At 35.4% G+C, this 72089-nt stretch overlaps 3 protein-coding genes across 3 annotated transcripts; 2 read left to right on the top strand and 1 right to left on the bottom strand.

Moving 5' to 3' along the window:
- Positions 1–15471: 15471 nt before the first annotated feature.
- Positions 15472–33582, bottom strand: LOC110682711 (WD repeat-containing protein 75-like). Its single transcript, XM_021859038.1, has 16 exons — positions 33347–33582; positions 33072–33248; positions 32167–32346; positions 31079–31487; positions 30208–30326; positions 29944–30021; positions 29052–29192; positions 27958–28002; positions 24793–24959; positions 23091–23169; positions 22923–23008; positions 22464–22593; positions 19462–19594; positions 18392–18558; positions 17533–17728; positions 15472–16132 (listed from the first exon to the last, which is right to left on the bottom strand). The coding sequence occupies exons 1-16, from the start codon at positions 33464–33466 to the stop codon at positions 15933–15935; spliced, it is 2427 nt and encodes an 808-aa protein (XP_021714730.1). The 5' UTR covers positions 33467–33582; the 3' UTR covers positions 15472–15932.
- A 16870-nt stretch (positions 33583–50452) lies between these two features.
- Positions 50453–51295, top strand: LOC110682696. Its single transcript, XM_021859024.1, has one exon. It carries the CDS (start codon positions 50453–50455, stop codon positions 51293–51295), a length of 843 nt encoding a protein of 280 aa, XP_021714716.1.
- Positions 51296–55263: 3968 nt separating this feature from the next.
- Positions 55264–56109, top strand: LOC110682695. Its single transcript, XM_021859023.1, has one exon. It carries the CDS (start codon positions 55264–55266, stop codon positions 56107–56109), a length of 846 nt encoding a protein of 281 aa, XP_021714715.1.
- Positions 56110–72089: the final 15980 nt, after the last annotated feature.

The raw sequence follows: 72089 nt of genomic DNA, 5'->3' as shown, positions 1-72089 counted from the left end.
TTTGGCGAAGATGTCTCAAGACGCCGTTTCTATGAAGACGAGCCAAGATGAAGACTCTTGAAGATTTGAAGATTTCAAGGGGTCATGCTAGTTGCCAAATACATCTTATTTAATGTTTTCTATATATAATTGTTCTTATATATATGTGTGAATGATATGTTAGGTTCATGTGTAGGTTTTCAAATGTTGCGATGATTAATTGAGTTCACTTAAATTAACCACCATAGAAACCCTAGGTCCCTAAAATATTGAGCTAAAATATGCCATTCCAAGAACAACACTTACCGAACTAATGCGCGTATGTGATGGGCTACGCCAAAGCGAGGCATCACTACTTCCCTAGGAACGTAAGGTATACTAGGTATACAAGTTGTCTTGGTTAAGCTCAACGATATCAGTAAGGATTCCTTAGATGTCGTGGCAATGGAGATAAAAGGTCAAGGAAGCATTAGATGCGACGTTTTATCGAACCAAGAGTAGCTTGGAGCCATTAGCAATCGGATTGCTTACCCTAAAATATTAAGTGTTAAGACAAGCCAAAGCATGCTTAATCACTTTCTGATTTTTGGGATCTTGGAATCGTTTTATTCTCACCTAAAAGGGACAAATTTTAATGCGTGGATAAGACGCGTAATAAGATTGAAAGTTTGCATGTATGCTTTGAATTTCAAACTTATTATGTTATGAACTTGATAAATGGTTATAATTTGCACTTATATTTGTAGAATACTAAATCAAATTACATTATTTTCAACGATTGGTAAAGGAAATCTTTTGAGAATGGTTCTCAAAGTATGGAAAGACATTTCTAAAATACAACCTCTCATAATAATTAACTTTTATCACTTAAGTCCGAAAGGACGGTTGGATATCATGTATTCAAAATACTGGGTAGTTTTGATGAACATGGAATATTGAGTTTGAAAACTCAAATTATTAATAGTTGACAACCAACATATCTTTTTGCTTCATACAAAAGTGAGCAGGACTCATTGATGTAGCAATTCAAGTACGATTTGAAGGAAAAGATGGAACTTTGTTTCACGGCGCATTAGATGCTTAATTATGCCTAACAAAGTGTAAAGGTCAAAGTACTTAAAGAAATGACTCTTAAAGTTATGAGATGGTGTATGATAATAAATATAGGAAACAAAGAACAAAAGAAAGGAATAAGATTCTTTTTCTACCCATAAGTTCATGTTATTATGGTCAACTTAGCAATTCGTTATCTTCATAAGTATTGGATACTGCTTGAGTATTCCGCTTTGAAAGTGACCTCAAACCATTGAAGACAAGCTAAGTTATTAACTTACAAGCTTAGAATGAAGCAAGTAGAGCTACATCAGTTGTAAGGTCATTTATTTTGTTTAAAGTCCTTTTGAGCCAAGGCTGGAACGAATAATGGTTATTGTGTTCCATAATCAGCAAATGATCCGTTTACACATGGAAAGACTCACATTCAATAAAAGAGCAATAGTTGTGGGTTTTATTTGAATGGCATGAGTCAAGAATGATTTATTATAAACAAACATTTCCCTAACATGAAAACTCAAAAGTTCAAGTCATGAACATGATTTGTGTTCCAAACATCTTTAGCAATGTCACATAGACAAGAACATACTCAAGGCTCTATTAGATAGACTCTTGATAGTTGATCGATTTGGAATCGTTCTAAGACAAGCAAGTCTTATTCGTTGAAATCGACAAAGAAAGGAGCTATTGTGCTTGGCATAGACAATTGACTCCAAAAGCTAAAGAGGATTCCATTACTTCAACGTCTCACAAGAATTTGAATGAATGTGGCTACATTCATCAAATGTGAACAAAATGGACCTTGAGTAGCTCAAATGTTCAGTGAAGTATAGAATCGACTTGGCAAGATATCAAAACGTCTATATTAGATCGAGCGATGTTTGCTTGAGCAAAGTGTGAACATATCAAACTTATGAAATTGAAATTTCATAATGAGCTCCACAAAGAACATAGTGTATCTTGACAGAGACCTCGATGCCATTTGAAAATGACTCGAATGATGATGGATCATATCCCTTCCTATAAAGTTCTTAAAGATTTGCACAAATAACTAATGTTACACTAAACGAAAGTGTCGAAGCTAAGAAAGGACACCATATTCAGTTATGGATAGAAATAGTTTCTAGCGTCCTTTCAAGTATATGTCTAGGGCTCTTAGCTCAATGGGAGTTCATTGACTCAGTGGAAGCTAAGTGGCTCAATAAGGGCTAAGGTAGCTCGAGAAGGAGTTAGCTATTTATTTTACAACGAACTTTTACCCAAAGACAATATACATATCTCATTGTAAATATTCAAGTGAGACTACGGGCATTACCTCCACAACCTAATTGAGAACATAGTATTTGTTGCTCTAAATGGTGTCTTTCTGGAAAGTAACACATTTCCAAAACGACAAGTGGGAGGAAAATGAACTCGATGACCATCGAGATTAGCAACAAACTAGAACTGAGAATCTTCGAAGACTTTAGAAGGGCTTAATGAGAATGATTGATCAAGAATACTCAAAGGACTTTATAAGTGCCTTAAATGAGAATTCAATACTCACAAAACTTTAGAAGTGATGGAGAAAGATCAATATAATCAAAGGGCTTTAAAAGCACCTTGAAACTCAGTGTTTGATGCAATTACCCCGTATAGGTATAGAATTAACCAAAGGCTTGGATTGAATCCTATAAATTTCTATTAAGTTAGAAATAAACCTAAGACTTACAAGCATACTATTCACCATTGGATGGTGAGGGAATAGTGTCTTGTAAATTAGCTATGACAAATCCAAATTCCAAATAATGGTTAGAGGCCATAAAATCCGAAATAGATTCCATGTTTGTAAATCATGTTTGGAACTTGATTCATTTGCATGAAGGGTGACAGACCCATCAATCGCAAATAAGTTTTCAAGGAGAAAACTGACAAATATGGAAATGCATAAGCATACAAAGCTAGATTGGTTGAAAAGGATACAATTAATTTACAGCGTTGATTTTTATAAAAACCTATTCACCAATCGGAACGCTTAAGTCTTTTCGTGATTGTTCTCGGAAAATTGCGCATATGAAATTTGGCAAAATACGAAAACCCCTTCCTAAAATTGGATTTTGGAAGAGACTATGGAAATAGTCTAAAGGTTTTGTAATTCTAAATAATGCTAGATTGGAAAGCAAGCTCAAGAAATCCATTGTGGGATTAAATGAAGCATTGCATGTAGGAATTGGAACATGTATTCTCATAAAGTCAACTAAAGGTTTGGCTTATGGAGAATCATAGAAATTCTTATAAACAAGAAGTTTAGTGAGAGCAAGAGTCAATCTTGTATGGTCCAACAAGAAGTTTATGAACTCTATTGTGAAATGACTATCAAATGCTAAATGCTTAGATTTGAAAGGAATTTCAACAATGGACCAAGTAAAAGGCGATACTTAGTACATAGTGGGAATTAAGATCTATTGGATAGACTTAATGAAATGTTTAAACAAGTAGAGGAATTTACTATGTTAAGCATGAAGGACTTGAAAAGGCTTTCGACCCATATGTATAAAACTAAGTAAATGTTTGAACTAAGTATAAGCTGGGCAAATACTAAGTCAAACAAGAAAGATTCTAGTAGAGACTTTCAACCGTATCACATAGCAAACAGTTTAGCAAGACTAAGTGAAACTGGATGAGCTAAGAGGACACATGAATGGAACATATTGGAAATAATTCTGTAATTAAAACCATCATGTATGCTATGATATGGAGTCGTCACTCAACTTACATGCTTAGAGCATGAGAAGTATAAAATACCAATCAATCTAAATCTAAGTGATGAATCGTTAGATTATGATCAAGAAAAATCCAAAGTACTTTGATAAGTAAAAGGGGATAAGTTCTTGACGCATGGAAACAATTGTAATTTGAGAATTGATGTTGCAAGCACATCCTTAGCAAGGATTAGATCCTTAATAAGGAATTCGTTTATAAGCACGAACTAGAATGCGTCGTGGCTTGAGAATGGTTACATGGACGCACATCCATGTATAATGTGCGGAAATTTAAGATAAATTTCCATAATCACAAGTGATTAGGGTCTCCCAAATCATTGTGAGTCGTTCGGAATGAAATCAGAGCAAAGCACCATCAGAATGTTTACTGAAATATATGTTGAGAATATTGTTGCCTGGAAGGCAATGATAAGATAGTGCTCAATGGAAAGTTTGTTGTCAAACATTGATTATAGGTTGTCAAGTTGAAAGATCTCAAGTCATGAAAATGAGTGGGAGCCATCACTTGGACAATACATCCTAAATCACATATGATCCATAACACTCTCAAAATTTTATCATCTTATTATAAAATTGTTCGATAATGAAGGTGCTAAGATTTGCAAAGTAATAGTAGTTAAACCTATGCAATAAGTGAACGACAACATTCACCAGATTGCATGAAAGAAATCAAGCATATTGAATATGAGTGTGATTTCTATAAATGTTTTGTGAAGAATGTTACTCTTAAAACATTTGGGGAAAAACCATTTATCATAAGATGAAACGTTTGGAAGTTTCATAGTGGAATAAAATTTTACTAATTATTTTCCACAAACTATTTAATTGTGGTTTAGAATTAAATAATGAGTCCATTAGATTTCTAAGCATATTCAAAACAGGGTATCAAGACCATGTCTTGGATAAAGAAACATCTGTTAAGTGAACATTGAATAGTAAAATAAAAAATTATTCCTAATCATGGTCATTTAAATGATGGACGATTAATGACCACTTGAGATTAGTGTGTAATATGATTTATAGCACCGTTTCTTGTGCTACGAGGACATGATTGTCATGAATAATTTGCACAGGTATTGGTTTGGAACTATACCGGATCTACCTATGAGAATACTTTAAGAGATTTTAAATCGTCATAAGTATATTTATCATTATACCTATCGGAACCTTTTTTCCTCGACCATGAGTATTGCAAGTTTTCTTGTTTGAGTACTAGTCGTTTTGATGTTTTCAAACGTCTGCCGTAAATGGGGATTATAACGGCAAAACTCAGGCGACTAGGTCCTCTTAGTAAGAGAAACTTACAGTACAAGACTGTGAATGTCCCCCTATTAACAATAGGGAATATGTCGTTGTTGTTTACAAGCCTCTCGAATAGCGAGACTACGAAAATGCATGGTCGTGCTTAGATGGATTTTAGAAATCATCTGTTTATTGACAGTCGAACTCGGGAATCGAGAAACACTTCTAGACGTAATAAGGATGACAAAGAATCTTACCTTATAGTTCATGAAGAGACATTAAGCGACATAGGAAAGGGTTATACACTAATTGCACACTTGTCTGGAAGGACAAGTGGGAGATTGAAAGGAATTGTGTCCTTCCAACAAGTGTATTATTCCGATAGAGGGTTCAGAATTATTAGAATGCTAATATTTCAGTGGGGTCAAGTGATCTGAATGCTTAGGTGGAGGTCGCTTCCGATCAGTAATATTAATGTGTAATTAATATTACAACTTAATCTCGATTGAACCCTTTGGATCACACCCAATCGAGTAACCGATCCGAGACGAGGAATCAATCCGAAGGATTAGATGAGTCATTAGAGTATTACGAACAAAGACGTCGGATGTCGAGCTTAGAGCATCGAAACTGAGCGTCGCGAGTCGAGTCGAATTTAAAATTCGACGAGACGAGAAAAATCAACAAGCGACAAGTATGTGCTAAGCCGTAGCCTCGCATTGGCCTAGCCATGCGAGTGCTTGGCTAGCCTAGGCCACGCACTATACCGAGCTTGCTAGCAGCGCATGCATGCTAGTATCACATGCTAGTAGCGCTGGCTAGCTAGCTGGTGTGGCAAGGCTAGCATCGTTGGCGCACTAGGCGTGCTAGCATGCTAGTGCCTCGCACATAGCAGCCCTACCGTAACATCGCAAGGCCAGCAGCAGCACGCAAGTGCTGGGCCTCGCTAGCATCGTTATGCGTGCTTATGTTGTGCTTGTGTGCGTGCTAGCCAAGCAGCACCAGCCATCGCAATGTGTTGTGCGTGCTTACACTATGTGCGTGATTGCCCTGTGTGCTATGTATGCTGAGCATCGCATAGCCCTCGCACCCGCATCGCAAATGCAACAGCAGCCAGCAGCCCGCAATGCATGCGTGGCGTGCTTGCTGCGTGTTTGCGTAGGCTAGTTGGCCAGCAAGCCCAGCCTTGGTGCTAGACGCCAGATGGGCAACCTTGGCAGCCAAGGCAGGCTGCCAACCAGCCAAGTGGCGTGGTGGTGAGTCTTGGTGGGGACCGATGCTTGGTGGCCTTGCTTGGGGAGCAAGGGGATTTTTGGTCCCCCCCCCCCTTTAGTGGTCCTCACCTACCTTTGCTCACCTCTTGACACTTGTCACTTGTTGATTCACTTGCATTTCAATTTGATTTTTGAATGAAAAATAAATTGGATAAAATGCATTTTACCAACTCTCCCACATGGATGGGAGATTGAAGTTCAAGAGCTCCCTTCCTTATATACCCATCATTTGGGTTTGGGAAGGGACACTTGAGTTGAACTCCATGAGGCATCTCCCTTTAGGTGAGAATACCTCTAATAAGTTCATAATACTCTAGTTTTATCTTGGTCTAGCCCCGGCTAACCTCAGGGATAGAGGCCGTTCGGGTCGGGTCTCGAGGGTGGACTCCATCGGAGGCTCTCGCACTTGCGGAGCTAAGGCTTTGTAGTCCGAGCTCTATAGGAGCGAAGCACGCGTCGAGGGTAAGAATTTCATTTCTCTTTCTCTCTTTTATGTTGTTAATTATGTGATTAAATATTTAATTGCTTTAATTAGTGAGCGGGTCTTGGGTGGGTTTCCCTTCCGCGTAGTGTCGGACTCTACGAAACCTAACAGACACGTGGCAGGCAGATTGACAACTAGGAAAGTGTCCTTTAATGGCCCAAATACCTAGGCAAGCCCAGTCATTCCTAGGTTTCTGAAAACCTAGTACTGGGCACACATTTCAAGACCCTATAAAAGGGAGATGTTCCCTATGAGGAACATCATTCAGAAATTCCAAAACACACGTGTACATTGATTGCTGCGCACTAAACCCACCATTCATTTCACTCTTTGAGAGCTAAGGCTCGGATATTGATACTGTCTCAGGCAGTCGGATGATCACTCCCCTTCTGAGAGGAGCCTAATCCCCTTTACTTTCCGCACTTTTTACATCCGAACACGTTCTAACTTGATCGTCGGAGGCGGAACTCCCACCCACAGGAGTCTCCGTTGTATTGCAGGTACAGGCGTCCAGAGGTCAGTCTTGGTGTTGTAACTCTCCCGCAAGACATCCAAAAGTATTATTCATTGGCTTAGGTTAAGGCCTACCGATTTTGGGCAGTATCCGTCATCTCAGCAACATTCATTGGCTTTCTATTGTATGTTCGAAAAGACCTTGTTTGCACCACATGAAGCATCATTACAACCCCCCATTCTATCATGGTACCATCGCATGTTTAAATGTAAGTTGGTAAGTATTATTTGCGTTGTCCATACTCAGTTTTTTTTTTTTTTTTTTTTTGGACAACAGTCACACTCGTTATAATAGCTTAAATGTATATGTCAATAATAGTCTTATTGGAGTTGTGTAAGGGCTTCTTATGCTTATAGTAACTTAGGTTACTTTACTTTCCCTTCATTTGCTGTAAACTTAGTTTTATTAATGTAATTTTAGCCGTTTTCAAAATATATAAATAAATAAAAAAAAAAAAACTCACAATCAATTGATACAAGCTTTGGTGTGTGAAATAGTTTTTAGAAATGGAAGGATAAAGGAAAACTAATACTTTGTACTCCCTCCATCCCATATTTCTCAAATACCATGAAAAATTAATCATTTAAGGTGTGGCTATATGTGGTCAAGGAGCAAGGGGCAAGGGGCAAGTGTTGTGGTGCTGTGTGTCGGTGGTTGTTGTTTGTGTGTGTGTGTATTCAGATAAGATAAATTAATCATTTAAAATGTAAACGACATAATTTCTACAGCCAAGTCAGCGATCTTAGAGAAAATTTACATATAAATCTGCCGACAAGAATGTTGTTCTTGTTTCCTACATCCCATCTCACAGTTTCCAGCATATGCATTTGGCAATGGCAGAAATTATATGTCAACCCATTGTTTATATACTTGCCGGAAGTTGATAAACTATTTATTAGAGCTGCAATTAAGTTGGTTCATTTTATTATAAATGGAAGTGCTCTTTCTGTCTTTTCTAACAAGATAGACTGATATACATATCATGAACCAGAGCTATGGTTGGCCAATATACAACATGCAAAGGCAGAAGCACTGACGCCTTGTATTGTCGACCTTCCTTTAAGCCTTCTAGTACAATCTGATCAGATCATCCGATCATAGAGCCTATAGTTGAATGGTTTTAAGCATTTGGTTCAAGCTCCTTGTGGCTCGTAGATTGAATGTGCAGAGAATATGTGGTTGGAAGGAGATGCGATTTGTGTGATTAAGATTTTGTTTTTTTTACTTTTGAGTATTTTTTTTTTTTTAACTTTTCCGATTTTTCAATATAAAGAAAATAAAGACCATCGATTGAGTTAACTAATTATTCTTACTATAGCCTACTAGCTGAATAGGTAGAGCATTGTGCAAGTGCACAAAAGATGTGGGTTCGAATTCCACGTAGGTTCTTCTAACGCCTCAAACCATTGTAATGTAAATATTATTTTTATATTTGCTTTTGAGCTTTTCTAATTTACTTTGGAGTTAATATTACTTACTCTAAAATTGAAATTGTCTACTTAATTTAATGATATTTTGAGAAACTGTTTAGCATTTTTTAATTTACTTTAGAGTAATTACGATTTACTTTTGACATAATTTGCTTTACTTTTGATTTCTTTTCGAGGTATTTTGATTTACATTAGAGATATTTTGATTTACTTTAGAGATATTTTGATCTACTTTTTAGCTTTGCTATTTACTTTTAAGATTTTTACATTATGATTTTTCATTTACTTTTGAGGCATTTTATATAACTTTAAAGTGTTATATATTTACTTTAGAGATAACCTATGTAGGAATTGAACCTACACCTCTATGCATGTGCATAGTGCTCTACCACTTGAGCTAATAGGTTTACTTTAAAGTATTTTTTATTCACTTCAGAGCCTTTTTTATTCACTTCTTTCACACCAAAAACACTTGTACTAATAAGTTTTAGCACATGTATTAAAAAGTCAAAGCATAATAGATAATCCAACTATGTTTACTTTCATTAACTTATGAGTCTAACTGGTTTACTTTTATTAACTTTCAATCTACTTTTTAATGGAGAGAGTAAACAAACTTTTAAGACTAACTGATTTACTTTTAGCTAATTTCTATCTACTTTTAGAAAAAAAAAAAAAAACAAAATTACAAGAAGCAATATTCATTTTTAATCAGTATAAGATCCTATCCTTCAAAACTAGCTACAATTACCATGGCTACCTTCAAATATATTTCCAACTATTTACTCAAAAGGAGTAAGAGTTTTATTTAGGCTCTGTTTGTTACAAGGGAAAAGCCTTTCCCTGAAAATAGTTTTCCTATTTTCTAGGATTATATATGGCTAGACTCTAGTCTAGGCATCTTAGCCTACACCCCTCCCTAAACTCATCGTTTAACACCCCTTCCCCAAATACTCACTTTTACAGTAACTACATAGTAATATTCGTACTATTTCCCCCACCCCATATATACATAAGAAAAAAAAAACCATTATCATTTCACTTTCTCTCTCCTCACCCATTTTCTACATTTTCTCTCTCTACATCTATTTTTTGCATTTTCAAATATGAAATTTCTATAAATTTGTGACAAATTATCAAAAAAAATTGTTCAGTTACTACATAATTCAACTAATTAAGGTCGAAATTCAAAGGAGTAACTGATTTTGTTCATATTTAGTTCAAAAAAGAATATAAACGAACCCTAGTTTTAGTAATTTTTTGTTGCAATTGTGTTACAGGATCATCATCGAAGTATAAAACATAGAAAAAGATTATGAACTATTGCATTTTAGTAATTTTTACTAATTTTCGTTTAAAAACTAGTAATCTGAACAAGTAGCTTTTCATTTTTGGGTATGAACTATGAAGTATTCTCTCTTTTTTTTTGGGCAGTTGAAGGAAATAGTTTCAGAGAAGAACATCAAAGAATCTGGAGAAAAGTAAACATTAATTGAATTAGTTTGTAGCGTTTCTTTTTTACTGAATGTTCATTTCCGTTTCAATAAATGTTCATTTATATACTAGTATACAATCATTCACATGTTAATAGATGATTAATATAAATATATTACTACATTTATATATCACAACATAGTCATTGTATTAATGTTAATTCTTTTTCATAGTTTGGAGTGGAAAATTATTACTACATAGTCATTGTATATATAAATGTCATTCTTTTTCATAGTTTGGAGTGGAAAGTGATTTTAGATGAATATTCGGTTGTATTTTGGTAGATGTTCAATCGCATAAAAGTATATGGTTTTCACATATTAATATACGATTACTAGAATTTTGATAAATATTTATATTTTGGTCATCTTCTTCAAATATTTCATACTCGGTTAAATTTTGAGCTTTCAACATGTCTTTTTTCAGATGGATGTATGATAAATCACATATTGATAGCTTCAAGTGTTATTTACGTATATATTTCATGTTCATCGATTGATATCTTTCATAGGCATTTTTAAACTAATGCATGTTCATTTATATATTAATAGATGTACATTTTCATATTCAATTATGTAAATATGTTCATTATTGTATTAATAGTTGTTCATTCCATATTAATAGATGATCAATTCTACAAATATATATGTTCATTTATATATTAATATATGTTCATTTCCATATCGATCATTTCAATTGTTATATTTTCATATTCATATGAAAATTGGTTCATTTCAACACTTATTCTTGCTCAAATCTAACTAAAAAAATCTTGTTTTTGTCGATTAGTTAAACAAAGAATCGTGGATATTTAGCAAGGAAAAAAAAGAAAGATCAGACGACAAAAATAAGGAAATCAAGAATGCATGGATTCGCGCAACATCAATATGTGTAGAATTGAATTGTATATTTAATATTCAATAGTTTAATTTTTGGTGATATACAATTTCTATTTGATTTTAATAAGAAGGATATAAACTTTTTGTTTCCCAAAGTATTATTACAAATCACATCGTTCAAAAGCAAACATTTAAATAGTATATATATAATACTAATATTTTTTTACGACTTTGAACCATCATTCACTAACTATATTAGAATATGTTCATAAACACACCTTAACGATCAATAGGAAACTGTACAAAAGTTAAACATTTAGTTCTTGTATCAAGTCACTCATAGGATCTAATATTTCTACACTTATTATCTTTATAACCCCTTATTAGAACAAATAAATCCTTTCATAAAAAATGAGCCATCCTTTCGCCTCTTACTCCTCCTAACTCTGATCCCAAACCTTTCATAAAAGCATACTCATTATATATTCCATAAGCATCATCTACCGAAGGAAATTGTTTCCTCCGAAAATCAAAGTGACTTGCTTCTTCAAAAATAACAGCATCCTCTATTCCCACTGCAATAATTAAAAATGTAATAAATGAACAAATACAGTAGCAATAATGGTCAATTACAATAATGCATTTGATCAATTACAGTAAAATTACCATATGTAAAAATATATATGATCATCTATAGTTACATAACTGAACATTATTAATGAAACTACAAAACAGTGATATCATTAAAAGTTGCATGTACAACTTATAATTCCATAAACACAAGTGTATATATAAATGAACATTTATAATTGCATAATTGGACATTATTACAACAAAACAGAATAACAAATGTTAAACTATTTTTTTTGAGGTTATAAATATTAAAATATGTTCACTAGTTAAAATTTACATGAGCATCTTTAAAAGAATGAAAATCATTCAAATTTACATGTACAACATATATTTTCGTATACGACTACAATAAACCTATAGTTTACTACAGAAACATACATTAAACATAAATGAACATTTACTATTACACAAGTGATCATTTTTTTTACTAAAAGTATTTTTAAACGATACACCAATGTGATAAAAATAAACGATTTGGCAAAATAATATTTAGTGTTCAATTTTGTAGCACATAATGTTTGTGCCTTTAAAGCTAACATTTTAAGTAAAATTAAATAAACAAGTTATAGTATTTAGTGTTCAATTTTGTAGCACATAATGTTCAATTATATAACACTTAATGTACTGTTTATTTTAATAACAATTCATTTTCATTAACATGTAGGCTAAATCACAAGGTTGGGGATGCAAATTGCAATACACTGCTCAACTAATGCTACTGAAGAAAAACCATGAGTCTAAGAATAATAGAATAACATCAAGAAGATTTGCAAAGGCATAATATAATATGTTCACTTATGGATAGATATATGTCCATAGCTGGTTGATAAAACTTATACTTCGTAGATATTATTTGTTAACAGAATTACTCTATGTGATTAACTATTTAATTTTATACGTTTAAAGTTTGATACGGAGTAGATATTATTTGTTTATAGAATAATTCTTACAATTTTATATGAAAATTGCGGATTTTATGTAAAGTATTATGTTAATCAATTTTGATCATTCACAAAAGCTAAATGATTCTTTACAAAAACTTAATGATCATTTTTAAAAACTAAATGCTCAATTACAAATACTAAAATATTCACTTATAGAAGATTTTAAAAAAAAATTAATATTCAATAAGAAGAATAGTACTTAATAACAAGGCAAAAGCTAATGAGCGCCCCGGGGCGTTAGATAAGAGAATTAAAGTGCAAATATTAGAGTAAAATTAACATTAATTGCACCGAACGACGCATGATTTTGTCATGAATTCCTAACTTAATACTATTTCAACCAATATAATTTAACCTTATCTAACGCCCCGGGGCGCTCGTTAGCAAGATCCTAATAACAAAAGGTTAAAGATATTCTTATAAATATTAGAGCCATTTGAGCATTTATAGGAATTTTTACATTTTTGGAAGATAATGGGAGGAAGTTGAGCACTCGATCTTTTGAACACTAGTAGCAACTTGATTATTTGCTTGACCATATAATTGGAATTTGAACACATTTCATAAACTTCATCAGCGGTTTTAAATTGTTTCGTTCCCCACTAACTCAGACTTACTTGCTTCTTCAAAAATAATAATATCCTTTTTTCTCACTGCAATAATGTAACATGTAATAAATTACATTAGCAATAATGTTCAATTATAATGATGCATTTGGTCAATTACAGTTGAATTACCAAATGTAAAACATAAATGATCATCTATCGTCATATAACTGAACATTATTTCTGAAACTACAAAATAGTGATAATCATTAAAAAAAAGTCACATGTACAACATATAATTCCATAAACACAAGTATATATATAAATGAACATTTATAATTACATAAATGAACATTATTACAACAGAACAAATATAAAATATATTCACTAGTTAAAATGTATATGAGCATTTATAAAACAATGAAAATAATTGAAATTCACATGTACAACATAAGTATTCAAATACAACTACAATAAACATATACAAGTATTTTAATACATAAAAAATACATTAAATATAAATGAATATTTACTGTTACAGAAGTGATCATTATTTTAACTAAGATTATTTTTTTACGACGCACAAAATTGGTAAAAATAATCGAATAGCAAAATTAAAACAACAATATATACTCATACGAAACGCACAAAACTGGAATAAACAACAATCAAAAATACAAAAAAAAAACCCCGAATTAGATGAACAATACAAACTAAATTATTAATCAACTAATAACAACAATAACAAAACCAAAGCATTATCAAAATTAAAGTCAATACAACAAAAACTATGAAATCAGATCATTATAATCATCCAATTACAATTGTAAAACAAAGCATTATCAAAACAATTGACTAATTATCATTAAAAGTAAGAATTACTTATATTGATCTCCATGAAAGAAGAGAGAGAAAATTGAAAAACAATAAATCAAAAAAAAACCAGGAGAGAGAAAATGAAATTGGTGAAAAAGAGGAGAGAGAAAATGAAATTGGTGAAAGAAATGAGAGAGAAAATGAAGTCTATAAAAAAAACAACACTCAAATAATAACATTACAATAAAAAAAATACAAAAACAAAAAAAAACAATCGAATTAGAAGAACAATACAACCTAAATTATTAATCAACTTATAAGAACAACAATAATACCAAAACCAGAGCATTATCAAAATTAAAATCAATACAACAAAAACTATGAAATCAAAACATTATAATCATACAATTACAATCATAAAACAAAGCATTATCAAAATCGATTGACTGATTATCATTAAAAGTACGAATTATTTACATTGATCTCCATGAAAGAAGAGAGAGAAATTTAAAAAACTATAATAAAAAGAAAAAACAAGAGAGAGAAAATGATATCAGTGAAAAAGAAGAGAGAGAAAATGAAGCAAATGAGGTTTGTAAAAATGTTTATATTCTTGTTTGAATTGAAAGCAAAGAAGGAAAGGAAAAAAAAATAATACAAAAAGTGCTACTAGATAAAACGACGTAGTATAGAAAGGGGGTGTAGGGGAAGCTGCATACATTAGAGTCTAGGGAAAAATTTGTACTCAACCCATAACAAATGTTGGTTCAATAAAGCCCAATTTTGATGTCAGATAAGTCAAACGGTATGGATCGAAAGTCAAACAAGGTCCAATAGAAGTCGAATAGACAAATAAAGGCCAAAGCCCAATAATATATCCGACGCCAGATTTTAAAAACTTTTTAAAACAAGGATGAGCGACAAAAGGAAGTAGCAGGCCATAACTCCCATTCAAAATGAAAAGGATGAACAGCCAAAAAAAAAGAATAAAAAAACCATCATCCCACGTGCAGTAACTGCCATCCTAAGCCTCTATAAAACCAGAACGAAACACCAGAAGCATGGACATCATATCAAACAATCAATCTCGCATTTTACGTTTGCTGTAGCTTTTCCTAGTCCTTAGTTATAAGCATTATAGGTGTAACAACCTAGATTAGTTAGTGTTAGCGACAACATTAGTATGCTATAGCATCATGAGCAATTACTCATCTCCGAATGAAATTAATCATGGAGGTAATTCTTTCTCCTCGGGTTTAATCCAATCCTTAGCCTATTTATTTCTCTAAACTTTCTATTTGTATTTGTGTTCTAATTTGAATGATCAAATACTCGTCTTAAATTTATGTTGTTTCAACAATCATAAGTTACTTGTACATTAGCAAGACCTCTAACTCAAAGACCGGCAGTTTTTAAGGACATAAGCCTAATGTAATCTTGCCCTTCACACGGGTAGAAATGATTTTTAAAAATCGAATGGAACGGTTTAAAATAATAATAAGCTCATTTTCATTCTGCTGCTATAATTGATGTACCTAACAAAAATGCTACAAATTTTACCAGCAACCGCACTAGGCTAAGGTACGAAAATACAAAGTCATACAAGAAGGCTTGTGCCAAGCACAAAAGAACAAACCAGCTATAATGATAAATTTAATCAATTGTTCTTCAACAAGTATTCATCCTCTTTCTTCTTTCTGTTCTTTATGCTGATTATACCTAAATTTCTGGCCCGAAAAAGAACACCCTGATCAGATTCAGATCTAGCGGTCTTGGAATTTTGTTACACATCTACGCGAAACAGTTGTTACTTCTCCTTCAAATCTGCCATACTCTGCTCTTTTTTATAGGCAACATATACAATGAAGATAATAAAAAATGATTTCCTAGTTAATTTGAATTGCACTTCAATCTGCTCAGAAATCAGCCAGTGGCAGCTGTTCTCTTTTCAAGCAATGACTCCAAAAACGCAGAACATAGTTTTGTCAGTGGTGGAAGGGTATGTGAAGGACCATTAAATATGGTCTCCCAAGGCCGCTCTGATAGTGAAATGGTAGCTTGTGTAGTTTTCTTGGGATCAAAAATTGGCAACTCCCCATAAATAGAGGCATATCCATGTTGTCCTGAAACAAGATACAGCATATTAATCAGTCACTTTTCTAAATACATAATCAAATGTAGTAACATCACGAGCAATTGATACATGTCCTAAATTAATCCAAATTTTCACGCTAAATTTAGGGTGTTCACTAGTTTTATTCAACCCACATTTTTCAAAGCAAAAGGTGAGATCCAAAGAAGCAATTTAGTTGAAAATCATGCCAATGTATCAAGGTTACAGCTACTCTCCTTTCTACACTACTTATGCAAGTAGGTAGCCGAAGTTGGGAAGACATGACAAAGGCTCAAATTCAGGGCATACTCGGAAGGTAAAGGAGTTCGCTTTACTGAATCAAACTGCAACCTCATCTACAGCAGAAGAGCAAGACATGCTCCATTCCCATAAGAATTCAGCGTGACTTCACTAAAAGACACCTCAGCAGCTGAAATTTCATACTCGAAAGCATACAGCCCAAGATCTGAAACTACAACTTGTTCAGAACTAAAGCAACTATGGAGGTTGAAGAACAGAAACAGAAACCCAGAGTAGGTTTAGTCTTAAGCCTGCTTATAAACACGGGAGGATGACCAAACTACAAGAACCTTTCTAAGTGTCTAGTGATTTTCCTTTTCAGAAAGTGGATCCTCTACAGTTTTACATCTTCTCTTTGAGAGCCTAATTTGATAGCCTTTTATCTTAAAATCCATAACAAATTTTACTAGTAAAATTATACACAGATGTAAGCCTTTCTACTCTCATTATCTCCCAAATCCTTGTAAGCATATCCACTGCAGCCCACCCAGTTTCCCTCCCTCTATCTTTACCATTATTTGTCAGAAAAGGTTTCTTAAAATCTTCTTCCTGGTAAGTCATAGTTTTCATCTTCACTCTCTGACACACAGTTACGATACTATAATACACATAAAAAAAAAAAATGGATTCTGATCAGCTTAGGCCAATGTAACTGAGACAAGTTTTAGCAATATAACTTCTATATAGCAAATAATTATTTTGTTAATTAGGCAACAGACACACAAACATGAAGTCTACAAGAAATGCAGCATGAACCAGCACATGTATTGATTTCAGCTTGCCAATCCAACATTTAACATTTGTAACTTGTAAGAGGTCATACCATGATGATTATCAACCTTAAACAACCAAGAGTTTACCAAAAAGAATGAAATATCAGCCAATACATTTCAGCTTTGCCATAAATAATGATTTATAGAGTAAGTTCTATATCAGCTTATCAATCAATACAATCCAACAGCCATTACAGAAAAAATATGTAGATATGAAGAGTAATACACCTATCAATCATACAATCCTATACCAAAAAAAAATAAGCAACTGATCTTTTTGTTCCAGCGAAGCTTTGAGAAAAAAGATATTGAAAGGGCTTATATATACAAGTCATACCTGATTCCTCGAAATCCACTGCACCCTTTTTATGATTTAGGTTGGGTTCATGTTGTTCTTTGCTGAGAGGGTCAAATACAACATATTCATGGTCCCTATCAAAATATGCCAGCAAAGCAGATGGGCTTCCAGAAAGATTATTTTTCAATGATGACAACTGGCTTTGTTGGAGAAATGCCAGCCCTCCTCCCTTAGCCTAGCATGTGAAAATGTATGCCAATCAGTAGTCTTATAAATCGAGCAAAGCAACAGTACAAATGACTCATCTAATCAAACATATTCCTTCAGATTTATAATATAAGACTCCAATGACTTTTGCAGACGAACACTGAACTTCAATTTCTCTACAAATATACTTGTACGAACTTATGTTACCTGAAAGCAGGTATGGATATCAGCCATCAGGTACAAATACATGTTCAATTCACCATTTAAAATTTTTTGGAGACAGGCTATCTGTCCTACAATTGAACATGGGTATGGGACACAAAAAATTAAAAATTTATAATAACTGCTCCTTTCCATCAGGCAACTTAGTATATAATATATATTACTCAGTATTACATAATGATAAATATGCCCTTGGTGTACTCTCAAATATATAAATGCTCCCCTCCATCAGAAACTAGCCTTTACCATCTTCACCCTTGTCCAGCCCCCTATTCTGCTTGTTATGTTTGATGATACGGGACATGTGATAGCAATGTCACACTCTGCCTCCCTTCCACCACCATAAGTAAAAAAAAATGGACAAAAACTTGCTTCAATAAAATGTTAAAAATTTTAAATCTAAACCATGGAGAACTTGTTGCTAAAGCATAATATACGGTGATTAATGATAATCTAGAGAGAATATTACCTTCCTAACCAACCACGTACCAACTGGTACTGGAGAGTTTATATCAAACAACAAAATCATGCCATCTCCAGAAGAAATTGAACTTCTGTGTGATTCAGTCAATACAGATGAATCGGGAAAAACAGCAAGCACTGCGAAAAAGGGATCATCTTCCATACAAGCAACAGCTGCACAACCGCCAGAGATAGAAAAGGCAAGAGTTAAAAACAGGACGCAATTTAAGCAATTTAGGAAAAATTCTACTACTAATAATTGCAGCAGTTGCAACCGGATCTCAAATGTCATAGATGTGAGAAACAGAGAGACCGGGGGGGGGGGTGGGAATTGGGAAATTGTTTTTGATTTTGATAATTCAAGCTATGCATGAGGACAACATATTAAAGCTAGCAGAAGATGGAATCTTTTCCCTAGAGTTGCATTTTTCAAAAAAATAATAATACTCTCTCAGCTTCTAATTATTGTTCTTGTGTGCTTTTTGCACATGTTCCAATGTACAATCATGGTCGAAGTTTCTCGCTAAAATGGAACATTCTAAGCAGAGACAAGATTTAGAAACAGGGGGGTACATTATAATGAGTTAATTCATGATAGAGAGAGAAAAGAAACACTTTCACCCCATAAGAAAAAGGCTTATGATAAAAAGCATTATAAAATCCTAATAAGTGTTTTGATTTAATTTCTTATATAAAAGCTATTTGACGCACAATTAGAGGGAATTTTTTTTTTTTATACCTTTTTCTAATTGAGTAAAGAACAATAAGTTCTGACTAGCACAATTCAAGCAACACAAGTTTCAAATGGCATTTATGATATAACAATAATCATTTGCCATGCTTTCTAAAAAGGCCAACTATCAAAAATCATGCATTTTATTATGTTTACATAAAAAAGATAAAAAAAAATAAAAATAAAAATAAAAAATTAAGTCATCAATGTCATCGCATCAAGAAATATAAATGAAGAGAAGAATATCGGTTATTTATTTGTGTCAGCAACATTAACATCCGGAATACCAAAGCAAACATAATAAACACCCTGAGAAAGTATCAGTGTTAAAGAAATGTGCAAACCTTCAACCAAAATGCCGTAAGACCATGCTCTGGACAGCTTTGACAAGCACCAGAGAGATAATTGGGGCCTTGAACCTTGTGAGGTGGACACGATGTACTCAGAATCACCAACAAATGTAAGGTTCACAATAGGCTGCGAGAGAAACAATTATATGAGTCTTAAAGAAACAGGGCTGTCAATGGATTCCAGATATTAGACAACAAAGTTACAGAGTAGTAATTAACATAATAGCAGTAATGTAACAAAGTCAACTAGATTCACCAACTATCTAAAGAACAGCTGCAATTCTACAGCAAAACAACTGCAAATTTGAAACAACCACAATGCTCATTAAACAAAACAATTCCAGATTTAGTACTACCTCCGTTAAGTATTAGTTGCAACCTTAGGGTATTATTTGTGACACATAAGATATTCCAAAGTTGCAACTAATACTTAACGGAGGTAGTAGTTTTTATTAAACAAGTCTTTGATCCAACTCCTAAAAGCAAAAAATACATTTATTATGTTTCAACAAGAAACACCCATAATGCTCATTGGTAACGCTTACAAATTAGAAATATTAGAAAACAAATTAAAAATAGGAAAAATTGGTAAAAATAATCCCAACTTTCGCTGATTCGCTCAAAATAATCCCAACTTTTGGATTATTTTTAAATAATCCGAACTTTGGGGGTTATATGCTCAAAATAGTCCCATGTGATCGGTAACCTGTTAAACAATTATTATTATTTTTTTTTAGTTTAAGGTACGCATGTCATCATATGATTAGTTGAAAAAAAAAATTTAAAAATAATTAATAAACTAAAAAAAACAACCCCATCCGCCACCAACTTGCTGGCAGTCACCTCCTCCCACCGGCCAACCCCCCGCCCCTAACCGCCGCCGCGACCAGAACCCCTCTTCCCCGCGCCGACTCCGGCGCTTCCGCTCCCCCTACCCCCTAAACCACCACCACCTGAAAACCTCCTCACTCAAACCCGAAACACCTAAAAAAAATGCAACCCCACCGCACAAACCCCCTAATCGGCCCTCTCCCACCCTCGGAACCCTAGTCGCTAGGGTTTCGAGGGTGGGGGATGGTCGTTTGGAGGGTTTTGCGGTGTGGCTGGGTGTTTTTAAGGGTTCGGGTCGTGATAAATTTGATAATGGTGGTTTTGGGGTCGAATTTAGGTGATTTAGGGGATACAGGAGGGAAGCGCTGGCGCCGACACGCAGAGGAAGGGTCAAGGCGCCGGCGTGGGGTATTTCGCGCGGCGACAAAGGTGGGGGGTTCCGGGAAGGTCGTGGCTGGTGGTGGGGACGGTGGTTATGGGTGGGGCTGGGTTTTTGTTTGATTATTTAAGTTTTTCTTTTTATTTTTAATTTTTTTAAGTTTTTTTGTAAAAAAAAATTATTTAGTTTTCAACCATTCATGTGGTGACACGTGTCACCGTAACCTACTATAACAGGTAGGTGACCGGTTGGGACCATTTTGAGCTAATGACCCCCAAAGTTCGGATTATTTAAAAATTATCCAAAGTTTTGGGATTATTTTGAGCGAGCTGGTGAAAATTGGGATTATTTTTACCAATTTTTCCTTAAATATTATTAGAAAATAATTAAATAAACCTTAGATCCCTAGCTACCAACAAAACTAATTTCACCCAAACAACTATTATTACATTTTAGAGTTATGTAATGCTAATTTGGGCTAATTCAAAGGTAGTTCGTGCAAAGTTACACTTAAAACAATACTCTGCCTTTATCTCCCATGGTCATCCACCAACAACATTTCCTTTCATTCACTTAGTACTAACAGCTATACCCTTGTGCAAACCCTTTTCTTCATGTCATTCTAAATTCCCTCCAAGGCTCCAACCAACTCATCTTTGGCCTCCCTCGACTTCTCACAAAAACTCCATTATACTAATTCTTAACAATCCTTATCAGTGCATCTTCAGGTAATTGTCTCACATAACAAAACTAACATAGTCAATACTCCCTTATTTTCACCGGTAATACTCAATTCTAAAAAACATTCACTTGCAAACCAACTTACAGAGAATACTTATCTCAAATGAAAACATAAAAGCAACAGAAATACCCTTGAATACAGTGCATATCATTCACCCCAGGAGCTTAAAAATAAGGTGGATTTGTTGGGAGTCTTTAAAAAGAAACAGTACATGGATATGCAAAAAAATTAAGGTCATTCACATGGAAAGCCTCTATTAGTATGGTGGTTTCGCCAAATCTGTTGTTTGGAAGAGCATTGATTGTAATTCCCTATCCGATGGAGAAGCTTCTACTTGAAAATAGGTTGATGGAAAAAAAAAAGAAAGAAAAAAATGGTCAATCTGATCAGACTTCGCCAGCTAAATCAGCAAATTTAGGATTTCTCTCTCTTTCTCACTGATACAATTACTTCATTTAGAGTCTGAAAGTCCAGCTTGATAATAGAAATTTCATGGCATGACATGAAACACAATAGTATATTTTGTGTAGACAGATATTACAGCCTTGCTTTGTCTAATTGTAGCAGGAAACAGGCTAGATGATTCCTGCTCAAAACGGAAGTTCACATCAGAGGACCTCCACTACTTTTCAAGATTTCAAAATACTCCCTCCGTCCCAATATATTGTTCCTATTTGTGTTTTTTCACGGTATTTAAGAAATAGAAAGAGAAAGTGGATGAAGTACATTAAAAAAAAAAAAAAAAAGTGAAAAGTACAATTATAGAACAAAAGTTACAGAGAGAAAGTGGAAAAAAGTACAATGCAGGTAGAAAAGTCGATGGTAATTTAGGAAGTAGAATGAGTAAAGTTAAAAAAAATGAGGGTACAATAGTCTTTACATACTATCCAAAAATCAGAAACAGGAACAATATTTTGGGTCTCCAAGGAAAACATGAACTATAATATGGGACGGAGGGAGTACTCATTTCCTACTGTTTTATAACTATTGTCCGTACAAGACAAAGTAGTCAAAAAAACATAAAATATATACACATAAGATTACCGTATAAGTTTCTCCAACTATAGACACAAGATAATTTCTATCTGGATCCCATAGAGTTATCACAGTTTCAGCAGCAATAGCCAATATGGAGCCATCAGCAGAAAAGGTGGCAGCTGTCATAGACTTCCCCCTGTAAATATAAATAATGACAACAATTAATAGAATAATGACAAGAGGCAAAAAGAGAAGAGTATAAACTGGAATTCAAGGCAGCAGTAATGATGAAGAAAACATACAAACCAAATAGTTTTAGCCAAAAAAATAAAAAAGAAAGAGCAAACTGCAGGGGACACATACATTTTATAACCTAAAAGGTAAGGCACATGTAAATAAAAAGCTAAAAACTTTATAAGCATATCACACCCTACTGCATATTAAACTATTCACAACTGAACTCAAGATGAACGGCATATTCCACTATATTACATACTCGAGAATAAGTTATAATCAAAATCATACTTGTAGGAACCAACAGAATGGCAAAGCCACCCTGAGCAACTATCAACGCCACCTTTACTTTGAGTAGTGTTACTTTGGACCCAAATCTGAAAAGTAAAATATTGTAAGAGTTTAATTTGTCTCTGAATCAAGATAACTGCCGAATTATAATGTATTCCAAATTAGTACCTTAAAATCACCACCATATGAACAACTGACAGCCATTTTCCTTCTAGGATGAAAAACAACAGCAGAAACAGCAGCATCCCTGAAAAGTATTAAACAAGTAATAAAAATTAAAAAGACCAAACTTCAGTTATGCTTTCAAACGTGAAAAATGAAAGAAAACTATTAACTAAGTACAAAAGATTTGAGCCGTTTGACAAATGTCAGAGATAGAACTTTCTAGAAAAGAAATCCAATATTCTATCTGTGATTGAATTCTAAACAGCTTCATCTCTACAGAATGGTCCTAAGGTAGGTTTTCTGGATGCCATACTAGGATGGGTGACCTCCTGGGAAGTCCTCATGTTGGTTCATGTAGCCGACCCCACTTATGGGATTAAGGCGTTCAAGCAGAAGCTCTATAAACAAATTGGCTCTACAGGTTCACACTTAATGATGAAGCTAGTGGAAGATCACCATCAAGCTCAAATACAATGCAGTGAACCTTGGATGGTGATGCAAAATTTCTTCTTTTCGTGGCCCAAGCATAAGGAAATCTATATCCAGAGAGTTGCATGTTTTCAATTCCTTGCCCAGAAACGCAGATACTGGCTCAATTGTTCCATTGTGGCATTACATATGGAGCAGGAAGCCAGGAATCATATCCTAAAAGCTCAATTTCCAGGTTTATTCATATTCTCTTTACTTAAGGAAGCTACTATTTCAGAAGAGTTAGTACCATCATTATAATAAGAATGAAATTTTACTTAATAGATACTAAATAATTGTGAAAAAGATTTAGTCCCAATGCTTTTGGATGTCTTTGTGTTGAAGAGGTCAAGTTGGATGGTTTTGATGAGATGGTCTTGTGCGGCTATGTCATGATAATAGAGGCTCACTTTTTGTCAAGACTTTTTGAAACCACCCCCTCTCCCTATTTTCTGAAATTTTAAAGAGATTTATAGTACTTATTATGCTTTGATTTTATTTATTTATTTAATTTTTTTTTTTACTAGATTTATAACCAAAAAGCATTAAAATAAAAATAACATATAAAAACATAACAGAGCTGTGCCTTGTATACGAAAGGTGCATGACTTTGCCTTGCGCCTAGACTCTAGGGACCTTTTGCGCCTCACGCCTTTTTACTAAGATTCTAATTAGAGCAAAACAGGCCCATACTAATTAAATGTAACCCCAACAGAAGCAGATCTACATGAACAATAAAAGTATAAAATATACTTCCTCTGTTTTTATACTTGCAACACAGCCTTATGGCACGTACTTTGAGGTTGAGATTATATAATGTAAACGACCAAATTAATCAAAATAATTATACACATGATACTAACCCTTCTCTAATCCTAGTGTTAAAATAATTTTGAAAAAATCAGTCATTTACTTTCACTAGTCGCTGCCTAAAACTGTGTGCCTAAAGGCTGTGTTGCAACCAAAAGAAAACGGAGGAAGTATAAAACAGTAGCTGCGGAAATTAGACAATTCATTAATCACACAAGAGATGGTAAATGATTTGTAACCAATATTATTTGTTAGTCTAAGAGAAACAACAGCATTAAGTGTGTTCCAACTTCTAAGTGTACATGGAATTGGAAATTTAGCTAAGACCATATAAGCATTTGAGCACAGTACATCCCCCCAGTTTCAGTAAACATAGGATAGAAGATGCGAAAACAATTCTAGAGCACATATGATATAAGAAACAAACCTATGAGGTTCATAAACTATGGTAGAAAGATTATATTCTTTCTCCTGGGTCTCAGATTCCCAAAACTTCAAGCAAACAAGGCCTCCTACACCATCTTCAGCTAGCCTAGTTTCAATAGTACTCATCAAAGAGCCATCATGTGAAAGTGCCACAAAGCTCACTACCACCTGTAAAAAAAATTAGCAGGAACATTAAAAACATTTTCAAGCCACTCTATGTTCCTCAATGGGGAAAAAAGAACTGGGCCATGAAGCAGAAAAAAATATATAAAAAAAAAATGAAAGCAACTTTTCCTCTTTCCAGGAAACAAAAGACTGTCATTGAAAGAAACCAAGATGAACACTTACACAAACCCATACTAGAACAGCCCATAGACAAGAACAACTCTCAAGTCGCTTAATTTCAGAAGCTCAGTATATGAAATTCTAGACATAACAGCGGCCAGTGGGCAATATACTATGGAAAACCATTCCCAGTTAAGGGTGAGCACGGATCGGATATCCGATCCGGAATTGGATTTCGGTTCGGATATCCGTATCTGAAAAATCAGATATTTGATATCCGTATCCGATCCGAAATTTTTCGGATATCCGAAATTTTCGGATCGGATAGTTCGGATATCCAATATCCGACTCATCTAATAATATGGTTTTTTTTACACTTTAACAATTTAAAAAAAAAATATATATACATAATTTATTTTTACACTCAAACTACAGCTTGAAATCAAACCTTGCAACTTGCTATCAAAGTATCAATCATACACCATAATCTTATCCAGTAATTCAGTAAACCCCCAAAATTAAAGAAACTGACTGGAGAAGAGGGATTCAACAACCACCAAAAAAAAAAAGGTTTCAAATCAAACCCATTGAAATTGAAACCATTAGTTAGATACGAAATTTTCATTAATAAGCATAAAAGAGAAGAGAAGGGGGTTAATTATACAAATCAGATTATTGACCAATTCTAACAACAAAAATTGACGAATTAATTAACAAAAAAAATGAGTGAATAGACAAGATATATTACAGACATTGGCATGATGAAATTAATCGAGCGATGATGAAAAGTTTCATTGATGGTAGAATAGATTAGGACAATGAGCCAAACCCTTATCCTGGAACAAGCAGCGACCACCATTGTTGGAGCTCGAGATGAGATTGAGAAAAGGATGGGAGATCTGAGAAGTCATCATGAACAACTTGCCATTTTCAGAGGAGAGAGAAAGCTCAGAAATTGCCGATAATGGAGGCCTACAAACAGAAGATGAAGAGGGAGATGAAGAGATCTGAGATGAGAGAGGAGGGAGGAGGGAGATCTGAGATGAGAGAGGAGGGAGTTCTGAGATGAGAGAGCCAGAGAGGAGGGAGTCAGGGAGGAGGGAGAAAATAGAGGAGAAAGATAAAGAGGCGGATTCATTAGGGGTTTAGGGTTATCCGAATTCCGGATTTTTTGTAAATTTTTTTTTTTTTTTTTTTTTTGTAAAAAAAGTGTTTTTTCGGATTTCGGATCGGATATCCAATCCGATATCCGACTTTTTTTCGGATATTCGGATATCCGAAATCGAAATTTTCGATATCCGATATCCGAAATTTTCGGATCGGAATTTCGGATTTTCGGATTATCAAATAGTTTTGCCCAGCCCTATTCCCAGTACATTTGAACTTTTGGAAAAAATTAGGCTATAATTTCATGGGCTATTCAACAAAAGCACATACAAATTTGATGAAGAATGGACAAGTAGAGAGAAATAAATTAGTAATCCTTACTTGAATACAATTCATCACATCCATGGATGCTACAAATTAATTTTACTGTAGCGAGAGGCTAGAGCTTAAAGAGATATTTCCAATTGTATGGATAAAAATACATAATTTGACCCCTCCCCTCTACCACAATTTACGTGGCAGCCTTGTTAAAGCATGGAGATAATGATATTTTAATGTCCTCAGCATAAAGGTCTTCCTACAAGACGGAAAAAACAAAGGGGAAAGAGACGGAGGAAATGTAAATGGAAAAGAAAATTCAATACATTAATGATTCAGATGAGTACGATATCTTTTCTAAAATACTTTCTAGGTATTGAGTCTTCATGTGTATAATTGTACATCTTATGATCTGCTAGTTGTGATATAAAGAAACACTCGTGAAAGATTTCAAGGCTTCAATGATCAAATTCAACCGCTAAAGACCTTAAGATTTTGTTGATGGGGATTTGTTAGTGATGTAGGATCAACATTTCAGACAATTGACTTTTTATGATTTTGGAGATGATGTGAATTGAAGAAGGTTCAGATCTAATTGCAGTAACATCAAAGACTTAAATATGGTGAAAGATCTGGTGGTGGATGATGGAGACCATCAAATGTGAAGAGGGGCCCATGGATGAGGCCTCGGGCTTATGCAGTGCTTTCCATCTCTTTGCTGGGAAATAATGGTGTGGTAGTTTATTGCTGAGGCCATTTATGGCGGATATGGTGGTGCGAGATGCGAGATAAATGGTTATTGAGGATGGCAGTGACAGCAGTTGTGGACTTGTGGTAAAGTTAAAAAGGAAAATCAAATCCTCAGAGGGGATTCGGAGTTTTGATAGTAGACAGACGAATACATTCATTTAACGTGGAAGAAGGGAATGAAACCATTGAACCCAACACTTAAAATGCTTCTTCAATAACAAACTTAAAAATGCAAATTAGAGAGGGGTGTTCTAAAAGAAAAGATGTTAAAATTTAATTAAAATGTGCCAAGTCCCCTTATGAGCCATCACAAATAATAGTATGCAAACACAAGTTACAACTTGTTCTTTCTTCCTGACCCTTCAGCTAAGCTGCTTTTTCTGTCATAGGATATGTCTGATTCCCCTCAAGAGTACAATAGTTGTACTGTGGTATCCTTAATGTGTTAACTAAGCAAGTCAACTTCCAAGAGGCATATATAAGAATTTATGGGTGTGACTAACCCAATATAAGAAAACCAGAGAAGATCCATCTTCCTTAGATAGAGTAAAAATATATGTAAACATATAAATCATAAAACCTTATCACATATAACTAAGAAAAATTATGCAGCCTAGTAGTATAGGATACATAACAATAAAGCATAATATACTTGTCAACACAACGATTTCAAATAACTGAGAGAGAAAAGGGTAAAGACAGGTACCGTAATTTCATCGCTTGGTTGATGATTTCTTTCACAGATTTGAACCTGCAGGATTAAGCATAATAGAAGACAGTGAAAAAACATTTGTGGGGTTCATATATTTAAAAAATATAGTATAAAGATCATTTAGTGACCAATCAACTCAAAGGACCTCGAGGAATTGTATATTTAAAATATAGTAAAAAGATCATGTAGTAACAATGGAGTATTCATATCTCAGCCCAATTTGAAGGACCTCAAGGAGTTATGGAACGCCCTTGATTCATCCATTGTGAAAAACTAAAATAAAAAAATAGGGATCCTCATTAAATACAACTCAAACTAGTCTGGAGATCTAGGATTTGTAATACTCAAATAGGGCTCCTCATTAGATATTTATTTCAGTGAACAGAACAGGACCTCATTAAGTTAAAGGTCAATTGAAACAATCTGTTGTCATCGCAAGGATAAGGTGGGGTTAGCCTGTTATGCTCATCCATAATTGAAGGCCAACTCATTTATATTTTATTTAAATATAAATTAAGGAAACATCATGAAATATTTGGAGCAGAAAATAAACAAGGGACAAAGATTTTAAATATTTGTGTATTTATTATCTATATTTTATTGAAAAGTAATTTTTATACTGCATAGTTGTTCTTTTCATGGGGATATTTAGTATCAATATTTAGATACAACTCAATATTTGTAGATACAACTAAACATTTGTAGATACATATATATTTTTTTTTTTTAAAGGTGTAGATACATATAAAATATTAGTAGATAAATATTTGTAGATATATATAATAAAAATGGTAGATATTACTATTTTGAAATTACACATCCGAGGTGAATCAAACAGGATCACAAAGAATATATTATCTGTACATATTTATCAAGAGTATTATATTCCATTTGGTTGAATCTAAAATGATCTTAAATGGAGCAACACAAATGAACAAAGGTGGTATAAATAAGTAAAAATCAACTTACATATAACAATCAATTTATGCACAATAAAACTAATTTATTGAAAAAGAAAAAGACAGAATAATGTCAACAAACATAAATCAATGAGTAAATAAGATATCAATATAATTCGAGCATTGCACCTCTGTGATTTCAGTATCATCCAACAAGCTATAGAACTGGATACGGTAATTATCTGTAGGCAGAGCAACTAAACCAGCTGAATGATCAAAGGTGAAACCACTAGATAATCCATTCCACATATCTGGAAAAGAACAAGGAAGCTGCAAAGTACAGCATTAGAATTTCTATCACAAACAGCAGCAAGATTAGGCTGCATATGTTTTAACCAAGAAATTGATTCATTTTTGGAAGGCAAGAGTATAGCTAATCAGTCAAGCAAACTCAATATCAAGCAGATGGAACAAGATGCGTCAATAGTTTCAATACGCTATACCAATACCAAGCTATATGTAAGTCAATAGTTTCAATACGCTATACCAAGCTATATGTAAGTCAATTAGCACCACACAAAGTTTTTTTTTTTTTTGGAACCATGTTAAGACCCCATCATTTGATGGATACGTCAAGAGTTACTGATCTACAATGACCACAACTTTTCTTGCTAAATCTCTTTATGGAACTCTGGCTTCCAACTTTTGTTAATGCTTGCAATATCGAGTCATGGAAATGGCACCTCAAAATGTCAGTCATCTTGGGATCATGCCATGAATTAAAGAATTGAAAATTCCACATTCTTTTGAAGTTGAGAAATATAGGCACATTATTTAGATTAAAGTTGAAAACAAACTCTTTTGAAAAATGTGTTCTTATTTTGTCAAGAAAAAAGACATCCTACAAAATCATAGACTAAATTATGATGATGTAATTCTCTATATGTAAATTTAATAGTACTATTACTAAATTATGATGGTGTAATTCTAATTGTATACTGTAGTACCAAAAAAATTATTGACCCCTACACTTAAACTTGCATGTGCACACACACCAGATATGAGATCAAGCAGCACCAACCTTAATTCCCGCTATGGACTTCAAGATTTCCAATGATGGCATCTTCAAAAAGTGGATCTGATTATCTGCACAAGATATCTAAAGATCCTTCTTTTCATGAGTTATGGAATAGAAGTAGAGTTCAATTATGAAAAAAAAAAAGAGAGAGAGAGAGAGAGAGAAAGAGAGAGAAACACACACATGTGAACACATTGTACTCCTTTTACCAATAATAGAACCAGATCAAAATAGTCAGGCAGTATCTAGATATAACACTATACTTACCACAGAGAGCGTAGGATCACACGAATGCACAAAATGTAGTAGAGGAGATCCAATTCGTGGTAGAAACTTTCTCTTCCCAGTGTCCAGCTGCCACAGGACAAGCACTCCTTCATTTCCCCCTGGTCATTATCAATCAGAAAATTTTATTTAAAGCCTTCATAGTTGCTGACAGTCCAATTATACACAGCCATATTTTAGAAACCCTCAATAATAGCCAAAGTACAGTAGAAAAAATTTAATGACAATTGACAATAATTGTGAGGATAGGGAAGACGTGAGTGTGAAAATCATAATGATTATATCTCATAAATAATTCCAAAAAATTGCAGATGTCACATCACATTAAATGCAAACCTTTTCTGGGAACAAACAAAGGAAAGTCAGCAACAAAAATGCAAAGAAGTTAAAATAAAATGCTTTACTGCCGATTATATGGGAGAGAGGTCTTATCAACTTTTGCCATATGCCCAAACCTAATTGGTCACAAATTTTTTGGTAGATTTTTTACACTTATTCTACAAGACTCTTATTATTTTTAATTTTGATAAAAAAAAAAAAAAAAAAAAAAAAAAAAAAAAAAAAAAAAAAGAGGGGGGCATCAACATATGTATATAACAGCAATTTCCCTAGGTGACCAAAGAACCCTAGTAACATTAAAAGAAAATAAATAAATAAGCAAAGACCTAGAAAATATCTAAATAGATGAACGAGAAGAAAAAACAAGAAAGATTAAATGCATGAGATCAATCTATGTTGCACCATTAAAATAACTACCTAGGCCAGATATTGATATACCTTGAAGCAATGAAAAGAGGTTACACATAAAATTAAGAAATAAGCATAAAGAATCAACTAAAAATGACTTATAAACCTGAGTACAAATAGGCTCCATCAGTAGAAAAGGCAAGAAACTTCACTTCAGATGAGTGCCAATGCCATGTAGAGCATGACTCAACATCATCATCTTCTCTAACCCCAGTTCTTTCATCTTCAGATTTCATTAGCTTTGCGTTCCCCTTATCATTGCCTTTGAAAAATGTTCTAGCACCGAAACCCCTCCAGACACAAATCCTCCCACTTGCATCGCCAGTAGCCACAACGTTATGATTTGGATGGAAGGCAAAAGTCGTAAAATTTTTTGTATGGTGCAATTTCATCTTCCTCACTAAGGCACGCTCACTTTCATCAGCTGGAACTTTCCAAATATAAAGTGAGCGTTTAATATGAATACCAAAGAATTCCCCCGAGGGACTACAAGTAATAAACTCAGGCCGAGCAGTCTGCAGAGATTTAAAATAGGTTACTTGTCTGAAGCAGCCTCACAAAAATAAAAATGATAAATTTAAAAATTGTAATACATGTACTGCAGTTGACATCTATTCAAAATGGGCAATACTAAAGGAACAAAACAGCATTAAGAGATATTACTAAAACAACAATATGCCTCAGATGGGGGTATAAGAGAAAAATTCACACAATAGACTAGCATTCACTGATTCACAGTAAAAATGTTAGCTCAAAATGTCAAAAGTATTCACCAAATCTGATCCCTCACAGAAGCATGCCATGGGACATTGTTCTGCTCCAGAAAATCAAACAGCCAGTATTCACTTAACAGCACAGTACAGAGTTAAACAACTTAATAATTCATCATCCCTATTTTCAACATATTAGGAAGATAACCAACAGAAAGCTCAGCCCAGATGATGACATATTTACTCAACCACAAAAAAAAAAATGGAGAAAACAGCCATCTCTTATAGAGTACATGAAAAGAAATTACAAGAATAAAAAGCTTTAGCAGGATTCTCTGTAACAGTAGAACAGAAGAAAGGCTCTATGAACTGACTTCTGCATCAAAAGAGAACATATACTTCACATTAGGGTCAACTATTCATTAAACACAAAAAATAGTATGATACATAATAATTATGCACTAGGGGATTTAGTACAACCAACCTCTTTTAATATCACTGCAGGGATCAGCTTAGATTTAGTTAAGTTGCACTTTCTAATTTGCCCAAGTAAACGGTTAGTCTTGTCACCAGGATTGCTTACATCTTCTACAGATATATAAGCAAACAAATCAGTTGGTTTACCACCCTCATCTTCTTGTTTAGACGGAAATTTTGGGATCACCTGAAATTGTAAGAAGATGAATATATTAAGGATTCATTGCAAAAACATAATGCTGAAGATCAAATTAATCGCGCATAAACCACAAAACATGCCACCTTCATTATACTATTTCACAAATAGAAATGGCAACAAGATTCATAAGTCTTAACCTAAACACTCAAACTTCAATAGCTAAAAGCAAGAAGCTCCGTATAAACCCGTGAATATTATACTTGTATTTCATTATCAACAATTAATGATTACTATAAAACAACAGCTGTATTATGTTCATCTTCTCAAGAGATTATGAAATAAACAATGGAAATTTATGACCTTCACAGTCAATAACTATGCCCTTCAAAGGTCTCAATTACCAATCAACAACTCTTACTAAGCATACTTTTAGTCATAATTTTGACTAAACTGCAATCATGCCCTCACAGATACATCCTGTTTAATATTATCACAAGAGTGAAAAGAAATGACTAGCTTCTTCGTCAATTTTACAGCCTGAAGTACCCAAAAATCAAACTAAATATGTGACAAAAGTATCAAAATATCTATGAAAGCAACACGGCCTTCTTCAATGATACTAATTTACAGCCAAAATAAATCAATTCAATCACTACGAAAAGCGAAAATCTTTCAATTAGAAAACACAGCAGCACCCAAATAACATTCAAATTAAAGAAAACCCAATAAACTAAAAAATAAGCATAAAACTCTATAATATTACAATTTCATACCATTGAAAAAACAGGGAGACGAATATCGACCGTCTTCATCAATTCAGGTACCGCGAAATCCCAGTACCGAATAGTGCCGTCAAGAGACGAGGTCCAACAATAGCACAAAAGCTTACTTGAGCTAGGAACCACCACAACAGAAGTAACAAGTGCTCTATGACCTTCCAATTCAGTTATCTGAGCAAACAAATGAGATACAACAAAATTCTCAAATTCATCAATTGAATGATTTCTGGTTTTCTGGGTATACTGGAGATGAAAAGAAAGATATATACCTGCATGCCAGTGGAGGTGCTGAAGACGGAGACAGTGTTACCGGAGCAAATAAGGAGGCGTTTTGCGTCTTTAGAGAACGCCGGCAAAGAGGAGACGAAGCTTTTTCCGCCGTATATCATATTGGAGGTGGTGGTTATGGAGGCAGCAAAGAGGGGAAATTGGAGGAGTTGGAAATTGAGAAGAATGGAGACCAGGGAAAATGGAGGGTTTAGGGGTTTAGGCACTTTTACTCTTTTATTAGTCTCTTTATTTTTGCACTATTGTCATCGTAAATTACCGTTAATAAATAAGAAATAATATTATCATGGGTGATCTTGGTAGATTCGGCTCATTACATATTTTATTTATATCACGTTTTTATAATTTTCACGTGTACGGAAATGAAGATATGTGCGTTCTAAGACTTGTCTTGAATACCGTAAAAAGTCAAATGGGGCAAAAAAAAAAATAGAGAGTATTATTATTATTAGGGGTACACTTAAATTTGTCTTATTTGCTAATGTTCCTTGACCATTCTTTAACACGGAGTACTTGAATTACCTTCGTTTTGTAATAATTGACACAATTTAACTTTTTGTAGTTTGGAAATTTAGCAAATGTAGCTATTTTAAAGTATTTACTTTGCCTCGTTCAAAAAAAAAAAAAATATATATATATATATATATATTCACTTTGTCAATTGTAGCCTTTTAAAATAAAAAGGGATAAAAATTAGTAACGTGAAAGATGATTTTCTTAACTATTACATACTATTATAAGCAAAACTAAGAGATCTCCCTCGAAAGAAACGGCAGACCTTACTTTCTACTAGACTAGGGTTTTCCTGCCGCATGAGAACAATTTTTGCTGCTATTCTGGTGGCTTCCGATCAAGAGAATCGCAAATGAAATTGTTTCTAGATATGCAAACATGCGAATTACTGAAGGGGGACTGGTGGATTTAGGAGTCGTTGAGTCGAATTGTTCGAATGAACGATTTAACCTAATGCTGATAGGGCAGATCGTCACCGAGAGACCATATAATGTAGAAGCGTTCAAAACTACCATGACAAAGGTGTGGACTCTTTCGAACAAGCTAGTCATTAAGGTTCTTGGCCCAAACCTCTACGCATTCCAATTCTTCTATTGGAAGGACAAGGAGAAAGTTTTTAATGGTCGACCTTGGTGTTTTGATAATATGCTTCTTGTGCTAAAGGAAGTGGAAGGAGATGAAGAGCCTGATCAAGTGTCTTTGTTCCATTCACCGTTTTGGGTAAGAATAAACACCTTCGATTGTCGATTAGACAATGACGTGAAGGAGATTGTTGCTAATATGGGGGAGGTAATGGAGTTGGAGGAGGATGTCCTAGGGCTTGATAGATTTCGAAGGGGTGAGGGTTATGCTGAATATAGCTAAGCCATTACGAAGGTTCCAGCGTATCAGAGACTAAGGGGGCAGGGAGGTAATAGTAGAGTTTGCCTATGAATGACTTTCGTAATTCTGCTATGTGTGTGGTGTAATAGGGCACTCGGAATGTGATTGTGTGATGGTTTCGAAGGAGAGTAAAAAATCAAACTTGGGGTGGGGACGGTGGCTTAAAACGTCCCAAGACGAGGAAGAATGAAAGAGGTTGAAGAGCTTGATGTTGTATTAAAGGTGAGAAAGCAACTTATATCACCAAAAAAAGACGAGCAAGAGAATGATGATGATAGGGAGAAGAATGAGGTGCCTGTATTGTTGAGTGATTTAGAGAAGTGGGGAGTACTATGGAGAGGCAAGGGATAAAAGGAAGTGGTGAGGAGTATGGTGCAATTGATGGGGTATTTAATTTCTTGAGCAAAGACACTTGAAGAGAATAGAGTTTTAGAAGAGGATAGGGTTTTAGAAGAGGGAAAGGCGGCTACTTTAGTGAATAAAGGGGAAGTATTACCTGCTATGACTTTTATGGCAAAGGAGGGAGTAAGGCCGTGAAGTTTACTGGGAAAAAGACAAGAAAATTTAATGCAGATAAAAGTAGAGAGGAAGGGGTGTGTAAGATGTATTATGAAGGGGATGTTTTACTAGGGAAAATAAATAGGGAGGGGGAAAATGACTTGATGGAGTTGGAAAATATGGGAAAAAAAGTCGTTGGAGATGATAACTCGAATGGATTGCATATGGCGGTAGTAGCAAATGAGCTACCCCGTCGAGCTTAGTGAATATCTAGAGTCTAAACTATAGTGGACTCCAGGATCTTATCCGGAGGGAGGCATTGTCTGTGATATTTTTACCACCGATGAAGTTGAGTAGCATGGAGTTTCGCATAGTTCATGATAGATTGGGGATTTTGAGGGGTTGGTAGTTGATTCGATTGGTCGTTCGGGTGGGGTAGCATTGAGGAAGTGTATTGATGTTGAGTTACGGTCAATTCAGTGCATCACATGGATGTGGTGGTTCGGAGTGGCCTTGGGGAAGACGGGTGGAGGTTAACGAGTTTTTATGGGTAGCCAAAAATATAGTTTAGACATCTCTGATGGAGTTTGCTAAATGAGTTGGCTTCGCAATCATCTATCCCTTGGGTTTTCATTGGTGCTTTTAATGAAATTCATTTTCCATTAGAGAAGCTTAGGGGTAATGATCGAGCTGATTGGCAGATGGATAATTTAGGGAGGCGGTGGATTTTTTTGGCTTACGAAATTTTAGTTTTTCGGGTTATGAATTTACTTAAGTTAATGGTAGAGAGGAGGGTGAGAATATCCAATGTAGACTTGATCGAGCTTTAGCGACAAATGAGTGGAAAATTATTTTCCCAAATGCTCGTTTATTTCATCTTGACAGAGAATGGTCCAACCATGCCCTCACTAAAATCGTGATGCAAGAAAATAATGGTGGTGAACTTGGAGAAAAACCTTTTCGATTTTAACAATATTGGCAAGTGGAGGAAGGGTGTAAGGGTAGTGGAAAATGCGTGGTTAGGCGGGTTTTCTTTGGAGTCTAAGCTGGCAATGTGCACAAGTGATTTGAAGGAGTGGAGTGCGAAGAATTTCGGGGCTACTTTTCGTGAGTTGCGGAAGAAAAGAAAAAAAACTTAAAATTTTGAATAAGGGTGGACTCACGGCTGCCAAGCTTGAAATGAGGAGAGCTCTAGTAAGGGACATTGCGTGTTTGGTACAGCACGAAGAGGTATTTTTGGAAGCAACGGTCTCGAGTCTTGTGGTTAGCAAAGGGTTGTAGGGATTTAGGTACTCTAAGCGGGATTTCATGAATCATATCCATACGCACCTAAAACAAGATCACATGCATAACGCACAAGAATCACATAATTATACTTTTGAAGTGTGATCTCCACATAGCAAATTGATTGACAATTAGGGAGAGAATAGAGCCCTGAGTGTTGCTCCTCTACTTAGTCCACAGGATTCAAATGAGCCGTCCACCATGACTAGATTGGTCTAACGAAGGAGAAACACCGCGATCACCACCTTTATGGACAACCGGCCACCACAACGAACACCACCACCACCACCACCACTACGCACGGACAGCAACGCAAGGAGGGGAGAGAGACGTGTGAGAGAGAGAGAGATTAGGGGTTATGTTTACTCATTAGGGTTTGATATAACTGATCAGTAAATTCTTATTGTCCAACCCTAGACACCTAGTCTATTTATAATCATATTATAATTAGACTAGGAAGCAACGCCCAAACTCTCTAATCTGCTCCATATGGCTGGCCACTAGAGGGAGAAGGCCCATCATGGGCCTTTTCCTCTTATGCTCAATCTAGGCCCTTGTGTGACCTTATAGGATCAGGTCAATTGGGCTTTAGACTATTTCACTAGCCCAAAGATCGTTAGTACCTCTAGCTATGATATAACGACGACCCAAAAGAACGAACTTAATTATCTCCATAATTTGATCCATTTATATATCTAGTAATTGCACTTGACGAAGACATAAAACCTTCAAGGGTAACAAAAATACTAAGTTTTTCCATTAATGAGCTTCAAGCAGGAAAGATAAAAATACCATTCATTCTTTGAAGGATGATAATGACGAGAGCCATGAAGGAGACAAAGCAATCGGTGTAGTTGGTGTGTCCTACTTTTGGGACTTGATTACTTCTTCCGATCCCTCGATGATTGAGTATGCTTTACAGGACTTTTAGAGTATAGTTAATGATGAGATAATGCTACTCTAAGGGCAACTTATATGGCGGAGGAGGTGAAAGCGGCTTTGTGGGTCCAGAGTGTATGTGCCCCTTATTCTTTCAGTCTTACTGGCATATTGTTGGTCGTGTGGTCACTAGTTCGGTCTTGTCTATTCTGTAAGGTGCTTCTATCCCTTCTTCTCTAAACATGACTTATATTGCTTGAAAAAGAAAAATGTGGACCATATGATGGATTTCAGGCTTATTGCCTATATCCTTGTGCAATGTGATTTACAAATTGGTGTCAAAGGCGCTTGCAAATCACTTGAAAGTCTTTCTGAATAAGATAATTTCAGTTAATCAGAGTGCTTTTACCTCGGGGCATTTGATTTCTGATATTATTTTAGTGGCTTTTGAAGTGTTTCATTATATGAAAATTTTGACAAACAAGAAGGGTGTTATGGCCATGAAGTCAGATATGTTGAAGGCTTATGAAAGGATTGTATGAGATTTCTTGATGTTGTTCTTGGAAAAGTTTGGTTTTAATGTTGGTTGGCGGAGTAGAGTGATATATTATGTCCGTTCGATTACTTTTTTTGTGCTTATCAATGGCCAGCCTTCGGAGGAATTTTCTCCGAAAAGGGTATCCGCCAAAACGATCCAATTTCCCCGTATCTTTTTCTCTTAGGTGTTGAGTATTTTTCTCATCTACTTCGAAGTGCCGGAGAGGTGGGAAGTTTGCGGGCAATGTGTTGCTCCTTTGGCGGGCTCTCTCCATTAGTCACCTTTTTTTTTTTGGATGACTGTTAATTTTTTCAAAAGCGTCCTTACAGGATGTGGATGTAACACCCTAGAAATTTCCTTCCTTTAAATACATGGTTTATCCTTTTAAAATACGAAATAGGAAATAACTAAGGCATTACCGCCACTGTGATAACGGCTAAGACATTTATCAAAGACACACAGCGAAAGACATTTTCAAAACCTTTCAAACCAAAGCAAAGTCTAACAATCAAACCAAAGCAAAGTTTAACAATCAAACCTACAATTTGGAACCATTGTAGGCCCTTTCAAAGCCAAACCATTAATTAAAACCAGTGTGTTTGTCTCATCAAACAATAAATAATATTCTAAGCAAATAAATCTATTCTAAAAGAAACAGAACAAGATTCGCTCTTTGCTTAACCCCCAACATGGACATGCTGCAACACCTGAAAAACTTCTCTTTAAACTGTCCCCACTACTCACCATAAGAAATGGGTCGTCGTAGGGCTAAGATAAAAACAAGGTCAAACACACATAAAACACAACAATCAGCAATGCTAAGTACATAAGCGTAAACGAAACGCACTAACATGCATTCAACCTAGCATAATTCAATTTACCTTTAGCCTTGAGTTCAACGCATAACCAAGAATATAAGGCACATGACAACTCATTTGTTTATTTATTTGATTATGCATCAAACGGGTTTTCAACCAAATCTCTGCCCCAAAGAACTGGGGTAAACTACTCTGTGATGGAGCTAACCGGGTAGGCAATAAATGTCACTTGTGAGATGACGGACGTCCTGCACATAATAATAATAATAATAAAAGGAAAATACAACGTCCTATACTCCCAGTAGAATCTATGGTTAAATATAAAACCCCATTACTCCCCCCATATGTTCATACTCAAGGTATATACGTTCCAAGAGTTTTGGTGCATAACCTCTTTCACTTTACATTGTTTACACATTTTAGACTTGGTGATGACTCTTAATCAATACAACAATCAACCAACATGAATCATTCAAGCAATCAAACATTCCAATTTAATTCTTGAATAATTAGTGACCACATTTAATTTAATGTTGAGCCCTTTTTAAAACTACCTCGGTGTAAAAACACCTTAAGCACATAAAGCACCGCAAATCCTATCCCTCGGTGTATAAACACCTTAAGTGCACGTAGGCACTGCAACATAATTTATCCCTATGTACTAAGACACTTAAATAGCTCAATTCCCATGGTTAAAGCATCAATAAAATTATATGAACCATAATAAAATTTCATTTTAATATTCTCAACTTAATTTAACATTTAGTTTAATTAAACATGCTATCAATCATGCCAATAATAAAAGTGTGGTTCTGTATCAATATTCTATCATCACCAATTCCATTAAATAATTCATTCTAACCAATCATGCTTCACAAACAATTCACCAATTTCAAACCAATTCAACAATCCATGTCAATTCACCAATTTCAACCAATTTCTAGCATGATTCTAATTTGGAACCAATTAAAATAAATCCTAACATGCTTCTACACGCTTAATAAATTCTGAGTACACGTATGTACTTCGAATAAGCTCTTAAAGTAGTCGTATACCCAAGAACACTTTCCGAACCAAGTCTCCTACATAAAGGGACAATAACACTACATCACTTACCCTTATATACACAATTTCCTACAACTTAAATTCACTTTAAATAACTTATAAAATTTGAAAATTATTTAAAAATCCTAAGTTAATCTTCTTTTTAATGGGAAATTTAACCCTCTTCATAAAAACCACGAAAGTAGTACTTAGCGACAATTTTCAGCAATATAAACTAATAAAAAAAAACCCCTTAAAACTTCTTCAAAACATACTTTTATACTTAATTATATATCAATTAGAAACAGTAAGTACACAAAAGCCTATTTGATATTAGAACTCTAAAATTCAAGTCTCTAATACTCTAAAAACCCTAGCTTATAATTTATATAGAGTGTGGATCATGTGAAAACAAGCCTATAGCTGAAAACATGAAAACGGGCAATCAGGACCGTAGATTATGACCCATCAAATCTCACGGCTGAGATTAAAACACATATCCTCCCTCAAACCCCTAACCCACTGTCCAAAATTTTCTCTCTCCTCAAACTTGCAAACCTCTTGTCTTTCTCTCTCCTCAAATCCCAAAATTGAACACAAATTGCTGGAAATTGAAGACTTTTTGTTCAAATATCGCATAAACAACCTAAATTGCTCAAATCAGGTACGTTTTTTTCCCGATTTTAATTTTTGCGATTTTTGTGATTTGATTTATGCAATTTTCAGATTTTTAATTTTCGATTTTATTTGGCAATTTTATCAAAAAAATTTCCTGCGATTTTGTTCGATTTCTTGTGTGATTTGCGTGTTTTGTTCATCAATTTTGTTTGATTTCTAGTGCGATTTTTTGACTTTTTCTCATCAAATTTGTATATTCTTTTTTCATAATTGGATTAGATTTCAGATTTTTAATTTTCGATATCATTTGGCAATTTAATCAAATTTTTTTTCTGCGATTTTATTCGATTTCTGTGCGATTTTGTGTGTTTTGTTCATCAATTTTGTTCGATTTTCACAGCGAGTTTGCGACTTTGGTCATAAATTTTTTCGACTTTTTTTTTATCAATTTTGTTCGATTTTGTTTGATTTTGCTATTTCCTGTTCGATTTTGTTCAATTTTGTTCGATTTCCTGTTTGATTTTGCTTGGTTTTTGTTCGTTTTCATTTGTGATTTTTGTTCAATTTCCTGTTCTAAATTTTCCATATCAATATTTTGCTAACAATTACCTTTTCTGTTTTCATTTGTGATTGCAGACAACTGCATAAAGACTGCGTCGCAGGATACAAGGAGCTTCACCATGGGATGCATTCTAATGCCTGCACAAATGAAATTGGTTTAAGGAGTTTTATGCGGAAAGCGATGTACTGCTTCATATGGTGTTTTAGGAGTATAAGGTAAAACATTAAGTAAGCAATATACTGATGTTAGTCATGTTACATGCTTATTGCTGAACTTATGTACTATGAGTAGTATATTTAAAATCAGGTAAAGGTTCACCAACAGACAACTGAATGGTATGCCTTTCTTGTGAAAGTTTGTAGTCTTGTACTGTGTATTAATAATGATTTGATTACTGATCTGATTTGTTTTATTTGTCCTTTGGGAGATTGTATGTATGTATTCCTTTTGCTCCTTTTTGGTCTGGCATGTAGTAGTATCTATAGGTTATTGAGTAGGCCTCTGTGGGGTTTTAATATACTAGAGTTGTTGAGGTTGTACAATGCTTTCAAGACCATTTATAGGTTGTATCTATTTTCCCCTTTAATCTCCAATAACTGTTGATACTTTATTCTCACCTTGAAATATGCAGGGTAAAGGACATGTTAGTTAAATGGTAGAAGCGTGTCTTTAGAAATTTATTTCTAGAATTCAAGTATGCTAGTTTGCGTTATTGCGAGCTCTATCATGCCTGATCTTACCTTGTCAGCTAGAGTTAGTGTAGTAACCTTCTTCAGCCTTTGTGAAGATTTATCTCTGATTGTATGATTTTTGGTGCCTGCTTGTTCAATATCTACATTTTGTTGGGATTCCTCATATACAGGTGGCTTGCTCGTATCATGATATCCTAGTATGCTTTTATTTGCCTCTGCTTCTGTTCTTGAAACGTTGATCTTGTCAAGCTTGTTTTGCTTCAGTCTGTATGATGTTGGTCTGTGATGTTGGTATGCTTTTATTGGCTGTTTTGGCATGTTGAAAGCCTATTAGCTTAATTGGTCGAGCACCATGTAATCACGGGATGTAGGCTCAAATCCTATATAGACTTTTTTAATACTTATTTTTATATTTATTGACCTCTGGGTAAATGGTGCCAAATTTACATAATTACCTGAAGTTTATATATAGTTACCTTATTTTTGATATAATGACCTTAGAATTATGGAAATTTTGTAAATTTTGTTTCAGTCACCTTATTTTTATATATAGTGACCTTTATTTTTGTATATAGTGACCTTTATGTAAATGGTGTCAAAAACTCAGTCGATATAGTTACTTTATTTTTGTATATAGTGACCTTAATGTAAATGTTGTAAAAATTGTCACGTACCCTATTTTTGTATATAGCGACCTCTATGTAAATATGGTCAAAATTGAAATAGTTACCCTATTTTTATATATAGTGACCTTAATGTAAATATTGTAAAAATTGATATAGCTACCTTATTTTTGTATATAGTTATGTTATTTTTATATATAATGACTCTATGTAAATATCATCAATTTAGATAAAGTTACCTTATTTTAGCATGTAGTGACCATTAAAACGGTTGAATTGATTATATGTAAGGTTGAAATGATCTTAGGGCTTTAGAACCGTCTGATTTTTTTTGCTAATAATGAATGGCTAAGATTGCTTGTTTTTAGTTTTCACCATAAGCTCTGTTTTTAGCGGAGCCTGCCCGTATATATATTAAACTAACTTAAAACAAATATAATAAAAAGAGGAGAGGTAACACACTGGCCGGCTAGAGGGGTGTCGAGATGGCAGCAACGGTGGGATGACGTGGGAGGGCAGCAGCTAGCATGGAGTATACTCCATGGTTTCACGGGGAAGAAGGAGGAAAAAGGGAAAAAAATGAGAAAAGAAAGAAAAAGAAAGGAAAAAGGAAAAAGAATAAGAAAAACTTACTTTGACCATTTGACTTTCGTGTGAAGAAATTTTTTGGGGATATTAGGATGGCTAATGCGCGTGTCATAGCTAGCCTTGTTCGGAGAGATTTTTTAGTTATTGGTAACATTAATGAGAGAAAATTTGTAAACAAATATTTTAGGGTAAAAATTTGTAAACAAATATGTTAGGATAAAATGTCTGCACACTGTTCTAAATATTTCGGATTAAAGCCAATTAACATTAATGAATGCACAAAAAAAAAAAAAGCAATTAACAATAAGGGTAAAATAAAAAACTTGTACATATTAATAAGGGTAAACATGTAAATGTACATATTGAAGGGTATAACTGGCAACACACTATTCATAAGAGTAATCTTATACTTTATTATACGTTTTTAGGGTAAAAATTTGTAAACAAATATTTTAGGGTAAAATGTTTGCACACTATTCTAAATATTTCGGATTAAAGGCAATTAACATTTATGAATGCAAAAAAAAAAAAAAAAACATGAAGGTCAAAATAAAAACTTGTACACATTAATGAGGGTAAACATGTAAATGTACATTTTAAGGGTATAATTGGCAATACACTATTCATAAGAGTAATCTTATACTTTTTATAAGGTAAGGAAATGGAGTATTTATACTGTAGAGTAGGTTAGAGTAGGTTTGGGCTTTATAAAATTACGGACTTGAATGATGAAATAGTTGGCCCGAATATATAAATAAGATGGTTGGTTTATAATGAAAATGGGCCACATTCGGATAGGATATTTATTGACCCAAAAATTAGAACTTGTTTTATTTATAATCCAATAATTAAAGTAATTTTACCCAATATTTTATAAATAATTAACGTAAGGAAGTTTTGCAAAAGAACACCACCAAAAAGCACAAAAATGGATTATAACACCATAAAAACTAAAACTTTTAGGGAAATTCCATATGGTGGCCTCATGAATTCAATTTTTCTACGTGGAAGACGAACTTTTTTCCTACTCTCTTAAGTGACACCAAGGTTTAGAAAAATTAAGCATAGTGCCCTTTTTTAGGTTTTATGGTTAACTTTTTTATTTTTTGGTTAACCATTTTTTTTAAAAAAAAAATAAATCAAAAAACTAAAACCACCACTCAGCCACCCACCTAGCCATCAGCTGAACCCCACTGCCACCTATCGCCTGTGTTGGCACTCCCCAAACCCCTCCACCTCCCCCGAGTACCGGCGCCACCCCGACCTCCCTCTCTTCCCCTTCCCTAACCACCGTTACCTTAGCCCCCACCCTCGTAAGTCGAAACTCGACCCTAACCAATCCCGTAACCTTACCTCCACCCTTCGAAAAACCCCAAAAATTCGCCGAAAAAGTCCAGCCGCCCCTTCCCCACACCTCGAAAAGGTCGACGCTAGGGTTTCGTGTGTGTGTGGGGGGAGGGGGGGCAGCCAGACTTTTCTGGCTTTTTTTTAGAGGTTTTCGATTGGTGGGGGTTGGGGTTACCTGATTGGCGGGGGTTGGGGAAGAGAGGGAGGTCGGGGTGGCGCCGACGCCGACGCCGAGGGATGGGGTTCTGGGCACGCTGGCGCCGGGGGAGGGGGCTAGGGCGCGCCGACGTCGGGAGCAGTGGGTACGACAGGTCACGGTGGCTGGCTGGTGGTATTCTTTTTTTATTTATTTTTTTTAATGTTTTAAATTTTTTTTAATTACTTATGGTTAACCAAAAACTAAAAAAGTTAGCCAAAAAATCAAAAAATGGGCACTATGCTTAATTTTTTAAAACCTTGGTGCCACTTAAGAGAGTTGGAAAAAAGTTTGTCTTCCATGTAGAAAAATGGAATCCTTGAGGCCACCATGTAGAATTTCCCAAACTTTTATTATAACACCACAAAAAAAAAACCCAAAAATCCGTTAAGTGGTAGTGAAATCCAATTTATGGGTGTTTTTTTTTTTTTTTTTTTTTTTTTTTTTTTTTTTTGTGATGTTACAGTAAAAGTTTTAAATTTTATGGTGTTATAATCAAATTTCTGACAATTTTATGGTGTTATAAGTCAGAAAATCCTTAATATAATACATAAAATTATGGTGTATTACAGTGGAGGTGATCCATGAAGTTCTTGCTACCTATGAGATGTCATTCGGTCAAAAAATCAATTTTGACAAACTACTGTTTCTTTTAGTAAAGGAGTTCCGTGAGCAAAAAGGGTGGAGCTGCTTTAAAGCTTGGTGTCCAAAAAGTGGATATTCATGATCGTTACTTGGGTCTTCCGACTGTGTGGGTCGATCTACAAAAGTGATCACGAAAAGGGTGAAGGAGAAGTTGTGGAAAAAATTTCAAGGGTGGAAGGGGATGGTGCTTTCTATAAGGCGGGTAGGGAGGTGATGATAAAGGCAGTGGCCTTAAGCGATGAGTGTTTTCAAGTGACTGCCGTCCTCTTTTTGTGATGAAATTAGATCGTTGGTTGCTCAATTTTGGTGGGCTCAAAAGCAAGGTGAAAGGAAGATACACTGGTTGGTTTGGAAAAAGTTGAACAAAACGAAAATAGAGGGTGCTTTGCGATTTAGAGATTTCAATTTTTTTAATTGGGCACATTTAGGCAAGCAAGATTGGAGATAAATTATGTACCCGAGAAGTTTATTGGAGCAAGTTTCGAAAGAGAGGTACTATCCGAACTCTACATTCCTAGAGTCTAATGTAGGGTCTTTCCCTAGTTACACTTGGAGAGGTATTTGGGAGTCTAAATGGGTTGTGCGTAGAGGGTTGCGGTGTAGAGTAGGGAATGGGGAGGGGATTAACAAACCTAGATACAAGTATAGAGGTAAGTCAAGAGTCGAATCCAAAGGAGCAGTTATGTTCAAGTGCTTTTAATTGGGAAAATAAGCTAGGTCGTAGTCAAGGGTGAAGAGGTAACACTAACAATTACCAAAACAAAGAACAAAACAAATAAAACACTAGGGAATGGGGATCAACAAGTAATCATGACAAGTGCAACAACTTGGGAAGAACATGTCAATCAATGTTTGTGAAGACTAATGATGAGAGCTATCAATTGGAATCAAAGATCTATCTCCTAATCGTTAATCTAGTGGTCTCTACTAATAACAAACTAGGAGAATCACATTCCAAACCAATCGAAAATTGCAATTCCTAAATCAATGGGTCGTATCATTAGAAATCACAATGCAATCTAGTATAATTCACAAGGCCTAATCAATCTAGTATAATTCACTTTAATCTCAAGAATCAATCAACATAATTCCCAAATCAATCACAATCAATCAATCACCCAAGTTTCACCCAACCCCTAGAAAAACAACTACTCAAGATTCATCATCTAATCAACAAACAACTAAAGAAATCGAGAATCAACAAAATATGAAGAACAATTACACTAATCAATAAATTAAACATCAAAATCAAATTAAACAAACATGAAATTAAACAAAATAATTAAATGAGATAGAGTTAGAAAACTTAATTGATTGATTATGGAGATCTTCAATACAATTGTCACCTTGGATCTTCAATCTCTCAAATCCCCAATATAATTTCTCACTTTCTCTCTCTAAAACTACTCCTAAACTAACCCTAAAACTAGAGAGAGAAAATCTCAACTTGACAAGGGAATAAACACATCATCAAATGCCTATCCCTAGATCACATGAATTTTATATAACCTAAACGAAATAAATACAAGTATAAGGTAAGCAAATGGTCAAACCACAGGGAACAGATAAACACTACCAAATGCTATCAACAACAACTAAGCTAGTCCGGAATAAAGGGAAGTAAACTAAACTCTAAGACACTAAAACAAGAGATAAAACACTAAGGGAAATGGTTTAGGAATAGCATCCACTCAAGCATAGCAAAGGCATAAAGATTGAATTAATCATGAACTAAACATGCTTGAATATCGAAGTAAGGTCCAATCTAGCCACCTGTCGGGGTCAATTGGCTTCTCCTAACGTAGCCTTTATATTGTCACTTTAGAACCATATATTAGGAGGTGCTATTAAATAACAATTGATACAAATGAATCTTGCTACGTCCGCTATCGCATCTTCTAACAATAATTCACCCTCAATCAACTAACAACATGCATATTGCAAGTAGAATGAAGAATATCATGCAAATAAATAATTTAATCACAAATAAATCAATTCTAACCCTAGAACATGCTCAAGATCCAACTACACCACAACCATCCCCTTATTGGGAAATTACTCACTAATCATGCCAACAACAAGATCAATTAACAAATAACCAATAATCAACATCATAAACAAGCAATACTAACAACTAAAACAATACAATAATCAAAACAAAGCAAATAAAATAGAGGAGAGAAAGATAGAAATTATCATTAATTTAATAAGGAGATCTCCAAAATAACGGCTATTTCACAAAATGCCACTGAGTACTTTAAAAATTCACCAAATGCCACCGGACTTTTCAGAATTCACCAAATGCCACCCATTTTTTTAAAAATTCACCGAGTGTCATTAATGACCAACGGGCGTGAACTCCGTTAGTCATTAGGGGTTAATCATGACACATATCATGATATAATTGGTCAATTTATCTTAATTCATAAAAAATTTTATAAAAAACAAAAAATTTTAAAAAAACAAAAAAATGTAAAAAAACCCCTAAAAATTTTCCCAGCCACCCCCACCACCGCCAAACCCTAGCCCCACCCCTTATCTCACCGGAAAACGGCTGGCCACCACCTTAACCACCAAAAATTGGTTGGTCGGCCCTTTAGCGCCCCACCTGACCCACCGTCGACCCCCAAAACCACCCACGCTGCCCACCCCGACCCCAAAAACCACCCACACGTATAGTTGCCTCGACCCCATAAACCACCAATAAAATGCCCCTCCTCCCTTCTCCCACCGTCAAAATGACCGATTTCGAGGGTGGGGAAAGAGAGGAGGGGCGATTTTGGCGACAGAGGTAAGGAGAGGATGCTTGATTTTGGCGATTTTGGTGACGGAGGTAAGGCGACCGATTTCATTGTTAGTGGTTTATAGTGTAATACCCCATATTTTTATACGTATTTTATTTAAAGTATGTATTTTATAAAGTATTTAAATAGTTTTAATTATTTTAATTAAAGTATTTTAATTAATATTATTATTAAAGGAAATTTTATTTAATTATTTTATTTATAAGTTGGGGTTTTATTTTAGGAAAGTTTAATTTTTTAACAAGTTTATTAGGAAAGGAATTAGGAAAACCTGGAAGAGGGTTAGTAGAGAAGGGGTATAACTATCCCACTTATGAGGCAAATCAAACTTAGCCCAGAGTGGAGAAAACCCAAGGTAAACTTCTCTCTCTCTCCTCCTTATTTTTCTTTCTTTTTCTTTTTCCCCTTCCCCTTATTTTTTCGGCTGCCCTCCTCCCTCACCACCGCTGCCAGCAGCGCAAGCCGCCGACAGCAGGCAGCCGCCGCCGCCAGCAGCCGGCAATCGGTGGTGGCTGCCGTTCTTCCTCCCCTTTTTCCCCCTTTTTCGAACTACATATATTAAAAAAAAAAACTAAGCTTTCTTGTTTTAATTTAATCTATTCTTGGATCTAAATATAAATTATGAGTTTGGGGGTTTAATTTTGATGTTTGATAATTGTAATCATACGAATTAATTTTCAAATTTGGTTTTTAATTAAAAAGCCCCAGTTTTTGAAACCCTAGGTCCTTGATTTATGATAATTATGAAAGTATATGAGGTATTAATGTTTAGATCTTCAATTTAAGTGTTTTAAGACTAAATTACAGCAAGTTTTAATTAGAAATAAAGTGCTGGAATTTTATGTAGAGCACTTAATATTATGTTTTTGAAAATTTTGGTTTTTTTTGGTCCGAAATTTTTTTTTTTTAGGGACACTCGAAATTTTTTTTTAGTGTCCGAAATTTATATTATTTATATTATTTTATTTTTTTTGTGAAGGCCGAAAATTTGGCCCCTTCCCTATAATTTCGAATTTTTTTTTTTAGCAGGGTAAAATATTTTTAGTTTGTTAATTTTGCAGGGAGCAAGGATTGAGGTAAGAATTATGTGTTAAAAGCTTTTATTAATATGTTGGTGAGCTTGGGTAGGAAAAAAAAAAGGGCATATAGGCTAGAATTTAATTTCTTCCCTGTGTGCATAAATTTTATTTTAGGGTGTTCAAACATGTTGTATGACTAAATGTTTGTGATGAAAGCATGCAATATATGTATTATTTTATGTGATTCTTCAGATTGTATGATTGAACACTGAACTTTGTGTTATTTATTTAATTTTATTTTATTTCTTTAGGGAAGGGAAATCTTTTCTAAACCTTTTCTCTATAGGATGCCAATTTTTCCTAGCAAGTTTACCCAAATGGAATCTCTCGTAAAGAAAAATAATGAACACCCCTATGACTTTGTAGAAAAGATCAGATACTTTTGTTCCTACATGAGCAATGTCCTACGGGAGAAAGTTTATGACACCCCTGATCGTATTTCGGCAATGATTGTCCATTGTCTTCCAGAGTAGCCCCCTTACTTCGCTGTCAAACAAAGATTTTCTGATTTTTATCTTCCAGGAGACATCCCAAATTACCATAAATACAGAGATTATTATGGCCAATGGTATCCAGACTATATTTTCTTAACAAATATCTCTTAAGGGTGGAGAAAGTTTATTGTCAGCGCTTAAACCTTCCCTACCCTGACTACTACTTTGATAACCCAGCAGAGAACAATCCTCCTCCAAATCAACAACCAGAAAATTCCGCTTCTTCTTCTTCTTCGTCGGGGGGTAATCCAACAGAGAATGGAGAACAACAAGAGGGTAATAGTTCACTTATGGACATTTCTGATCCAAACCCACCTCCAACTCCAATAATTATAGACATTTCATCGGATGAGGAAGAAGAAGGGGAGTTTATTCCAGTAGAACCTGAACCTGAATCACCTGAACCAATGGAGGAGTCAAATGATTCTAACTTCGATCCTTCAAGCTACAAGAAATCCATCTTATGACTTTCCTCGCAACGAGTTCATATTCTTTATTTTAAAAAATTTTATTTGTTATTTCAGTTTTAGCAAATAAGTGGCATAACCACATCAGTTTTTGGAACACACTTTTTATTTTAATATCTTCAGTCTATTTTAATTAATAAACCTTATTTATTTCTTTGATAAATTTTTATTTATAAATTCTTTTGTTTTACAAATATTCCATTTCACACCATTATTCCAGTAATCACCATTCCAAGCAACTTATCTCCAACAAACATTTATAAACCGCAAACGTCCATGGGAATTATTTTTATATTTATTGTGATGCTTTATTAAATGCATGGTTGGTTAGCAATCAATATTAATTGATAAAGCTACATTAAGGGAATTTTTAGCAATTGCTATCCCAAATTGTTAGCTTCAAATTTTACTGTAAATGTTTAAAAAAAATCGTTAAATATATAAGGGTGTTCGTCTTGAGAGCTAAACCTAGTCATTTATAATAGTTATCCTTGTCCTATATTCAGGAGAAACCAAATGGCAGGGGGACGAAGTTCAGGTAGTGGTGGAAATGATTTGAATGATGTAGTGAGGCAATTGGCAGCGGTTCCCCAACAATTGGCAAGGAACTCAACTGGTAACGGGGATGCTCAAGGGGAGCTCTTTAAAAAGGTGGCGCAAAGCAAGCCACCAACCTATCAGGGCGAGGCTGATCCTGTGGTGTTGGAAAATTGGTTAAGGGAATTTGAGAAACTGTTTGGAGCGGTGGGATGCCCTGAAAACTCCAAAGTAGGTTGTGCTATATACTATCTGAGGGGTGAAGCTGACCTTTGGTGGCAACAAAACGAGGCTACCATTAGAGCATTACCTAGGTTCAACTGGACCAAATTCCAAGAAAAAGTGAGAGACAAGTTTTATCCTAGCTTTTTGCAGAAGCAGAAGGCTGAGGAATTTTCAAACCTTAGGATGGATAAGATGACAGTTACGGAATATTACACCAAGTTTATTGAGTTGTCCCGTTTTGCTGAAGGATCCGTCTCTACGGAGAAAGCAAAAGCTAGGAAGTTTGAGAGTGGGTTAACTACTGATCTACAGTTGAAGCTGTGCGGGCAGGTATTTGAGACCCTGGATGAAGTATATGGAAGGGTCGCACACCTTTATGCTCTGGAGGAAAAGAAGAAGAAAGAGTTAGCTGAAATAGAAGGAAGAGAGAAGAGGAAGGAAGTGGGACAAGTTTCTGGAAACCAACAGGGAAACCAGAATGGTTTTAAGAAGCAGAACTACCACCATAACAATAATTTCCCCAATAATAATAATTTCCAGAATAATAACCGCCAAGGGGGATGTAGCAACAATGGTGGGGCTAGAAACAATAACTAAGGGAATAATAAGAATGGAAGGACTTACTTCTGCAAGAAGTGTAGGAACAATCACCCTGGGAGGGATTGTGAAGGCAATTTGGTTGCTTGTCGCGCTTGCAACAAACTGGGGCATAGGGAGTATGAGTGTTACTCTAAGAATGCTAATGGGAATAAACAGAACAACTATAACTCAGGAGGAAACCAGAAGAATTTCCAAGGGAACAACAACAATTTTTCTGGGAATAAGGGAGTGCAGCAGAATGGGGTGAGAAACAGTAACACCAACAATAGTAACAGCCAACAAAAGGGAGGAACTGCAGGGAACTGAATGTTTTGAGTAGGCACGAGGCAGAGGCCACGAAAGATGTTATCACTGGTACATTTTCTATTAACTTTATTCCTGCTAAAGTATTGTTTGATTCTGGTGCAACTTTTTCTTTTGTTTCTAAGGGTATTGTTTCAAAAGTGTGGAGGGATGCTAGGGTGTGGGGGTTTGATTGGGTAAAATTATATCTCCAAGGGGTAGGGCCAGTGAGAATTTGATGGTAAGTGACTTGATCAACTAAGGAGATGGTAGTTGGAATGGGAGTGCTCTTTCTCAATATTTTCTTAATTTTGAGAAAGATAGGATTTTAGGAATCCCCTTGAGTAAAGACTTCCGGTTAATGGCTTTTATAGGGATCTTGAGAAGAATGAGATTTGTTCAGTGAAGTTGACTTATCGGGCGATCTTTGAACACGATTGGTGTAATACCCAAGATTTTAAACTCGATTTATTATACTCTAATTTAATATTAAAAGCTTAAATAAATTTTTAGTCTCTATTATGTTAACAAGTTTGACTGTTTTAGTTTAAATTTTATTTTAAAAACACATTATTTATTTTTAAAACCTAATTTTCCAAAGGAAAGTAATTATTTTTTTAAAAATCTATTTCGAGTCAAATTTTATTTTTATATTCCGTTAAAAGTCGCACCAAACTCTGTAATTTTTATCCGATATCGCGAAATGACAAAAATGCTTTATGCACCCAAAAAGGAAAAAATCGACCTCTTGTTCTTTCTTCACGATTAAGTGTTGGAATTCAAATGTCGCTTCTTTCCCATTGGATGTATGTTCTATTATTTCACTTATCATCACAAAAAAAAGTCAGGTGAGCTTAAATGTCAAAGCTTATCACACTAATATAGCAATCTTGATCTTCTCTCTCCCTTCTCTTGTAAGTTTCTAGTAGCAAGTAATTAACACCGGTAAGTTTGACTACTAAAGCAACACCACCACCACCGTTGTCGCAATCACCGCATCTTTCCCCTGCTCCAAGCCGTTGTTGCCACCTCATCCCCTTCACCGTCGACCAACCACGCCACCACAAATTTACAATTCCCTTCTCCTTTCGTGACTATCTTGTCAAAACAAGTGAAATAGTCTTTTAAGACCCATTAATACTTACTTGACACTTCGTATACTACTCACCCTAAAGTAAGTAGTACTTGTTTTAGTTTTTTATATTATTTTTTTTGTAAAATGATTTAATTTAGATATACTTATAATTATTCTTTAAAAATAAATTATTGATTTACTTCTTATATGATGGTCTAGTATTAATTATTTCTATAGATTGCATAACATAAGAGTTGGATAAACATACCTTGTAGTAAAGACTTTCTAATAATGAGTTTTGATATTAGAATGATTTAAGAAACCTTTATACTAAAGTATTTATACTATTTTATACTAATAATGACAAAATTTCTTGTCTTATAAAAAGAGGAATCGGACCCCAAACCTCAGTGAGAACGATAAAATAAAGGCTTGTAGGAAGGTTGTCAGACTTTAAATCGAGGTAACAGCTATTGCTAGTACCCGTTATTCCCTTCGAAATGCGTTTAGTTTATATATAAAAGTATGATGTTACGATTGAAAGTAATTTATGTCTTTGATATATTATATGATTTGTGGGATTATAACTATAATTTGTCTGAATTCTTTTCCTGAAATATATGATTTTATGAGAAATCACAAGGATATTTTAATGACGAGTTTTACGGTAAACTGTAATGTACTATATTTTATAAAGGTGTCTTACTATTTTACAAAAGTATTCTGAATGACTGGAATTTCTTCAATTCTCTTAATTTATAGAAAAAGATGTAAACATAATCTTATATGATTGAGCAATGGTTCCTTTGAGGGCATTGGCCCATTCCTGATATGGAGCAGTGGCTCCCCCTAATATGTTTGGAACACTGGCTCCCCTGATAGTAGGAGACGTCCTACCCTTGTTAAATGTTTAATGTTTAATGTTTAATGATAATAATGATTTTATTAAATGGTTATGAACGAATGCTTATTGAATTGGTGTTTTATTACGTGTTTAAATTTATTCCGCCCTCCCTGTTTAATTAACTAAAATGAATTGAAATGATGTTACGCTACTAGAGTAGTACGTTACCAAGCCTTCGGCTCACCGTTTTTATGTTTCATGTTTTAGGTACTGCTGGAACGAAGGGAACACGTAGTGGGAAGGATTTTAATTACCTTAGGAAGCTCACTAGTTATTTACAGTTTTAAGATGATAGATTAATTTAATTAGCAAGTAAGACTTTAGTAAGTTTATGTTAAAATAAGATCTTCTTTTAGCAAAGTAAGAATTGTTTAGGGTAAAAATACCCCTGACAAATGGACCTATGCTAATGCGCACGTGTCCCTAAGCTCAGCGCTCAATGAGCCAATTAGAGCATGACACGTGTCATCTCAAAGGGGAAAACGGGCTTAAAGCCCATAACCCTAGAAACCGTAAAACGGTAGAAGCCCATCAAATTAGGTTAAATAAACTAAGAGGCACCTATCCCAAAGACCCTATAAATACTGATCATTTGCATCAGTTAAGGGGGGATTCAATTGAATACACATTCAATCCTCACAAACCAAAGAGTGAAAAGCTCAGATATTGAGGCTGTCTCAGACAGCCGGAAGATCACTCTTCTCCTAAGAGGAGCCTGATCCCCTTTACATTTCGCACTTTACTCCTCATACACGTTCTAACTTGATCGTCGGAGGCGGAACTCCCACCCCCGAGAGTCTCCGTTGTTTTGCAGGTATAAGCAGCCGGAGGTTGGTCTTGGTGTTGTAACTCTCCCGCAGGGCATCCAAAAAACCCCAAAACAAGAATAATTTCTGTATTGAATAAATTTATATACTTTAGGAATTAAGGTTGTTTAAGTATGAATGTTGCTTTGCAACTCTCGAGAGAGAGTTACAGCGGTGACGTTTCGACCGAATTAGGTTAATTTTGCTACTAAGATTTCTTTAATACTTGAATTAGAGGTCCGGGCGTTACAGCTTGGTATCAGAGCAAAAGATTCTGAGGCCGTAAGTAAATCCCTATGGGTTTTATGTCAACTGCGTTACTGTTTTAGAAAAAGAATTAAGGTTTAATGTAGTGTAAGAAAGGTATTCTTAGTATAAGGTAATTATATTATGACCATAAGTATATGAATTCAAGGCTATAAAGATAAGTAAGTGATGTGAGTGAGAGTGTAGGAACAGGATGAAGGGATTGATTTTCTTTTACTATTGCGTTATTTGATTGATTATTTTATGCAAAATGTCGACTATTAAGAGAGGTATCAACAATGGAACAAACAACGATGTTTTTACTAATGATGAAATGGTTCACGAGGAAGATGTCCATGAGGAATGTTAGAATATATGGCAATATATTCTAGTCTGACATTGTATATAACTAATTATGGTTAGTGTATATTTCCTAGCCTAGTTTATAGCCTTAATTGTAGGTAGTTAGTTGCCAAGATTATCTCTTGTATTTGTATATTTATACCCAAAGATAATCAATGGAAAAGATCAACGATCAAATCACTTTCATGGTATCAGATTAAGGTTTGGATCCTACGTTCCCTACCCCTCTCACGGCCCACATCATCATCTTCTTCCTCTTTTCTTTCTTTCTTTCCGCTGCAACCTTTCCATGGCAGACACTCCAAAGTATCACCCCGCCTTTACGATCACAAACGTAAAGTCCCTCACACCAATTACTTTAGACTCTAATCATGGATTGTATCACTCTTGGGCTGCACTTTTTAAAGTGCTTTGTCGAGTTCATGATCTCACTTCCCACATCATCCCTCCTATGGACGCATCCGAACTCGCTGCATATGAGTCTGTCAAACGGGCATACCTTGCCTACCGGAGGCGTTTGGATGCTGCCGTCCTTAACTGGATTTACAATTCAGTTTCTCCAGACATTCTCACTGCCATCCTACTCAAGGATGACACCATTCATGGTGCTTGGACTCGCCTTGAATCAATGTTCCAAGATAACAAAGCATCACGGGCTTCCCATCTCGAACAAGAGCTTGCTGACCTTGATTTCGGGAATTTCTCTAACATTGATGGCTATTGCAATCACGTCAAATCCCTCGCTGATCGTCTTGCGGATGTTGATGCTCCGATTCCAGATACTCGCCTCATCCTTAAACTCACAGCCGTACTGCCCGAAGCTTATGCCGGGACGGTAGACTTCATACAAAACCAGGAACCTTTCCCTTCTTTCGAAAGTTGTCGTTCTCGCCTTAAGCTTGTTGAGCGCACCATCAAAAACCGCCTCGCTAAGGAGAATGGGTCCACCAGTCGCCAACCGACAACCCTACTGTCCTCCACCGGCGGCCACCAGCAACACGATGCTTCTGTCAACACCTCCAGGCCGTCCAACAGAAGCAACAAGCCAAAGAAGTCAGTCTCAAAGGCTTCTGGTAAAGGGCGCCTCTCTGGTTCAGCCCAGCAACCTTCTGGCCCAACAACTGGACAGCCCTGACAGCCTCAACTAGGCCCGCACTCGTGGCCTGCCAGGAACCCTTGGCTAGGCCAGTGGCCTAGTCCACCATGCCCATATCCTGCTAAGTCTTGGACACCACAGACAGCTGCCTCTTCAACAGGCTCAAGGCCAATTGGGCCCGGGATTCTTGGTCCACCTCCTCAAGATTTCAGTGCTCTTGACAATGGTCCAAATCCTACTCCTACCCACATTGCTGCTGCTATGCAAATGCTTGCTAATCCACATCGTCCGGATACCAATTATTATATGGACACCGGCGCCACATCTCATATGACGGCCGATCAAGGTATTCTCTCACCCTATGTAAATTCGAGCATTAAAAATCATAACATTGTTGTTGGTAGTGGTGATTTAGTTCCAATTATTGGTCATGGTAGTGCTATTTTTCCATCCCCGTACCCACCTTTTACCCTAAATCATGTTTTGCATGCTCCCAAAATAATTAAAAATTTGATATCCGTCCGAAAATTCACAACTGACAATATGGTCTCTCTTTCCTTTGATCCTTATGGTTTTTCTGTGAATGATTTACAGACGGGGGCCCACCTAATGAGATGTGACAGTGCCGGTGACCTATATCCTCTCTTCCCAATCAATCAAGCCAACTCAGTCACACATTCAAATTTTACTGCTATCTCTTCCGATCTTTGGCATAATCGACTAGGACACCCTGGCGATGTTGTTCTTAGGAAATTGAGTACTCAAAATTTTATTGAATGTAATAAGGCTTGTACTTCTTTTTGTTCTTCGTGCCCTTTAGGGAAACACATTAAACTACCTTTTTCTGATTCTATGTCGCACACTGTTTTTCCTTTTGATATAATTCATAGCGATCTGTGGACTTCTCCAATTATCAGTTCTTCTGGTCATTGTTATTATCTATTGTTTCTTGATGACTACACCAAATTTTTATGGACTTATCCTATTGCAAAGAAATATGAAGTTAAACATATTTTCCAAACCTTTCATAAGATAGTCCAAACTCAATTTGAACGTAACATTAAAACTTTTCAATGTGACAATGGCACCGAGTATGTTAATGGTACTCTTAAAGATTTTTTTGAAAATCATGGTATTCTCTTTCGTCTTTCCTGTCCACACACATCTCAACGAAATGGAAAAGCTGAACGTCACATAAAATCAATCAATAACATTATACGGACCCTTCTTGCCCATGCTTCTTTGCCTCATTCTTTTTGGCATCATGCTCTAGCCATGGCTACCTATCTCCTAAACATTCTCCTAACCAAGGTCTTAGGTTATAAATCTCCCCTACTCAAGCTTTATACCACCGTGATCCCATTTATTCGGGTTTACGAGTCTTTGGTTGCTTATGTTTTCCCCTCTTCCCTTCCACTTCTATAACCAAGTTGCAAGAACGGTCCACCCCGTGTGTCTATCTTGGCCCTGCGCCTAATCATCGTGGTTCGAAGTGCTATAATTTATCAAATGGTAAAATCATCATTTGTCGGCATGTGAAATTCATTGAAAATGAGTTTCCGTTCTCCAAATATCACACCCCGAAAATTGATGATCATGAATTTTTGGACTACAGTCCATTAAATCACTACCACCATTTGCGCACCACTCAACCCATTTTTCCCTCATCCCCAGCCCAGCCCAGCCCATCTCCTCACATGGGCAGCCAACATCTCCCATCTCTTCTGGGCTCTCTACTGACTCCAGCCCACACTCCCCTTTTCCTGCCACATCTCAGTCCGTGGGCTCCCAGCAAACGGCCCAGCATACATCAGTCCTTCTCCCTCCCCCTTTGGACAGCCCACTCCTCACTTCCTCACGAAGTGAAAGTTCCTCCTCCTCCTTATCTGCCAGCAACCCATCCAACCCCACTGCCATAGGCAGTACCGTCTCCACCCCACCCCTATTCAGCCAATCATCTACCCACTCCCATCATATGACCACCCGATCCAAAGACGACATTATAAAACCTAACCCGAAATATTTTTCCAACCTAAAGATGATGACCACTACCACTATTTCTCCTATCCCTAAGGACCCGGTTAGTGCTATTCATGACCCTAATTGGAAAAATGCAATGTTAGAAGAATTTAATGCTCTTATTGGTAATCATACATGGGATTTGGTTCCTCGGCCTCCTAATGTGAATGTTATTCGTTCTATGTGGATATTTCGTCATAAACGAAAGTCTGACGGGTCTTTTGAGCGATATAAGGCTTGTCTTGTAGGTGATGGCAAAACACAACAACAGGGAATTGACTGTGATGAGACTTTCAGTCTGGTTGTCAAACCGGCTACTATTCGTACTGTTCTTAGCATTGCCATTTCACACTCTTGGTCGATCCATCAGTTGGATGTCAAGAATGCTTTTCTGCATGGTTATCTCAATGAAACAGTTTATATGCATCAGCCAATGGGTTTTCGCGACAAAAGTCGCCCATATCATGTCTGTCTTCTGCGGAAATCTCTATATGGTCTCAAACAGGCCCCTAGAGCCTGGTATCAGCGGTTTGCAGATTTTGTCACCTCTATTGGTTTTACTAATAGTAAATCTGATAATTCTCTATTTATTTACAGACAGGGGACTGATACTGCTTATATTCTGTTATATGTTGATGATATTATTCTTACATCTTCTTCTGTTCATCTCCGAACTCATATCATGGGTCTTCTGAGTTCCGAGTTCGCCATGAAGGATTTAGGTCTTCTGAGTTTTTTCCTAGGCATTGCAGTGACTCGTGATGCTAGTGGTATGTTCTTGTCTCAGAAACAGTATGCCACCTCCATCACTGCAAATGCAGGAATGTCAAACTGTAGTCCTTGTCCTAAACCTGTTGACACGAAATCCAAACTTAGTGCTTCTCATGATGCTCCATATGAGGATCCAACTAAGTACAGGAGTCTTGCTAGAGCTCTTCAGTATCTGACTTTTACTAGACCTGATATTTCTTATGCAGTTCAACAGGTCTGTCTCCATATGCATGCTCCGTGCAATGCTCACATGGGCGCTTTGAAGCGTATCATACGCTACTTACAGGGAACTTTGTCTTTTAGTTTGCATCTGTATAAGTCCTCTATCAACAAGCTTGTTGCTTATACGGATGCAGATTGGGGGGGATGCCCCGACACCAGGCGATCTACTTCAGGTTATTGTGTATTCTTAGGTGACAACTTGATTTCTTGGTCATCCAAACGGCAGCCTACGTTATCTAAGTCCAGTGCAGAGGCCGAATATCGTGGGGTTGCTAATGTGGTCTCTGATTCTTGTTGGATCCGAAATTTGTTGCTTGAGCTCTATTTCCCTATTCAAAAAGCAACGATTGTTTATTGTGACAATGTAAGTGCCATTTACCTTTCTAGAAATCCGGTCCAACATCAGCGTACCAAACACATTGAAATGGACATTCTTTTTGTTCGAGAAAAAGTCGCTAAAGGCGAGGTCCGGGTATTACATGTTCCCTCTCGTTATCAGATTGCCGATATTTTCACGAAGGGTCTTCCCCGGGTTTTGTTTGACGACTTTCGTGCCAGTCTTAGCGTCCGTGCTCCCGCTTCGACTGCGGGGGAGTGTTAGAATATATGGCAATATATTCTAGTCTGACATTGTATATAACTAATTATGGTTAGTGTATATTTCCTGGCCTAGTTTATAGCCTTAATTGTAGCTAGTTAGTTGCCAAGATTATCTCTTGTATTTGTATATTTATACCCAAAGATAATCAATGGAAAAGATCAATGATCAAATCACTTTCAAGGAAGACAACGAGGAACAATTTATAAAGGGGTACGAAAAAAGAATGGGACGACTCGAGAATGTGAGTACGTTGTTAGCTGAACTAATTCAAGATTCTAAGAAAAAGAAAGATACCAATGAGGACGATAGTGCGTCAATGTTCAAAAGTTTTCATCCCAAAACCCACTATCATATGATGGTAAGCCTGATCCAGTCGAGTTCGAAGATTGGATTAACCATATGGATCAATTATTCGAGACTTTACGATGTCCTAAAAAGATAAAAGTTGACATTGCTACATTTTATCTCACTAGTCAAGCAAGTTTATGGTGGAAAGTCAACAAAGAAAGGAAGAATGAGCCTGGATTTGGTTGGACTAAACTCCAAGAGTTAATGCGAGATAGTTTTTACCCACCATCTTTAAGGAGACCAAAAAAAGACGAATTTCTCCATTTACAACAAGGAGCAATGAGAGTGTTGGAGTATGCAAACAAATTCATGGAGTTATCTAGGTTTGCCCCAGAATTAGTATCCACGGAACAATCTAGGATGACTAGTTTCGAACGAGGTCTTCACTTGAAGTATCAAGATAAATTATCATATCAACACCTTACTTCTTATCAAGATATAGTTGATGTTGCAACTAATGTAGAACGAGTGGTGTTACTTCAAGAGGCCCAAAACAGTACCTATAAGAGGAAGAATGAAAATCGAAACCCTGGAGGAGCAAAGAGACTAAACCAAGGTGACCAGAATGACAAAAGGATTGATGATAAGGGTCTAAGTTGCGATAAAGCAGATAGAAACGCACCTCAATGGTGTGCCAAGTGCAGAAAAAGAAACCATACTAAAAGTGAATGTCGGGCTAAAACGAATACTTGTTACCGATGTGGAAGTCAAGACCATTATGTTTGGGATTGTCCCATAACGCCACCTACAGATAGAAAAGGAAGTGGAACAAACCCTAGGCAAGGCAACAAGGACAACAACGTTGTTAGGGTAACACATAACCCACAGCGACCACAAACAGCTAGAAGGGTCTACATGATGAACACTGACGAGAAAGATGAAGATGGTGCTAAACTGCTAATGTTGAAGCTCTTTCAACTCAGTTCTCCCTGATTACAAAGGCTTTATGTGATGCATCTTATAACTATGTGTAAAACTTTCTACTTTCTTAATAAAGGTTAACTTTATGTATGACTTAATTCAAGCGTAAGAATAATGCTTGGAAACGAATGATTGGATAAGTAAATAATGTAATTTTAGAATGACCTGATGAAATAGTTTGAATGATATTGATTGTGACACGTATATACGCTCCAATGATAAATTAACAGTTACAAGTTCGACTGAGCTCTAGTTTCGAGGACGAAATTTTTTCTAAGTGGGTAAGAATATAATACCTGAGATTTTAAAACTCGATTTATCATACTCTAATTCAATATCAAAAGCGTAACTAAATTTTTAGTCACTATTATGTTAACAAGTTCGAATGTTTTAGTTTTAATCTTAACAACACATTATTTATTTTCAAAACGTAATTTTACAACGGAAAGTAATTAACTTTTATAAAAATCTATTTCGAGTCAAATTTTATTTTTATGTTCCGTCAAAAGTCCAGAGATTAGCACCAAAATCTGTAATTTTTATATGATATCGCGAAATGACAAAAATTCCTTATGCACCCAAAAAGGACAAAATCCACCTCTTCCTTGTTCTTTCTTCACGGTTAAGTGTTGGAATTCAAATGTTGCTTCTATCTCATTGGATGTATGTTCTATTATTTCACTTATCATCACATTAAAAGTCAGGTGAGCTTAAATGTCCAAGCTTATTTCACTAATATAGCAATCTTGATCTTCTCTCTTCCTTCTCTTATAAGTTTCTAGTAGCAAGTAATTAACACCCGTGAATTTGACTGCTAAAGCAACACCAAACACACCGCTGTCGCAATCACTGCACCTTTCCCCTGCTCCAGGCCGTTGTTATCACCTCACCCCCATCACCGTCGACCAACCACACCACCACAAATTTACAATTCCCTTCTCCTTTCGTGACTATCTTGTCAAAACTAATGAAATGGTCTTTTAAGACTCGTTAATACTTACTTGACACTTCGTATACTACTCACCCTAAAGTAAGTAGCACTTGTTTTAGTTGTTTATATGATGTTTTTTGTAAAAAGATTTAATTCAGATATACTTATAACTATTCTTTAAAAAGAAATTATTGTTTTAATTCCTATATGATGGTCTAGTATTGGTTATTTCTATAAATTGCATGGCATAAGAGTTGGATAAACATACTTTGTAGTATTAACTATCTAAAAAAGAGTTTTGATATTAGAATGATTTAAGAAACCTTTATACTATTTTATACTAATATGATAAAATTTCTTCTTGTATAAAGAGAGGAATCGGACCCCAAAGCTCAGTGAGAACGATAATAAAATAAAGGCTTATGGGAAGGTTATCAGACTGTAAATCGAGGTAACGGCTGTTGTTAGTACCCGAAATTCCCTTCGAAATGCATTTAGTGTATATATAAAAGTAATTTGATATATTTTATGATTTGTGAGATTATAACTAGTACCTGCAATTCCCTTCGAAATGCATTTATGTTACGATTGAAAGTGATTTATGTATTTGATATATTTTATGATTTGCGCGATTGTAACTATAATTTGTTTGAAGTCTTTCCCTGAAATATATGATTTTATGAAAAATCACAAGGATACTGTAATGATGAGTTTACGGTAAACTGTAATGTACGATGTTTTATAAAGATATCTTACTATTTTACAAAAGTACTCTAAACGACGGGAGTTTCTTGAATTCTATTAATTTATAGAAAATGATGCAAACATATTCTTATATGATTGAGCAATGGCTCCCCTGAGGGCATTGGCCCATTCCTGATATGGAGCAGTGGCTCCCCCTGATATGTATGGAGCACTGGCTCCCCCTCATAGTAGGAGACGTCCTACTCTTGTTAAATGTTTAATGTTTAATGATCATAATGATTTTATTAAATGGTTATGAACGAATGCTTATTGAATTGGTGTTTTATTACCTATTCTGCTCTCCCTATTTTATTAACTAAAATGAATTGAACTGATGTTACGCTGCTAGAGAAGTACGTTACCAAGTCTTCGGCTCACTGTTTTTATGTTTTAGGTACTGCTGGAACGAAGAAAACACGTAGTGGCAAGGATTTTAATTACCTTAGGAAGCTCACTAGTTATTTACAGTTTTAAGATGACTGATTAATTTAATTAGCAAGTAAGACTTTCGTAAGTTTATGTTAAAATAAGATCTTCTTTTAGCAAAGTAAGAATAATGTCTGTATTGAATAGATTTCTATACTTTAGGAATTAAGGTTGTTTAAGTATGAATGTTGCCTTGTAACTCTCTCGAGAGAGTTACGGCGGTGACGTTTCAACTGTATTAGGTTAATTTCGCTGCTAAGATTTATTTAATACCTGAATTAGAGGTCGAGGCATTATAATTAGAATAAAGAGGAGTCTGCACCTGTTTTTGCTCTGAATTTTTTGACCGAAGATTTGGGGTCTGCATGTTCTTCCCAGGGTAAAGGTTTTTGCCTGGAGAGCTCTACATGATGCTAATCATGATCATGTTTGTAGTATTTGTTAGAGTGGTGAGAAGTCAGTGATGCATGCTCTAAAGGACTACAAATGAGCTAAGGAGATTTGGAGGAAAAGTGAGTTTTGCTCCCTTGCTAAGTGCGACTTTTGCTTGGTTTTAGATTGGCGGGAGTGCGTATTTGGGAAGTTGGAAGAGAAGGAGAAAGTGGGCTTTATAACGTTGTATTGGGCAATTTTGGGGGCTTGCAATAAGCTAGTGGTGGCTGATGAGGTGCCTAAGGTTGATGAGGTGGTGCGCTATGTAGAAAAAATTAGTACGGAAGGGTGGGAGGCCAATGGTCAGGGGGGCACGCAGGTTAAAGTGCTGCCTACGGTCTGGTCTCGTCCAAGTCCAGGCTGGGTGACTGGGGGTGGTCTGTAAAGGAAGTGCAGGCGAGGTGCTCTGGTGTGCTGCAATTTAGAGTTTAAAGAAGTGGGATCTGAAAGTAAGTGAAGCAAAAGCCATCTTATAGGGGCTGGATGCAATTTGCGAAGGAAGCTGAAATACGATGTGTCGTGGTGGAGAGCGATAGTCTGAGCGTGATTGAGCCATTATACAACAATACGATGGGCTTGAGCTCCTTTTATCTATTGTTAGATGATATTAAGGCTTTATGTTCTGATTTTGATAAATTGTTTGATCGTTTGTGAAAAGGCGTGGAAATAGTGTAGCACATGAATTGGCTCACTTCCAACCTTGGGAGATTGATTAACGATTTTGGAATGATGTAATCTCTCCTCATACTGTTCTAATGATTTAATATAGTAGCCCTCGTTGGGGCTTCTTAAAAAAAATTGTAACGCAGTATTTATTTAAGTGTTACACTTTAACCGATACATAATTTTACGTAATTTAATTGACTTGAATATAATAAGATGTAAATGAGTAGTAGGGTGTTAATAAAATAATTTTTTAATATAGCATAGAGGTAATAATTTATTGAAAAGTATGAGATGTAGGAGGAGAGAAATAAGCAATCTGTCTGGTTGGAGTACTTGTGGTAAACTGTCTTGTCCATCATGTCACAAGGATACTTGGCACAAGAGATTAAAACATGTAATGAAAGAATTCTTTGATGGTACTCAGTAGATTTTTGGAACCTGGTCATGATAGATAATGGATAATAAATCTTTCAATGAAGTAAAGGAAAAAGGACACCCTTCCATTCCTTTGTCAGAATCGGGGGTGAGACGTTTGATGTTTGGGAAGAAGAGAAAGAGAACCCAAAGATTCTTGTTTGACCAATGGAAAACGTTGATGTAATACCCTGGAACTTCTTTTAAAATACCCTTTTTCTCTAAATTAAACATAAACTTAGGAAATAATCATAACATTACCGCCATCGTGATAACGGCTAAGACTTTTCAAAGTAACACAGCGGAAGACTAACTTTCAAAAACTCAAATAAAATAAAGTTTAATAAAACAACTCAAACTTTAAAACCAACTTACATTAAACAACTGACTTGGAACCATTAAAGGCCCTTTAAAACCAAAATAAAATATTAAAACAATGACTATATGTTAGTGTCAACAATTAAATAAATAATTCAATATATTAAGAAACAAAACAATAAAACATATAACTCTTTTCTCTCAATCCCATCATACTTGATATACACCTTCTACCTGTACTTCTCTTTATTTCAACCTCACTACTCGACATATAAAATGGGTCATAGTAGGGCCAATACAAAGAAAATCCAAACACAAACAACAAAGTATGAATTAGCAAAAGCTGAGTACATATGCACCAATAGAGAAAATCACAATAACATGAATATTCTAGCAATAATAGACAATAAATAAATAAATAAAACATGCTCGCCATACAACACAAGTCAACTTACTTTTGACTCATGACTCTATTTTATGTATTAATAAATAACTTTGGATAACGCATCGAACGAGTTTCCTTACCTTAAAAATAGCCCATTAAAATATTGAGCTTCTAATTAGGGAGCTACCCCAATTGACACCTATTATGTCACACTTGTGACGGAATTCCAGAGCATTAATTATAAAAGAAAGTACAGCGTCCTGTACCCTTGTAGAAGTTATGAAAAAATATAAAGTCACATAACCCCCCCAAATGTTCATACTAAAGGTATATACGTTCAAAGAGTTTTGGTACGTATCCTCTTACACTTTATGTGATTCACCAATTTAACTTGTGATGACTCTGTTGGGTTTTGCGGTATCCGACACCGCGTGAAAACAAAACCCGATAACCGGATCATATGCATAATAATTACAACATAAATAAAAGCATGCAAATAAACATATACATAAGAGAAGGGAGAGAAGAGAGAGAAAGAATGCTCACCCTAGTAGCGTGCTTCGCTCAACCGCTGAACTAGGACTTGAAAGCTTCAAGTTCCGCAAGTGCGAGAACCTCCAACGACTCACACCCTCGCTATCGAACCGTAACCGGTCCCTACCGCGAAGCTTAGTCGGGGCTAGACCAAAACAACTTAGAGTTTACGAACAAAGGTTTCCTTGCTTTTGAAGATCTCTTAAAATTCACCAACTCAAGTAAATTTCCAAATACCCAATGATGTGTATTTATAGGGAATGTCCCCAAGAATTCCCATCATCTTTCAATGTGAGATAGTTGGTAAAATGTGAAAATAAGCAATTAATTTAATTCCAAATTAAAATAAATAAGCCATGCAATAGTCAAATGACAAGTGTCAACAAAAGAGAGGGATTAGGTAAGGACCACAAACCCATCCTTGGAGAGCAAGCATAAACCCACCAACTCACACACTTGGTCAACACAAGGAAGACCGGCCTCATGGCTTAGGCTCCAAGGCACGCCCAGCTGGCGGCCTTACCCTAGGCTGGCCTACTAGCTCGCCCCAAGCCCACGCGAGTCAGCGGGCTGCTGCTAGGCCTGCTCGTGTACTTGCGGGCTGGTGCTAGCGCTGTTAGCATCAGCCTGCTCGCATGCTTGCGGGTTGATGCTAGTGCTGCTAGCTCGCCCAGCACAACCACGCTTGCTAGGGCCTTGTGCTGCTAGTTGGCTAGCTCGGCCAGAATGCCCGGCCAGCGCACATGCGTGGCTGCTAGGCCTGCTGCTGAGGCTAGTCCATGGCTAGCATGGCTGCTTGCTAATGTGGCTTAGTCCTCTATTAGCTAAGCCAATCCGTGGCTAGGTTTGATGACTTGTCATTTGACTTATTTCCTCGTCTTGTCGATTCCTTAAAATGACTCGACGTTCAACGCTCGACTTCAACGCTCTAAGATCGGAACCCGACGTCATAGTTTGTAAAATCTCTATTGACTTATTTAATCCTTCAAATCAATTCGTTGCTTCGGTTCAGTTACACGATTGGGTGTGACCCGAAGAGTTCAGTCAAGATTAAGCTTTAATATTAATTATTCATTAATATTACTGATCGGAAGCGGCCTCCAGCTAGGCATTTTGATCACTTGTCCTCACTGAATAATTAGCTTTCTAATTAATTTCGAACCCTCTATCGGAATAATACACTTTTTCAAATGACACTATTACTTTCCATCTCCCACTTGTCCTTCCGGACAAGTGTGTTATGTCACTTAATGTCTCTTCGTGAACTATAAGGTAAGATTTTTCTTCATCCTTATTACGTCCAGAAGTGTTTCTCGATTTCCGAGTTCGACTGTCAATAAGCAGATAATTTCTAAAATCCATCTGAGCACGACCATGCATTTACACAGTCTCGCTCTTTGGGAGGCCTTGTAAACAACAAAGACATGTTCCTTACTGTTAATAGGGGGACATTCCCACTCTTGCATTGTCAGCTTTCCTTACTAAGTGGCCCTAGCCGCTCGAGTGTTGCCTTTATAATTCCCTTGTATGGTAAACGTTTGACAACATCAAAGCGGACTAGTACTCAAACAAGAGAACTAACAATACTCATGGTTGAGGAAAGAGGTTTCGATAGCCATAATGAGTAATATACTTATGACGTTCGTTAAATCTCTCAAAGTATTCTCATAGGTCGATCCGGTATAGTTCCAAACCAATACCTGTGCAAATGATTTATGACATTCTTGTCCTTGTAGCAAAAGAGACGGTGCTATAAATCATACTACACACTAATCTCACGCGGTCATTAGTCGTCCAACTTTCAAATGACCACGATTAAGGATAAATTCGATATAATATTCAACGTTCTCTTAATAGGTGTTTCTTTATCCAAGACATTGTCTTGATACCCTATTTTGAATATCGTCAAATAGAATGGACTCATTATTTAATTCTATACCACGATTAAATAGTTTTGTGGAATAATTAGTAAAATTTTATTCCACTATGAAACTTTTCAGCATTTCACCTTATGATACATTGTTTTCCTTAAATATTTTAAGAGTAATAATCTTTACAAAACATTCATAGAAATCACACCCATATCTAATATGCTTGATTTCTTTTATGCAATTGTGAATGTTGTAGTTCACTTATTGCATAGGTTTAGTTATGTTTATTTTGCAAATCTTAGCACCATCGTTATCGAACACTTTCATAATAAGATGATAGGATTCGAGAGTGTTATGGATTACATGTGATTTAGGATTTATTGTCCAAGTGATGGCTCCCACTCATTTTCATGATTAGAGATCTTCAACTTGGAAACCTACAATTATCAATGTTTAACAACGAACTATCCATTGAACAACTTCCTTATTATTGCCTTTAAGGCAACAATGTTCTCAACATATATTTCAATAGACTTCCTAATGATGCTTCGCTTGGATTTTACTCCAACCAGTTCACAATGATTTGGGATACCCTAATCATTTATGATCATGGAAATTTACCTTAAATTTTTGCACATTACAAATGGATAAAAGTCCATGTTGCCATTCTCAAGCCATGACACATTTAAGCTCGTGCTTATAGCTGGCTTCCTTATTAAGGATCTAATCCATGCTAAGGTTGTGCTTGCAACATCAAACTCAAATTATATTTGTTTCCATGCATCAAGAACTCATCCTCTTACCTGACCAAGTACTTTGGATGTTCTTAATCATAATTTAACGTTCTAATACTTAGATTCAAGTTGATTGATACTTTTATACTTCACATGCTCTAAGCATGCAATTTATGTGACGATTCCATATCATAGCACACATAATGGATTCAATTGCATAATTATTTCCAATTTCATGCTATTCATGTGACTCTTAGCTCTTCTAGTTTCACTGAGTCTTGTTAAACTGTTTGCTATATGATACGGTTGAAAGTCTCTACTAGAGTCTTTCTTGTTTGACTTAATATTTTCCAAGCTTATACTTTGTTCAAACATTTATTTAATTTTATACATATGGGTCGAAAGCTTTTCAAGTCCTTCATGTTTGACATGATAAATTCCTTTACTCATTCAAACAGTTTATTAAGTCTATCCAATAGATCTTAATTCCCACTATATACTAAGTATCGCCTTAAGCTTGGTCCATCATTGATAAATTCTTTCAAATCTAAGCATTTAGCATTTGATAGTTATTTTACAATAGAGTTCGTAAACTTCTTATTGGACCTTACAAAATTGACTTTTGCTCCCACTACAGAATTTCCATGTTTCTCAACAAGCCAAACCTTATATTAATTTTATGAGAAAACCCATTCCAATTCCTACATGCTTCCCTCAATCCACCAACGGATTTCTTGAGCTTGCTTTCAAATTTAGCATTATTTAGATTTACAAAACCCTTAAATTATATCCATAATCTCTTCCAAAATCCCATTTTTAGGAAGGCGGTTTCGATATCTATTTTGCCATATTTCATATGCGCAATTTTGCTATAATAATTACAAAAAACACTTAAGCATTCCGATTAGTGAATAGGTTTTATTAAATCAACGCCGTGAATTTAATTGTAACTTTTTCAACCAATCTAGCTATGTATGCATATATATATATATCCATATTTGTTAGTTTTCTCCTTGAAAACTTATTTGCAATTGATGATTCTTTACCCTTCATGCAAATTAATCAAGTTTCAAACATGATTTTCAAACATGGAGTATGTTTCGGATTTTTATGGCCTTTAACCATTATTCGGAATTTGGATTTGTCGTAGCTAATTTACAAGACACTATTCCCTTACCATATAATAGTAAATAGTATGCTTGTAATTCTTAGGTTTATTTCTAACTTAATAGAAATTTATAGGATTCAATCCAAGCCTTTGGTGAATTCTATACCTATACGGGGTAATTGCATCAAACACTGAGTTTCAAGGTGCTTTTAAAGCCCTTTGATAATATTGATATTACTCCAACACTTCTAAAGTTTTGTGAGTAATGAATTCTTTTTTAAGGCACTTGTAAAGTCCTTTGAGTATTCTTGATCAATCATGCTCATGAAGCCCTTCTAAAGTCTTCCAAGATTTTCAATTCTAGTTTGTTGCTAATCTCGATGGTCATCGAGTTCAATTTCCTCCCACTTGTCGTTTTGGAAATGTGTTAGTTTCCGGAAAGACACCATTTAGAGAAACAAATACTATTTTCTCAATTAGGTTGGGGAAGTAATGCCCGTTGTCTCACTTGAATGCCTACAAAGAGACATGTATATTGTCTTTGGGTAAAAGTTTGTTGTGAAACAAATAGTTAGCTCCCACTCGAGCTACCTTAGCCCTTATCGAGCCACTTAGCTCTCACTGAGCCAATGAACTCCCACTGAGCTAAGAGCCCTAGACATGTACTTGAAAAGACGCTGGAAACTATTTCTATCCATAACTGAATACGGTGTCCTTTGTTAGCCTCGACAGTTTTGTTTAGAATAACACTAGTCATTTGTGCAAATCCTTAAGAACTTTATAGGAAGGGATGTGTTCCATCATCATTCGAGTCATATCTAAATGGCATCGAGGTCTATGTCAAGATATGCTATATTCTTTGTGGAGCTATTTATGAAATTTCAATTTCATAACCTTGATATGATCACACTTGGCTCTAGCAAACATCGCTCGCTCTAATCTAGGCGTTTTGATATCTTGCCAAGTCGATTCTATACTTCACTGAACTTTTGAGCTACTTAAGATCCAGTTTATTCACATTTGTTGAATATAGTCATATTCTTTCAAATTCTTGTGAAAACGTTGAAGTAATGGAATTCTCTTTAGCTTTCGGAGTCAATTGTCTAAAAGCATAATAGCTCCTTTCTTTGTCAATTTCAACAAGTAAGTCTTGCTTGCCTTAGAACGATTCTGAATCGATCAACTATCAAGAGTCTGTGATAGAGCCTTGAGTACATTCTTGTCGATGTGACATTGTTAAAGATGTTTGGAACACAAATCATGTCCATGACTTGAACCTTGTGAGCTTTCATGTTAGAGAAATGTTTGTTTATAATCAAGCATCCTTGACTCATGGCTTAAACACCATGCCATTCAAATAAAACCAACAACTATTGCTCTTTTACTTTTAATGTGAGTCTTTCCATGTGTTAACGGATCGTTTGCTGATTATGGAACACAATAACCATTTATTTGTTCCAGCCTTAGCTTTAAAAGGTCTTTGAACAAAGCTCATGACCTTACAACTGATCTAGCACTACTTGCTTCATTCCAAGATTGTAAGTCAATAACTTAGCTTAACTTCAATGGTTTGAGGTCACTTTAAAAGTGGAACACTCAAGCAGTATTCGATACTTGTGAAGATAATGAGTTGCTAAGTTAAACTATGATAACATGAACTCTTAGGTAGAATAAGAATCTCGTATTCCTTTCTAATGTTCCTTGTTTCCTAAATTTCTTATCATACATCATCTCATAACTTTTAAGAACCATTTCTTTAAGTGTTTTGACTTTTATACTTTGTTAGACACTTAGGCATAATTAAGCATCTAATGCGCTGTAAAACAAAGTTCCATCTTTTACTTTATTTCGTACTTGAATTACTACATCAATGTTCTACTCATTAGTGTATAAAGCGAAAAGATATGTTGGTTGTCAACTATTGACAATTTGAGTTTTTCAACTTAATACTTCATGTTTATCAAAACTACCTAGTATTTTGAATACATGATGTCCAACCGTCCTTTCGGACTAAGCCATAAAAGTCATTTAAGAGAAGTTGTATTTTAGAAATGCCTTTTCTTTCCTTGAGAACCATTCTCAAAAGATTTGCTTTTATCAATTGTTGGAAACATTATAATTTGATTTAGAATTCTACAAATATAAGTGCAAAGTATAACCATTTATCAACATAACATAATTAGCATTGAAATACATTCAAACAAGAAATTTCAATTAACTTATTAATGTTCTATTCACACACTTATAAATTTGTCCCAATTAGGCGAGAATAAAACGATTCCAAGATCCCAAAAATGAAAAAGTGATTAAGCATGCTTTGGCTTGTCTTAACACTAAATATTTTAAGGTAAGCAATTTAATTGCTAATAGCTCTAAGCTATTCTTGGTTCGATAAATCGTCGCATCCAATGCTTCCTTGACGATTTCCTCCTTTGCCACGACACCTAAGGACTCCTTACTGATATCGTTGAGTTTAACCAAAAGCAACGTGTATATGATGCCTTGATTTCGCAAGCACACCAACATACCTTACTTCCTTAGGAAAGTAGTAATGCCTTGCTTTGGAATAGCCCA

Source organism: Chenopodium quinoa, unplaced genomic scaffold, assembly GCF_001683475.1.
Source record: "Chenopodium quinoa cultivar QQ74 unplaced genomic scaffold, ASM168347v1, whole genome shotgun sequence".
Taxonomy (NCBI): Eukaryota; Viridiplantae; Streptophyta; class Magnoliopsida; order Caryophyllales; family Amaranthaceae; genus Chenopodium; species Chenopodium quinoa.
This window is presented reverse-complemented; position numbering and strand designations above follow the sequence as displayed.

Bases quoted from the DNA above. Each gene is read 5' to 3' on its own strand.
- LOC110682696 (XM_021859024.1), top strand. From the start codon at position 50,453: ATGGCAGGGGGACGAAGTTCAGGTAGTGGTGGAAATGATTTGAATGAT.
- LOC110682695 (XM_021859023.1), top strand. From the start codon at position 55,264: ATGGCAGACACTCCAAAGTATCACCCCGCCTTTACGATCACAAACGTA.
- LOC110682711 (XM_021859038.1), bottom strand. From the start codon at position 33,466: ATGATATACGGCGGAAAAAGCTTCGTCTCCTCTTTGCCGGCGTTCTCT. The intron at 24,960-27,957 runs GTACCTGTCTTT...TTTTTTTTACAG, and splicing joins AACCAAGCGATGAAATTACG to GTGGTAGTGAGCTTTGTGGC. The intron at 16,133-17,532 runs GTATGACTTGTA...ATCTTGTTTCAG, and splicing joins AGTGGATTTCGAGGAATCAG to GACAACATGGATATGCCTCT.